Below are 72089 nucleotides of genomic sequence, written 5' to 3' on the forward strand. Positions count from 1 at the left end.
ACAAAAGAGATGATTCAGCTTCCCAGTTGTGAACTTTCCGTTTCTATCTAGCAACATTCCAGCAGCGCCTGCATACGGAGTATATATCTCCCAGTTAATACGTTATTCCAGGGCTTGTATATTTCCTCTTATGCTTTCCTTGATAGAACGTTGCTGCTCACAAGGAAGCTATTGAATCGAGAGTTTCAAGTGGTGAATTTGAAATCATCCCATCGGAAATTTTTCGGACGCCATCACGAATTGGAATAACCGTTATGGAATATCTGTATAAAAGATGACTGCGGATATGTTTCATTTGTCGTTACTACATCCCGTCCCCTTTACCACGAATGTGACCTACAGAACTAGACTTATCACTGGGTTTGTACTCACATGATTAACACGACGGGTGACACATGCGTATCAGGATCCCTTCCGGATTACCTGTGATCACCCCCAGTTTTTTTGTGGTGTTCGTGTTGCGCAGTTATCAGTTTTCTATGTTGTGTTTTGTGTAATGTTGCTTTTCTGTATGTCAGTTTGTCTTTTTCTTTTTTAGCCATCGAGTTGTCAGTTTATTTCCGACATATGAGTTTGAATGTCCATTTGGTATCGTTCGCCTCTCTTTTAGATGTGTTATTACCCTGGCATTTCGATTTTTACACATTTTTGTGGTCCTTGTTTTTTGCGGAAATTATGGTATGCAGAGACAAACTTTATACAGTAAAAATAATCAACATGGCCATTTCTACGAATCTGTGAACAGGGCTTAAGTCATTGATTCTCAGAGGAGTTTTTGCCCTGACTGTTAGGAAACATGGTGGATAGAGGGAAACAGTAAATAACAAAAAAAAAACAATAAAGAAGATTTACAAATAAATCATCATGATAAAAATCATCAACAGACTCCTTATAGGAGTTAATACCCCTGATTGATGATTTGGCCCTTTTCTTTTGCTGTTGCCATAAACTATTTTTATTGCAATGCAATGTATCAATCTTATGCAAAAATACCATGTGGGCGGTACAGGGTCCTTGGAGCTTCTAGCAATGAAGAATGGAATTTTTTTAAGTAAACCATAAATATTACCATTTGATCAGATGTTTAGAAGTAAACTTTAGTATTAAATTGTAAGAAGTTTACATTATACACATTTCACTCAACGTATGAAAGCACTTCTTAATGGTTATGGAATCAATCCAATTCCGTCCTTATTTGGTAGTCTACTTCCTTGTAATGAAATTTAATTCATATTTTTTTCCTTGATCTTTAACGACTGATTTTGAGAGGTTAATAATTGAAGAAGAAAAAAAAACATTTTTTAACAGTTCTTCCCCCCTCTCATGTTAACCTGTTTCGTTTTTTATGACAGGTGATGCATGCATAGGAGAGGACAATTACTCTATCGACGAACTCCGGTCTATCTCCATTTATGAGTTTCTGGTGTAATTTTTACATGTAGTTTTCGCTTCATTTGTTTATGCAAAATGAATTAAGAAGTTTTGAACATAAGTAAATTACCGTTGCCTGTTAATCATATTAGATCTATTTTCTTAATGCTTGTAGTTTAAAGCTTTGGTTGACTTGCTTGCTTTGTTTGTATAAATGTTTGCTCAATCATTGTAATTAAGATTGACATCTGCTATCAATAGATAGGCGGAGCTCAAGCTTGTATACATTATAATCTGCAATTATACGTAAAACATCCAATAACATTTAAAAGCATAATGTATACAAGCTGAAGCCCCGCCTATCAATTGATTGCAGATGTCAATCTTAATAACAATGCTTTAGCAAACATTTATACAAATCAAACCTTTAAACCACAGGCATTAGGAAAATAGCTGTAAAGAATTGATTAATTTGATAAAGATCTTACCATAAGTAAATTTTCTAGTGTGCCAACGATCATTTCTGGCGTATTTACTTTCTTCTATTGGCAATCGATACAACATGATAGGTTCCTCCTTAATTATTGATGAACATTCCATTATTTTTTCTATGCTTGATGCTGAAGTCTTCAAAACATCAGACAATTTACTATATGGGCCTTCCTCACCGGTTTCTTCGTTTACAATCCTAACTTTGAATACATAAGCTGTGTTTGGTTTTAAATTTCCAACAAAAATTTTCTTCAGGTAACATGATTCCTCTGACTTGTATGCAATAAATTTTCCCTTGCCTTGTTCTTTATACAATATTTCATAACAATGGCCATTTTCCAGGTCATTTTCGGTTCCCCAATTAAGTGTAATTTCATCACATTTGAAACCAGTAGCATACGGTGCGAATACATGTTTACCTCTTGTAGACTGCAAAAAAAAATATGTTGATACAATAGGTCAATAAAAAAATGTGAATTAACTATTACCATGTTTCTACTTACATTCATAAATTCTTTATTGCACTCTTTGCTGTTTTAACAAAATACTTAATGTACAGCATTCCATCAAGTATCCCTGTTACACACAATTATTACCGAATAACCAGGGAGAATATATAGTAAAACTTATTTTATTTTATACATAGTCATTTTAATACATTTCTATTTTTCTATAATTACTTTATAAATAATCATAATATCATATAAAATCTTATCGAAGTAAAGATGTTACAGACGCTGTGTCATGAAATCTACGTGAATGAGAGACAGCGTGGTTACTGATACTTTTTGTTATTTTATACCTTTGGATTTATACAAGTTTTTGGAAGTGTTAGATAATAATAAAGAATGGTAAGTTATATTTGAAAATGTTTGTTTCTTATAAGCTCTTGTAATGAAACTTTGTTTACAAATTTGACCCCAATTTAACTACCCGTGACCTTTATATTTGTAAACATTACAATTATACTTATTATACTTATATATTTGTTCTTATAGTTTCACATAAAAAAGAAAACAATCATTAAACAAATGAAAGTTAATACCATCGACAAAAGCTTTGTTGACTTCTATAAACATGTACAGATAAGATAGGATACATCCTCAATCCTCAATCTTAAGGCCTGTTGGCACGAATTTTCCCAATGTGCAGGTTTCGTATTTTCTTTTCTGTGCTTTAAATTAGTATGCGCTGGTTAAGATTGGGATTGAGGAACACCAGTATCAAATTTGCCTGTTCTGTCAATGTAATGTGCCACTGTTTGTAGTTTGGCTTTTGTCTCTTCGGTGTTCTCGCCGTCTAGTCGTGTTAGCATAGTAGCTAAATTCAGATTTCTGATCCCGACCTCTTTGGATATTTGTTGTAACATATTTTCTCGTTCGTTCTCATAGCAGGGACACTCCAGAAGGAAATGGTGAGGTGTTTCAGGTGCTCCACAGTTGCATGATTCTATGGCGTTGGTTTGGCCTACTCGGTTCTTGTAGTAGTTGAGTTCTGTATTGCCAGTTCTTAGTTGGGCGAATATACTGAAATGTCTTTTAGTGGGAAAATCTTACATAATTGAGTGTTTCGTAGTTGGTATTTTTTTGTTAAGGTCCTTGCCTCTCTCAGATATTTCCCATTTTCTCCTGTACTTTTATAGGCTGCCTGTTTGACGTCCTGTAGTGTGATAACGTTATTTTCCGGTGGTAGTTCTTTTGCTTCCTGTGCTGCTGTTTTTGCAAGGATGTCAGCCTCGTCATTGCCAGCTATATTGGCATTTCCTGGTGTCCATGATATGATTACATTTAGGCCTTTTTGCCTAAGATGCTCAAAGTGTTCTTTTATTTCTCTTATTACGGAGATGTAGCTATTTGGGGCCCAGTTCAGTGTTAGTAATCCCACGGCGCTTAGGCTGTCAGAGAAAATTTAGATTTTTTGTATTGTGTTGTACATATTTTCTGTAATGCAGTATTCAAGGACCATGAGAATCGCTATGAGTTCCGCCAGGAGGATGGATCCTCTTTGTGCCACAGGTCTATGTAGTGTTGCAGCAGGTTTAATGTGTTCAGCATAGATAATTGCTCCTGCTCCACAGGGTCCTGGGTTCCCTAAGCATGATCCATCTGTGAACGATATTGCTTGTTCTTGTGCGTAATCTCCCATGAGTTGGTTAATGGTTTCCTGGCAAAGTTCTTGTTGCTCACTTGTCCTTGATTTTGAGTTGCCTAGTCGACTTCAATAGGAAGGTTTTGATTGGGTCATTTGAGTTTCTCCCAGTCAGGTTCTATGAGATTGATGTTAATCTTCGTCTGTTTGTCCATTTCTGCTGCTTGGCTTAATGCTTTGCCCATTGGTGTTTCGTACTTGTCATAGGTGTCCTGATCTTCATACCTCACAAGTTGCTGTTTGATGGGTTCCTGTGCAGATTTGGATTTAATCTTTGCTATCTCTTTTATGGCTATTTGTTCTAGCCTAAAGTCTATTGGCATAACTCCTGTTTCGACTTCTAGTGCTTCTATGCCAGATGTTGTAGGCATATCCATGCATAGGATTAGTGCTTTTCTCTGTACTCTGTCAAGTTTTTGCAGGTCTTTTGGTTCTGCTATTTGCCATGCTGGGCTACAGTATTTCATGACTGTAGTATAATTGTAATAGCTTTTCTGTCTTAACTTTGCTAATCTGTCTCACTTCTCTCAGAATAGTTAAATTCCGGTTTGCTCACTTTTCAATGGCATCTATGTGTTTGCTAAAGGTAATTTTCTCGTCCATAATGGTTCCAAGGAGCTTTGGTGTCGAGCTGTATTTGAGTTCTTTACCTTGAATCAAAAATGCGTTTGTCCTCTTCATCGATTGTCTGTTTTGAGAAGATGCATATTTCAGTTTTGTCCAGGTTGATGTTAACTCTCCATTTTTGAGTCCATTTCACTGCTTTTGTGATGTCATCCTTCATTCTATCCTTTAGTTCTATTATCTGGTCTGGTTTAGCTGTTTGCCAGAGTGTTCCATTATCAGCAAATTTTGAGAAGTCTCCTAGAATATCTCCCATGATACATGATGTACATTATCTAAAAATGATTTCTTTTTTCTACAATACATTTACCCCCCCCCTTTTTCTTGCCAATCTAATTTTATGCTTCACTTACATACATACTTAACTTACATACCTATATGCATGCATACACACATACATATGCATACATCCATACATATAGTTACATACATACATGTACAGTACACATATATAAAGACATTTACAGATACATGCTTTCACATACATGTATACATGCATTTGCATACATAAACACATATACATACATTATAGTAGCATATATGCTTACTGATACACTTGAAACATTGAAAACAAATACACAATATTAACATATTAATACATGCATTCTGCTTTTCAAGAAACTGTTTTTTCCAAAAGTTAATTTTATTTATTTCAAGATCTGTAACACCTTTTTTAACATTCTGTTTATTTCTAAATTGGCCGTACAATATAATTCAACTGTTCTATTGATTTCATATTTAAATATTTTCAATATGTCTATTTTTTGCCTTATTATTGGATTTATAATGTGATTTATAGACTGAGAAAAACATTAAACTCAGCAAGTGATTAAGTCTAAAATAAGCATCATTATGAATCTTGTATCCTATTACTAGAGAGTGTAGGCTTATTACATGTTTGTCAATACCTAGTTTGTTAAATATGTATCTCATTGATTTCCAGAATTTTGTGTTATATGAGCATGTGATGAAAAAAAGATTGTAGTTATCTTGTTCATTACAATATGAACAAAGGCTGTTTTCAGAAATTTTCCATTGAAATAACAGCTCTTTATTTGGCAAGATAAAGTGCATTAATTTCCACCTGAACATCTTAATTTTATTATCTTTTAGATATTCAAAAGTGAATTTTATAGTGTCTTTGAGTTCACTATTTATATTTCCTGTATGTAATACCTTTTCCCATTTTAAAAATCCAATAGGTATTTCTGTTTTTATTCGACTTTGCACTATCTTATAAATATCTTTATTATTAATGCCCAGTATATCCTCATTGTCTCTTAGTCTAATTTTTTCTCTGTTAATATTAACTATAGTTTTGAATGATCTCTCAGTTTTAAGCTTCTCCTCCCAGTGATTTGGTATGGCTTTTTTAAGTTTTGAAAATTCAGCAATCCAATTACTTTTGTTTTTTTAGTTTTAAATTGATTACTTCTTCTGATATTTGCCCTCTGTTATCAATTATGTCGTTTATGAATAAAATGTCACTTTCAATCCATTTGTCAAAAAACAGACATTGTCCTTGAAATTTTATCAAACTATTGCCCCATATTATTTGCTTTCTGATCTCTAAAAAGTTCAATATTTGCTTATTTTTAGCATCATTCAAATTTATCCATGATTTTATCAGTTCTTGATAGAATAGTGGTGTATTGTTCCATATTTTTTTATCAAGTAATTTTATGTTTCTTATATTTATCTTGAAAATTAACAAATTTTTGCCAAACTTATTCAGGTATAATTTAGGCAACACAGACCAGTTAGCATTTTCTGATTGTATTATTTTTTTAATCCATTTTATATGTATTGAAATTATATAAGACTCCATATCAATCATTTTAAGCCCCCTTCAACAATATATTTTGTTATTATTGACCTCTTTATTTTATCTTTTCTTCCATTCCAAACGAATCTATAAATTATATTGTTTATGATTTGCAACTTATCTTTAGTAATAGTACCGTTAGTAGCAAAATAAGTTAAATTTGGTAGCAGAAGAGCTTTTACAATTAAATTTTGTCCAAGCAATGTTAAATTTCTTTTTTACCATCTGTCTACAAGTTTTGTAATTTTATCCAAGATTTTTTCTATGTTCAATGTTTGACATTCCTTATTATCATACCCAAAATAAATACCAAGACTTTTGACTGGTTTATTTGTCCAATTGATATTTTCATATTTATCTTTACTGCTTTTTAATCTCCCTAATCACATCCCTTCTATTTTATTCCTATTAAGTTTCAGCCTTGATAGACTTCCAAATGTCTCTATTATACTGAGAGCCAGGCTTATATCTTTACGAGACTGAAGAAACAATGTTGTGTCATCTGCTAATTGACAGATTTTTAAATTGCAAGATCGTCCTTCTAATTTTATTGTTATTCCCGTAAGTTCTTTATTTTTTGTCAATCTTATTGCCATTAATTCAACTGTTATAACAAACAGTAAAGCAGAATCGGACATCCTTGTCGTATTCCCCTATATATTTTAAATGGACTTGAGACCCACCCATTATTCACAATACACCCTTTAATATCGTTATACATAGTTTCAACCTATCTGATAAATCCACTTTTAAATCCAAACTTTTTGAGAGTTTCTGTCATAAAGATCCATTCTAAAGAATCAAAAGCCTTACTAAAATCTAGAAATAGTACTGCTCCTTCTATATTAAATTTCTCTGAATAATCATTTATGTCTTGAATTTGTCTTATGTTAAAGCCAATATATCTATTTTTTTACATATCCAGTTTGGTCTAGACTTATAATAGATGGTAAAACTTTTTCAAGTCTTTGTGCTAACACATAAGCCAGTAGTTTTGTATCTATATTAAGTAATGTAATTGAACGGTAATTATTTAATGAAAGCGGGTCATCTTTTTATATATCAAGGAAATTGCACCTTTTTTTTGTGAATTGGTAAGTTCTTTTTTCTCATAATTATTATTGAATACTTTAACCATAATATTTTTTAAATTATTCCAAAAATTGCCTATAAAATTCCACTGTCAGACCATCCAGGCCAGGGGCATCATTTAACTTCATTTTAAAAATTGCTTCTGTACATTCTTTCTCAGTCATTTCCCCTTCACATTGATTACTTTCTGATTCATCTAGCTGTTTTGATATATCTGTTTCTGTTATGTACTTCTTAACCTCATTATCACAGGGATTAGTTGATTCATAGAGTTTTTTTTATAGTATTTTACTTCCAAGTCTAAAATTTTATTTTGATTTTTGGTAGCCAAACCATTTTCATCATATAATTCAGTAACAACTATTTCTGTTTGAGGACTCTTTTCTAGACCCAAAAAGTATGAACTATTTTTTTCACCTTCTTCAAACCATTTTACCCTTGACCTTACTTTTTGCCCTTTAATCTTGTCATTATACAAACTATCTAACTTATTTTCAACATTCTTTATTTCCTTTTGTAGTGTTTTATTTATATCAGTACTATCATTTATTTCATTATTTAGGTTATTCAACTTTGTTTGCAGAACATTTATTTCATCTTTCTTTAATTTAGCTCTTCTTTTACAATAGTCTAAACTTGCGTCCCTTACTTCTATTTTCAAATTATCCCAAAGAATCCCCAAATCATCACAGTTGGTTAATTCTTTTTCATATTTTTTTATTAGCTTTTTAATAACATAAACATATTCTTCATTGTTCATTATACTAGCATTTAACTTCCAATACCCCCGTCCTTTATTTCCTCTTTCTGTATTTAATTTGAGTGACACTGCATTGTGGTCAGTTATTTTTTGGACAATAGGTCTAATATCACAACTTTTGCAGTTTTTTTGTACCTCTTTAGAAACAAAGAAATAATCAGTTCTGGTAGCTTCTGTTCTATCTTTCCTACACCAAGTAAATTGTCTAGTATTTATTTTTGCTTCTCCAAATATAAATTAGTTTACATGATTTTATAAGCCCTTTTAAACTTGTTACTGGTTTATCAAATTTTTTGGAAGATTTAGTTTTATTTTTTGTATCTAGCAGTGACCAAATGTCATTAAAATCACCTCCTAGAATGACTTGCCCCAGTCCGTATTTATTAATAAACACTATTTCTTTCTCTCAATCTGTTCGGAGCATAGATATTAACTAATGTGTAAATATTTTTATCATTTTCAATATTAATCATAATAACTCTTCCTTCTAAATCTTTATGTTCATCTATGCATTTGAATTTGGTTTTATCTTTTATCCATATTGCCACCCCACGTGAATTGCTTGTTCCGTCGCTTCTAAAAAGATTTTCACCAAATTCTTTTTCTAATGTGAACTTCATTTTATTTGTAAAATGGGTTTCCTGCATGAATAGAATATCACTTTTTTGTTGATTTGACCAGCTTACAATTTTACTTATTTTTTCAAGTTGTTGCAGGCCATTGGCATTGACCGTGCTTATATGTAGATTGTTTTTCATTTTGGATTAATTGAAAATTGTTGATTAAGCATTTTATTTGGTAAGTACCATTTTCTAATCATAGTTTTGAAAATATTTTCCATATATAATATGCAGCTGTAGTTATATATTTGTATATCATTTTTATATCTTGCTTTTTTAGTGGGATTTTTATTCATTTTTTGGCAGAAATATTTTACCATATTTCTAGCGTTCTTATTACACTTAAATGTATGTTTACAGAAAGGTTTTAAATAGCTTGTTCTTTTCATATACAGATATATTTCCTGAGTGTTTACAGAGTACGCTTCATTGATTCTTGTGGGTTTAAATTTTAACGATGTACCTTTAAACAATTTTTCTAGCTTTTACTATCTTTGTAAACATTCTTATTATTTATTGTTTATCCTGCCTCTGTTTCTTAGATTGAGTGATTTCTTTTCACAGAAATAACAATGATTTACTTGCGGTATTGTGTCTTTAGTATCTGACATAAAGTTTATTCTATTTTTATTTTTAAAACTAAGCATTCTGTGTTTGGATCTCAGTTTATAACACATTACAAATGTTATTGTTTAATATCTTGCTAAGTATATTTTAATTGATTGATTGTTGTCAGCTTAACGTCTTGTGACCAAATATTTATGTCATATACAGGACGATAATAATCTATGTAGGTTGTTCTGCAAGGAAGGTCGACCTAAATGAAGGGCCGGAAATTAAAATTGCCAGCTAATGAAGTGAATGAATTATAGAATTCGTTTAGTTTTAAAAAAGAAATCCGTCTCTGCTTCTCTTCGATCCGAACAAAAATCATGGTTGCTAGTTACTTTTTAATGAAACAAGGTAGATAATTAGCTACACTCGTCCCCATCCAGTGTCAAAAATTATAACTTTACATAGAATCTGAAAATGTGTTATCCTACGTCTCTTTTTCTGTGAAATAAGGAGATAATCAGCCATTTCCAGTTTGTGCAGTCACGTTCGATGTCAAGAGATAATTACTTATTACAAAATGAATAAATCTAAATTAATCCCATATATCATGTTTATTGTGATCATAATGACTTCTAAATATTAATTGTCTTTACAAAAGAGTAGCAAACCCTAAAAAACTATATATCATGTTGTTAAAAATTATATCTTAGGATTAAACGCATTTTGTCTAGAGGACACTAATGTGTAAACTAGGGACGATTAACTTCCAAACTGTCAGAATAAAAGTCCGAAGGACTTTCATGTAAAGTTCCAGTCGATATGCACTTTTATATAAGATTTATTGTGCCATATGTTTATCCTCTTATTCACCTTTCATTTCATTTTCATTTAAACCGGTTCTGTATAGTTGGATACATTTTGACAAACCACATGTTGATTAAAAATCTCTCGAGTGTATTCTCCATTTCTTCTCCGCGGTTACACAGCTCATTGTCGAAATCAACATTATTATGAAACAGTACTTCTACTAACAAATTCTAATGCTAGTATCTATTATGAGTTTATCTACTTTGTAGTGACCGCCTTTAAAGGGGCATTAGCTACGAAAATGAAAAACAAATCAAAATATGTTTTTGTTTGGTATCAAACATTATATAAATAACACATAGCTGAGAGGGTGATAGAGCAGATTGTTATCCCGAGAAAACATTGTCAACTGAGGAGGAGCCGAGGTTGACAATGTTTGTTCGACGGGTACCAATCTGCTCTATCACCCGCTCAGCTATGTGTTATTTAATTTAATATTGACATTCTATGAAATATTATCGTAATATATAAAATATGATATTTTGAGTTGAATCGGTGAACATAAATTTGACAGCTAATGCCCCTTTAACATGTGGAAGTTTGTAAAAGAGGGACGAAAGATACCAGATGGACAGTCAAACTCATAGATCAAAAACAAACTGACAACGTCATGGCCAAACATAAAATACAAACAGACAAATAATAGTACAGATGACACAACATAGAAAACCAAAGACTAAGCAACACGAACCCCACCAAAAACTTGGGGTGATCTCAGGTGCTCCGGAAGGGTAAGCAGATCCTGCTCCACATGTGGCACCCGTCGTGTTGCTTATGTTATTACAAATCCGGTAAATAGTCTAATTCGGTAAGTCACATTCGTGAAAAGGGAGGGTATTGTAGTTACGACATAAGGAACATATCCGATATCATCTGTGAAACGGTTATTCCATAACGGTCAACCAACTCGTGATGGCGTCCGTAAAATTTACGAAGGGATGACTTCAACTTCACCATTTGGAACTCTTGTAACCGGTTCTACGCATGGCTTGGTGTAAACGTATTTACGGTATAGTTTTAAATTTGGGAATTATGAACAAAATAAGCATTTTTACGTTATACACATTTATATATTATTCATTTTCATACTAAGATAAAACTAGTTACACAAAATGAATTTACTGAATATAGGTGTAAGTTGAAATAATTACTTTGAACGACTCTACACAGGGGCAAAACCGATGACGCCAGAACAATAGAAAAGGAACTCTTCTTATGAAAAAGTCGCCAAAATCAATAGTAAAAAAATGCTGGTGACGGTACGGACCACCAATTCAAAACCTCTATATAACCAACCAAATTTTGCTATGTTTACAACTTTTCAAATGTTTTAATTTAACTTAAGTTTAACTTTTTCGAAAGCAGGTATATCCTGAATTGTACAGGAATCACATTTCCATATGCCAATTTTCAACCAATGTTTAAAGTCTTGAAGTTAAACACAACTACTACTAAAGGTAACTCCTGGTTTTCTGGAAATCATTAATAAGTATACTATGGAGCGCATTCATCCTTAATTTTTAACGTAAAATCATGTACAAGTAATTTTAGCTCAAAATGGTCTAAATATATTTCTCTTTCACCAAAAGTTTCATTTCTGCATACATGTTTGTTAGTTTAAGTAAACAATGATATCAAAAGCGCTATAAGTTTGTCAGGGAAGGACTTCTTTAACGTATGTTCTTAATTAGAGTGGGTGAATTGGTGGCCTGACACCTAAAAGTTATTCTTAACAACAATCGTACATTTCAAAGAAAGTGTTTGTTAAAATGTGTAATTAGAAATATTCATGTAAATAAACGATGTTTTATTTTCATTATTTATCGAGATAATTGCAAAAGAATCTTGTGAATCTGAAATATAAAAATCGTTAATCTGTTTTGCATATTGATAAAAAAATAAAATAGAGGCTCTGAAGGGCCTATGTCGCTCACCTGCATCTTCAGCAGTAGCAATTTTGTGTTGTTGTTAAAATCAGCATGAAAGAGCAATGACTCTTAAAAGAGTCAACTGACAATTTCAGTCACGTTGACAAAATGATAGATCTTGTCCTGCTGATCATTTTTGCTTTTTAAAGTTTCTATCTACATTTGTATCTATTACACTTTTTAAGATAATAGACAAAAACTCCAAAAATGATAAACACATCTTTAAAGGGAAATAACTCCAATAACAAGTTGACAAAATATTTAAGCCATTTTAACTTATTTGTAGAGATCTTATCTTCTTTCTGATTATTTTCTATCTATCTATTATTGTTTTCAAAATAATAGGCAAATGCCAAAAAAAATGTAAAAATCGTCATTAAAGGACAATAACTTCAATAAAGAGTTAACTGACGATTTCGGTTATCTGATTTATTTGTTTTTCTTGATTTGTTGATCATTTTGGCTTTTATTTCTTTTAATCTTTTATTTTGTTTGGATATAAAGAAGAAAAAACACAAAAATGGTAAAAATTGCCATTAAAGAGCAAGGAGCCTTCTGATGATTTCAGTCATGTTGACTTTTTTGTAGATCTTGTCTTGTTAATCATTATTCAGCTATCTACTGTCTATCTATTGTTCATGCCAATCAATACTGTTTACCTTGAATTGATTATTACACAAGGGGAAGTTCTAAAAAATCTTTCCTAACTTTTTGTTTATTTTAGCACCTTTTGCAGTAATGAAAAAAAATTTGCAAAGTCCAGTTCAGTTTTTAATTTTCTGAAACATAAAATGCTCTTGATTTTTTTTATTATATAGGGCATGCTATGCCTTTAAATATTTCAAGATGTACAGGTTTGTCTGCACTCAGAGTAAATTTTGTGGTATAAATACAGCCATTTTTAGCCAACGGGCCGCATGAACCTTAAAGAAGTATTTGTAGACATATTTGCGGTCTTCTCTATGTATTCACATTCAATGCTTGACCTATAATGGTTTACTTTTTACAAATTGTGACTTGGATGGAGAGTTGTCTCATTGGCACTCATACCACCTCTTCTTATATCTAATGACATCGGGATAAGGTTCATTTAATTTGCTTAGAAACTTAATTTCAAAAGTGTTAATCTTTGCTGAAAAGCAATCGATTCTTCTGGAATTATTCCCTAAACTTCTCTGATTTACCTGCATACATATACGACTGAATAGCATGTTCCAAAGAGGTATACATCCAGTAGAAAAATAAATTGAAGTCGGTACTTCAGGAATTTATTCGCGTCACAAATTTTTAAACCAATTTGACACAAAACTCCTACACCCTGCTGTACTCGTCGCTTGCTATTTAGGAGGGAAGTGCTTCGGACGCATGCAATTGAAAACGTGTTGTTTTCATTTTTCACAGCGCTGCGTCGATACCCATACGGGTGGACTTTTAGTCCGCGATGGTATCATGAGCTCAGCAGTCAGTACTTCGGTACTGGCATGATTTATAACAAGCCTTTCTAAAATGGTTCGTTAATAATTTTGAAATTATAAGAAACTAAGGATTCAACTCCCCCAGGCAAATTTGACCTTAGATGGATTTGGCTATTTTTCAAGTCCTTTATAGTCATACAGCTCTTTAACTGTTTCGGTTCCTACACATCTTTGGCTTTCAAATATTCGGCTTTAAGCTTTTCTGATGAAAGTAAATCCAGAAAGCGCTTCGAACGCATTATTTTATAATGTGTTGTTTTCATTTTTATAGCACTGGTCAATACCTCTGCTGGTGGACTATCAGTTCCCGAAGGTATCATCAGCTCAGTAGTCAGTACTTCGGTACTGGCATGATTTATAACAAGCCTTTCTGAAATTGTTCGTTGATAAATTTTGAATTTATAAGAAACTAAGGTCTCAACTCCCTCAGACAAATTTGACCTTAGATGGATTTGGCTATTTTTTAGGTCCTTTTTGGTCGTATAGCGCCTCAACTGTTTCGGTTTTTGTGTTTCCTTCGCTTTCAAATATTCGGCTTTGAGAGTTGTTGATGAAGGTAAACACAGAAAAGCGCTTCGGACGCTTTAAATTTATAACATGTTGATATCATGTTTTACAGCACTTGGTCGATACCTCTGCTGGTGGACTATCAGTCCCCCAGGGTATCATCAGCTCAGTAGTCAGTAATTCGGTACTGACATGATTTAAAACAAACCTTTCTACAATGGTCTGTTCATAAATTTTGAAATTATAAAAAAAAACTATGGTTTCAACTCCCTCAGGCAAATTTGACCTTATAAAGATTTGATCCAGAAAATTGAATCGGACGCCAGAATTCAAAAGCATGCTGTTTTCATTTTTTACAGCAATGAGTCGATACGTCTGCTGGTTGACTTTCAGTCCGCGAAGGCATCATCAGCTCAGTAGTCAGTACTTTGGTAATGGCATGATTTATAACAAACCTTTCTAGAAATGTCCGTTAATATATTTTGAAATTGTAAGAAAGAAAACTTATGAGTTTGAATGTCCCTCTGGTATCTTTCGCCTCTATTTTCAAGTCCCGCAGGCAAAATTGACAAAATGGATTTGGTTTTCTTCTATGTCTTTTTGCTCATATAGTTCAAATACATCCTAGGCTTTCAAATATCCTGCTTTGAGCGTTTCTAATAGAAGTAAATCCAGAAAACCGCTTCAAACGCATAAAATTTCTAACGTGTTGTTTTCATTTTTTACAGCACTGGGTCGATACCTCTGCTGATGGATTATCAATCTACGATGGTATCATCAGCTCAGTATTCAGTATTTCGTTACTGGCATGATTTATAAAAAGCCTTTCTACAATTGTCCGTTATTTTTGATAATATAGGAAACTAAGGTTTCACCCCCTCAGGCAAATATGACCTAAGATGGATTTGGCTTTTTTAGGTCTTTTTTGGTCATATAGCTTTTCAAATGATTAGGTTCTTATACATCCTTGGCTGGCAAAAATTCGGCTTTGAGCGTTGCTGATGAAGTTCAATCAAGCTTCCTCTGCTGGTGGACTATCAATCCCCGAGTGTATTATCAGCTCAGTTGTCAGTACTTCGATACTGAGATGATTGATAAAAAACCTTTCCAAAACTGTCTGTTAATAAATTTTGAAATTATAAGAAACTAATGTTTCAAATTCATCAGGCAAAGTTGATCTTAGATGGATTAGGCTATTTTTAAAGGTTTTTTTTTGGTAGTATAGCTACTAAACTATTTCGGATCTTATATATCCTTGGCTTTCAAATATTCGGCTTACGGCGTTCCTGGTGAAGGTAAATCCAGAAAAACACTTCGGAAGCATGAAATTTATAAAGTATTGTTTTCATTTTTTACAGCACTGGGTCGATACCTCTGCTGGTGGACTATTAGTTCCCGAGCATATCATCAAATCAACCTCGATACTGACATGATTTATAACAAACGTTTCTAAAATTGTCCGTTTAAATTTCGAAATAAAAAGAAAGTAAGGTTTCAACTCCCTCAGGCAAAGTTGACCTTCGATGGATTTGGCTATTTTTAGGTCAGTTTTGGTCATATAGCTCTTCAACTGTTTCGGTTCTTATATATCCTTGGCTTTCAAATATTTGGCTTTGACCGTTCCCGATGAAGGCAAATCCAGAAAATCGCTTCGGATGCATGCCATTTATAGTTTACATTTTTTTTACTATTTTACAGAACGTTTTCTTGTATATTTATTAGGGATGTCAAAAGATCTGAAATTTAATACTCGAGTATTCGGTCATGATACTCGCGAGTACTCGAGGACTCGGATAAATCTTTGACGTATTGTGAGAAGTATCGATATTTGTTGGTATGTGGTATTTCTGTTATTACCTTTCATAAACCAAATTATAATATGATGACATCGCTTGACATCTTAACGAAAGTTGTATCATGTGTACAACATATAACTTGATCATTGATTATGTGTATCGCTCCTTCTGTTTTGTGTCAATCGAACAATGAATAACTGACCACCGTTTCTTATAATACTATCATAAAAGCAATTTTGTTTTGTGTGTTCATGTAACAAATCAGAAACATGCCAATAAAATCATTCAATATGTTAATAAAGTCCGACATTCTGTATCATCTGTTCCTGTGCAGTTAGTAATTTTGATATTACGACTTGTCCCATAATTTGTCAACGAAATATTGAACTTTAAATTACTTGTACAAAACGGTATCTAATTATAAATTAAAGAATAATTAAGTTTTTAACATATATTACATTAAATATACATCTCATACCAATCACGTGTACAAAGAACTCTTGATTAACAATTAAAGGTTAGTTTACGGCTTGTGAGTTATTGATCCATGAAAGTGTTGATCCGTGTACAAACACCGTTACAAAAGTCTCTAATCAGTTGCGTAGGGTTCACTGCAGGACACTTTAAGTGTGTTCATGTTCAGAAATATGATCCGATCCACAACTTCAGCTGAAAGGGGAAATGTCTGAAGATTTTTAAAAGGCAAACTAGTATTCGAGTACTAAAATTGTACTCGAATACACGGCCTTCCGAGCGAGTACTCGTTGCCCGAGTACTCGTTGCCCGAGTACTCGTTGCCATCCCTAATATTTATATAGCTTAATAGCTTCCTTGCTAAGACGGAACAGATATTGAAAAGTTCAACATGTCAGTATTTATAGGGGAGGTTTTTGTTCTTCTGAGTACAATGTCTCTCCATTTTAGATGATTTATTATGTCACTAACACTAAGATGTTTCTGTGTCTGTTATTGACAAATCTAGCAGCCCTTCTTTGTACTTTTTCTGATTTATTTATAAATAAGGGTCTCAGACTGAAGAGGCATATTCTAGTGATGGTCTGACTAATGATTCATATGCTTGTTCCTTTACCTCAGTGCATCTGATGTTAAGATTTCTTCGGATAAATGTGTGCTGTTAGCTTTATTGCATATATAGTTTATGTGACTATGTCAATTTAGGTCTGATTGAATATTCATGACAAGGTATTTAGCCCTATTAAACATGTTCAATATATGGCCATGTTAAGTGTAGCTGTATATGAATTGATATTTAATTCGGCTGATGGACAGAACATTACACTTGTCAGGATGAATGAAAAGCCATTTTCTAAGTTTGTCCCTGAAAACCTAGTGTATCAAGATATTTGTCAAGGGTTTTGCAATCACCGCTAGATTTCAATACACTGTATGCAATGGTGTCATCTGGAAATAGACGTATGGTGGATTTTAAGCAAACTGGTATTTCATTGATGTAAAACAAGAATAGACTAGGGACATGAACTGACCCTTGAGGCACTCTTGATTTCACCGGGACATAGCCTGAAGTCTCGCCCTCTAGAATGACTACTTGGTTGCGACATGTTAAGAAGCCCTGTAGTCCACAACTTTGGCAAAGTACATAACCATAACAGTTACCGAAACATATGACAATATTACCTTTTTAAGCTTTTAATGATGATATAACGGTGTTCTAAAACTATGACAATGTCATTTAATAAATTACATTGTTTCATGCATTTCCGCAATACAATCTTTGTTTGATGGGTCTGTTGATTGGATACTTGTGACAGATTTTCATGCCTTCATACAAAGATGAGTGTTGGCAAAATATATGTGTAGGACTCGGAGGTGCGATACGAACGCTAAAGTGCGATGGTCCGCGCTGATGTGTTAAGGTTTCTTCGGTGATCAGCGTTGGTCTATAGAACGCTTGATGGCTAGTTTAAAATCTAGAGATGTGCAATCATTATGGCAAGTCGATTTTTCATGGATTGAAAATTGTAGATTTAATGATTTTAAGACAAATCTAATTATAGATTTGACACACTGAAAAGTGAAAGTTACCTTAATTTGGTTTTCGAATAAAAGAATAGATATATATTTAACTTCTAAATATAAGTCAACGATCTTTCTTACGAGGGCGCTGGATCGTTACGAGTAACGATACATGTACACAATAAATAAATTATATAAACGCCTAAAAAGTGTACCAAACAACACTAATTAAAAGAAAGGAAACATTAAACGTAATTATCTATAAATATGTCGGATAACAGATATCCTTCATCAGTATGAATATGATGTAAAATGAATCATATCAATCTATTCTGATTTAACTATAACAATCTTGAAATTTATACAATTAAAACCGAACACAGCAACGCTTGTGCAATTATAAAATTTGAAAAATGACGTAGATTAGGTATTTACAACAGAGACTGCATTAATATGCTACTAACAAAATAGTAATGTGCGATATGAACAGGTATATTTCTAAAATTTCTTCAGTTTGATAATGATTAAAAAAAAAAGATTTTGAAATAGGTTAAGTAATTGAACCTGGCTGCGTACTTAAACATCCCAAATGAATAGCACCCTTGGATTTAAACTGGTATAATTCTATAATTTTAGAACTGACAAAAGTGAGAGAATAGCAACAGAGACTGCGTAGTAATAAGAAATATAACCCAAATGAAAAGAAATGCGCGAATTAGAACTACACCTTTTCATTGATCCCATTTGGTGCCAAAGTTTTTAATTTTCTTATCCAAAATCTTTCCCGAGCGAGTCTATCCTCCCTAGACCAAGCAGTGTTGTGGTCTATGATTTTAATGGTCAGTCGATTGAGATCTGCCTTTTTGTGGCCAGAGGATCTCAAATGTTGACTGCGAGTAAGGTCTGGCTTCCATTCATAGTCACTACGATGGCCGTTCATAAGTTTATGCAATTAACATTGCAAAATATGGTGTATTTCGTACCAGTGGAGTGACTGTTAAAAGCCTGGGTATTCATTATTTGCTTGCAAGTCAGACATCGTTTGTTTCCGCATCCCTTTCAAGAGCCCACAGGTGATGAAGAGCCTGATTTAGAGGATAAATCAGCTCTCTACAGCAAGTCTTTAAGGCTTTTGGGCCTACGGAAAGCCAGTACAGGTGGCTCGGGAAAGATCATGGGTAGTTTAGGATGTTTTTCGATTTCTTTCCAATTTTCGCGGATAATATGTGATAACTTGTCAAATTTGGGATGGTAAGTCAGTACAAACGGCACTTTTTTGTTGACCTTTTTGTCTTTATATTGTAAAAGTTCATCTCAACTGATGTTGTTGGCACGAGAGAAACCTTTATCAATGTCTTTTTTTCTGTAGCCCCGATTTTTTAGGTGACCGCGAAGTTCTTGTACTATCCTTTGTGCAGTCTCATTGGTTGAACAAATCCGTTTTATTCGTATGGCCTGGCTTTAGGGAATGCTCTTGGTGCAATGTTTAGGATGACAACTCAAAGGAGAAAGATACTGATGTTTGTCTGTGGGCTTGCAATACAGATCTGTAAATATGATTCCATCCTTCATTTGCGTAGCAGTGTCAAGAAATGTGATGTTTTTCTGTGGGCTTGCAATACAGATCTGTAAATATGATTCCATCCTTATTTTGCGTAGCAGTGTCAAGAAATGTGATCTTAGAGTCAGATATTTTATAAGTGAATTTTATTGAGGGAGGGGCATAGTTGGCATGTTGAATGAACACATTGAGTTCTTGTTCAGTATTATCCCACTTCATGTCAATATCGTCGATGAATCGGAACCAAAAGAGAGGTTGATAAAGAGAAGAATTGAGAATTTGCTGTTCTAATTTGCCCATAAGAAGGGGTCATCTTTGTTCCCATTGCTGTTCCATTAACCTGGAGAAAGTGTTCACCATTGAATGTGAAGTTATTGCATTTCAATACCAAAGATAGAAGCTAGACTAGACATTCAGTTGGTGGGAGTGAGGTGTTGCGAGAGTTCCAGACTTCCCTACAGGCTTCAATACCATCATCATGGGGGCAAGACTACAAATGCTGTGTATCTCCTACAGTGTAAATGTGGTAAAATGGTATGTTTAGAAAATTTTTTTAAAAATTTACGAATTGTCCAATAGTTTACATCCGCGAATTAAAACTGAAATGCGTTATTCAACTGCAAAAATCTAATTTCTAGATGTTTTTGTAGCCATAGAAGATGATATTGATGATATTTTATCGTTAAATAATTCAGGGTTCTCTAAATATACTACCGAAAATTACCAAAAGGAACTAACTTTAAATAAATATAACATAAACAGCAGTAGTTGTCCTTTTCTAGAATTAGATATTTCAATTTCTAAAGAGAAAATCCATACTAAAATTTACGACAAAAGAGACGATTTTTTATTTCCTATTGTTAATTTTCCTTTTTTAGACGGCGATGTTCTTTTGGTTCCATCATACGGTGTTTATATATCCCAACTCGTTCGTTATGCACTTATCAAAGGTGGTGCACAAGAAGCATAATTTATTATTCTATAAACAGAAAAACGGCAGTGGACGATGCGGGAAATTTGGGCATTATGTTCACACCATAGTGAATCCAAATAAAATTGAGAATTGAAATGGGGAATGTGTCAAAGAGACAACAACCCGACCATAGAGCAGACAACAGCCGAAGGCCACCAATGGGTCTTCAATGCAGCGAGAAACTCCCGTACCAGAAGGCGTCCTGCAGCTGGCCCCTAAACAAATATGTATACTAGTTCAGTGATAATGGAAGTATTCTGTGATAACACCGGGAAAAATATAATATTCAGGGACAAATAGATTGTAAAAACTGTGGGCGTAGTGTATGCAATTAACTGTACAAAATGCGAAAAACTTATGTATGTAGGACAAACAGGCGATACACTGTAGCAAAGGATGTTATTGAACTTTTTCAAAAATAAGAACAAACAAAACAGGCGATCCCGTAGCAAACCACTTCATTCAACATGACCATTCGATAAAAAATCTAAAAGTTACTGAAATAGAATGAGTATTTGGCACAGAAATTTACCGAAAAATTAAAGAAGTCTTTTTGATCAAAAATTTAAAACTTTACAACCTGATGGACTCAACACTATGTTCGAACGATAGTAAAAATATTCATAAAAGAGAAAAACGCGGCAAATGAACGTCATAGTAGTTATTGTAACGTATTGTATCCAAGCGATGTAATTGTTGTTTCAATGTTGCAATTTAATCCAATGAAGAAGGCCGTAATGGCCGACTGATGGAAAATTGTGTTATAGTTTTTATTATACATTTAATCAGAGACTTTATATAAATATTATATTAAAATGTATATATCATGTACTGTGTTACGACGCTAGATGAAAACTGACGAGGCCAGATCTAACATTGTTGGGCTGTTATTTAGACGAATTATATATACAGAATGTGTTTCAGCCTTGTTTCACCATCACTGGTTATCCGATGGATAAAATCTGTCGTAGAGTTGTCACTGGTTCAGACATACTTATAATATAATTATTTCTGTGACTGCATCCTACATTAATTTGTAAGATCCTCTACGATAGATAATTCAGCTGATCTGTAATATTCCATCTTCATGCCTTATATATTATGTACTGTGTTACGACGCTTGATAAAAACTGACGAGGAAATGTAACACCCGGTCACCGAAAGCTTGATTTTTGTCAAGCCTAGGTGGTCGATTGGTCTAGCGCGTCGGGCATAGTGCAAGGCGATTTGGTGCCACGATATCTCAGTAGCATTAGTTCGAATCCCGGCCAGGGAAAAACAAAAATTTGCTTACGCAAATTTACAGATCTAACTTTGTTGGGCTGTTATTTAGACGCATTATATATATATATTTATATATAAAACGTCTGGATATTAGTCAACGATCTTTCTTACGAGGGCGCTGGATCGTTACGAGTATATATAAGTACGTCTGTATATATATAATGTATATATATATATGTCAAACTCAGGTTAAAAATTAAGTTAAAAAAAAAACAAAATGTCGACATTTTGCAAATTCATTTTTTCATTGTAAACCAGATTCTAAATCTCATGTTTAAATGCTTATGTTTATTGCAAATTTCTCGTTGTTTCTAGTTATCAACTAGAAAGTAATTTTTTGATAGTCAAAAAGAAACCCAAAATAAAACCCAAAATATCATAAACCTAATGCCTATTTCTTAATATAATACTTTACGGTTTCAACAAATAAGAAATTCGAGATGTTAACATCAGTTGATCAATTTTAACCAATACATCAAATGAAAAGTATTCAACTTCAACCCAAGATTCAGAATGGGTGGTTATTTTTTTTTGAGCAATGTAGATCTTTAATCAGATGTTCATCTTTTAATAACATTTTAAAGTTAAATCTAAGATGCAAAATCCCAAGATTTCAAAATATTTATGGGAAACATTAAGACAAACGATATGAATTAAAAGAATGGAAAATTGACCGTTAGACCTTCCTGGTCTTTTAATAGCTATACTAATTGGGTTACAGTTAGGCCTGCAATTGATATTAAAACAATTTTTGGTAATCTAGTTTTATATTTTTCTGTCAGTATGAGGTATCTTGAAACGATATGTTTATGCAACGCACTTCTGCTTTAAGTTGTTTATTTGTACAACTTTGACTCGCCCAATAAATTTATAAACATATTTACGTAATCAAATGGTGAATGCAACGTACATATCTAAGCATTACAAAAAGTAACAGAAATAAACAACGTATACTCACTGAAGAAACAGGCAATTGAGCCATTTGGAAAATAGTTATATTGACTTCGTTTGATTAGATTACCTGGAAAATAAATTTGATACTTTGTAAGAACACCTCTTAAGTTGGTAGAGTTTAAGGGCATACGATACAGTTACAGGGGAGATAATGAAGTTGCTAACGTAAAATGTTATTTTCCCGACGTCAAACTGTGACATATCGGGAAAAGATGCATTTTCGACTGTTTTTTTTTATGATTCAGAATGATTTAACTTGAAAACGAGTTCATGGACCCCTCATTTTTAAAATGACAATATGTTTGAATAAGTTTGAAGATTATTTGTACCAATTTTTATAAAAAAGTCACCGATGAAAATCTTTTTTAATTAGATAAATATACAGCAAAAGATGCCGTTTATTTTTCTAAAATCCCGAACTTTGATAAAAATTAATTATTTCAAAAGAATTGTTATACAAATTAAGAGCATACTTTTGTAAAGAACATTTTCTAAATATTTTTACAAAAATCCGCTTGAGTTTGAAACAAAAAAGTTAGGTACGTCTATCCAAAGGATAGAAATGTCCAAAAAACCGAAATTTTTAGTAAATGTCTAAAATTTCGACCCCTTTTATCTCTTAAAGTAGCACGTGGAAGTATATTTTTTATTACATATTTGAATTGCTGAGATGAAAAATAGCCTGCATGCAAATTTTCGCTAAAAATTCAACGTGGGATCGAAACTGTATCGTATGCCCTTAACTCTCATTGGAGATTTCCAATAAAATGACATACGTGATTTTATGTCGGTGAAAATTAGGGCGGGAATCTGGAGAATCGCGTAATAAATAAACATACATGTTTTCTGTGATTTTTAATGATGTAAAAATTATATAATATGGACGAAAATTCCAGTGTATGGTTTTACAAATCTTAAAATACTGTGTTTAACATTGAGCGACGCATTTAACAAAATGCATAGGTTGACAAAAACCGTTCCAATAACTCCCGTTCCGTTCCCGTATGCACGCTTTTTACATTTATTCCGAATCTTTAACGTATTATCGTCAAATAATATTTCATTTAGTGATTGATGATCGTAAGCTAATTAACTTTCAATTGTGTTGCCATAGTTTACCGGATTATGACATGGATAAACAATCAACACAGACCATGAGAAGCACGTGAAACCTAAGTAAATTGATAGAGCCATGATTTTTTTTTTCATATTTTAAAAAAAATTAATAAATGAATGGCATTTAATGTCTACAGAAAAGTGCTGACTACGGCGCAGGTGATACCCTCGGTTTAAGATACCACGCTTATAACTTAGTTCGACAGACGCGCGTTTTTGTTTTCTACATCAGATTAATTAATATGTGGAGCTCAAACAATACAGTTAGTATTACAAATAAAATACGAAATAAAAGAGTAGCAACAGAAAATTCGAAAGAGTTGTGCAAAATATATATATGGCTAATGCAATCTATTCCACATGCGTCTATTGACATAATTATAATCCTGGTATATATGATGGGTTTTTTTATTCACAGGGAAAAAAAGGCAAAATGAAATACAAAGATGAAGAGCATTTTAAACTGAAAATTTCAAAAAGTTGTTCAAAATACAGATTAGGCAATCTATGCCTGGGATAGAAAAGAAAAAACCTTAGTTTTTCGAATAATTTATATACAGTAAATGTACAGCAAATAAACATATCAATGACATTTCATGTCAACACAAAAGTGCTGACAACTCGGCTGGTAATAAACTCTGGCATGGAACTTCCAACAACAGTGCATCGACTCAGTGGTTATAAAAAATCATCAAACGTATCAGGCTTATTGTTACACAAAACAAGCATTTCGTCTACGTTAGAATCCTACGTGGGCTCAAATCAAAATAGTTGGAAAGCAAAATCAAATTCGAAGGTTAAAAACCAAAAATTCAGAAAATTTGTGCAATATGAATTGTGCAATCTTTTCCAGGGGATTTAAAAACCTTAGTGGTTCGAATATTTCAACATTGTGTAAACAGAAAATATAACAAAATACTTTAGAAGAAAAAACACTCTACTCTTAACTAACGGTTTAATCGGTAACTTAACATCAAACAAAAATTAGACAATAAACAATACTATACCGTATTAAAGAATCATCGCAGTTAATATAAGCAAGATAAAAGTAAGTATATGATAACCTGCTGACATGCAATCATGCTGTTCTGCACTCTTAGACTGAACTGACTGATACAACAAGTTATAAACAGTACATAAAGATGCAATCTGGTGCACTGACAAAGAAGAAACTTTCAAAATTGTAATGCAGAAAAGCAACTGAACAATGAGTAAAGTTATCTTTGTACGACTTTGCCCTAAGCAGTACAATAATGGGTGTTACACGGACACTTTCTATGAATAGAGTCACTCGTGCATTCAGTGAGTTCATAGGCACTTTATCGTACACCTTGTGACCTAATTACCTTGTTTTATAAATATAATTTATATGAAAAGTGTTCACAAACATTATAATTATAAAATAGCTGACTATGTCCCAAAATGTCGAAATTAAATAAAGTGTCTACGAAGTTACAGACTGCAAGAGTATCTGCAACCATAAAATGTTTACATGTACAAATCTCTCGTGGGTTTACTTAGCAGTTGAGCTGAAATCTTTAAATCGTCTAAATAGAACTATACGGAAGACATTTGGTTAGTCGAATTGTGATAGCACGCAATCAGTCTCAATGTCAATAAACGTCTACCCATTTTGGATACAGGCATGGAAAATAGATTGTGTCACGTGATCAATACTTGGGTCTACTCGAATATCATATTATTGAAATGAGCATGAAATTAAACCAAAAACAAACAAAAAAATTATTTCCAAAATAATTGATCAAAAAATTCAAACGAGACAAAATAAATTATTTTTCATGGAGTGTTATTCCCAATAAAATAGAGAAACAGCTTTTTTATATACTTATATGGTTTGTCCTTTATTATATTTATTTTGACAATATTGATGCATGTTGTATTCAGTTTGTCTGATTACTCTTCCCTAATGCATACGTCGTTGAATTTGTAAATGTCAGATTTCTTTTATTCATATTTTTGTTGTTTTGTTGGTTTTAGGGGGGGGGGGGGGTGGGTATGAGCCGTGGAAGGGGGCAATCCCCCACTTTTAAAATGTGAGGACGGAGGAGGCATAACGTATTTCTTTGACTGTTTGTTCGGGACCATACCCGCATTACACACTTGCAAAGGTGAGGGGCAAAAATATAAGACCACCTCCCCCCTTTCCCCGTTTGACAATTTATTTTGTTATCAAATTATAAAGTACACTATTCCTAGACACATTCCCCGTTCCCATTCTCAATTTTATTAGACTATTATGATAGATGTCTTTTTTTTGCTTGCCACTTTAAAAGTTCCCCCCCCCCCCCCTTTTGCTTCACTTTTCAATTTACTCTACTTTACTGATATGTATTAAAGGAATAATTAATAATTTACATTTTACTCGCACACAGCTGATAGAATTGAGAAGCGCTAGTGTTGACGCAAAATGCTAATTTATTAAAGATTGAATATCTCTAAACATCGAGGTACATAAACCGGTATTTCATAGGTCAAATTTATTTGTTCAGTGTATGTTCAATGGTGTTAATATGTCCTTTGATTGAGTTAAGCTATTTCAGATGATATTTTATAGTGTGTCTTTCTATGTTGTGATGTTACACTATTGTTTCAGGAAAAAGGGTGAAGGTTTGGTACCATTAAAACGTTTAAACCCGTTGCATTTGTTTGCACCTGTCCTAAGTCAGGAATCTGATGTTCAGTAGTTGTCGTTTGTTGATGTGGTTCATAAGTGTTTCTTGTTTCTCGTTTTTTATATAGATTAGACCGTTGGTTTTCTCGTTTGAATGGTTTTACACTAGTAATTTTTGGGGCCCTTTATAGCTTACTGTTCGGTGTGAGCCAAGGCTCCGTGTTGAAGACCGTACTGTGACCTATAATGGTTTACTTTTATAAATTTTGACTTGGATGGAGAGTTGTCTCATTGGCACTCATACCACATCTTCTTATATCTATATGCAATTTTTGTGTGTTCATTCTATTTAATTATGCAATCGTCTTAAATCGAAAATGTATATCTGTCTAATTGAAAACATCGTACAAGTCAGATACAAAACAAAAGTAACAAAATAAACGGGATGGTAACAACCAGCCGTATAGTTTTTCTGCACTTGTAGTCAGGTCAAGGTACTCGTCTATAGCCTCGGACTTGATCTGACTACTCGTGCAGAAAAACTATACAGCAACGGTTGCTACCGGCCTGTTATTTCTTACCTTTGTTCTTATATCTAATACTTATCCAAAACGAAATCATGAATAACGCTTGTTGTTCCCTGTTGATGCATGATAAATTCAGAAATTATTAAGACTCCCACATGCATCCCGTTGATACATTTGCATATTCTTTTTATGTCCTTGTTGGTCATACAACTCCTGAAGTCTCTACACATTAACACCTCGCTGGCTATCTATGACGAGTTTATCTTTAATATAGGTAGCAGCGTTCCTGATGTAGGTAAATTCAGAAACAAGTTGGGATGCACGAAATTTATTAATCGTTATATTTATTTACGAGCGGGATGAATAGCAAAATTTCCAAAATGTAAAGAGCTATATTTTAAGTTGATATTCAACCGAAATTGTTTGTTAAGAAAGTGAGACCAATATAATCTACATTGAAGGAACATTCTGTTATTGATTATCTTTAATATTCTCATGTTCTGACTTTTCTGTCGTTTTGGAAAGATATTTTCAGATAAGAAGTGCCAAAACGCATGTAATTTGCGCACGTTTACACAAGGTAAAATTATTGTGTGTCTTCACAGAAAATTGAAATGTTCAAACCTATATCGTTATCATTTTAATGAAACCAAAACTAAAGTTGTTAGTAAAACACGTTAAACCTTAATCAATATTTCAGAAATTGAATTTTGAAACCCGACTCATCTACCAGTTATAATCTAGTTAGGCTCTTTAATACCGTTATGCAAATAAACTGTACATTTAATTTACAACCCAATAAGTTTAAAAAGAAGCAAATATCCTTTAATGTTATGTCATTCAAATCTTGTAGATACATTAGCTAAATGTCAAAACTATTGATCATAAAATAATTGTTTAAATATAGAAATTCTGAAAGGTTTTTAAATTTTTATTGAAGTGAATAAGTCCACAGAGCAATCACTATACAAAACCGTATACGCAAAATACAATCGAATAATTATATATTTGCAAACAAAAACAGACAAAAAGATAATTTTCATGCTTTCTTTATCGATTGAGACAAGCCTTTTTTTCTGGAACAGTACTTATATAAACATATCAAAGATGAAATTAAAAATATTTACTTTTTCTCTATCTTACCAACCTTCAAAACAATATATTCGGTTTCTGAAATGTATTATTTTTTCCAAACGAAACAAGTGTATATTCTCAATATTGATAAAGTTTGATATTCTGAGCAGACGCTGACAACTAATAGAACTCACTGATTTTAATTCCGTGACCCTTTATTTTGTCTACGATCTCAAATAGTGTATACCTTAATTAATTCATCGACCTAAATGAAAGACAGATTAAGAAAAAGAGGCATTTGATAATAAACACACTCTTCATTGAATATGTTCCAACCGTTGATGTTGTTAAATACAACAATGAAAAAGTAGGATTTCTTTGTTGTTGGGAATATAAAACCATTGTTTTTGTATTTTATTTTTGCCGGTATTATATTCTTTACCGTAAGGAGTTTGTCTTTTTCACCAAAACCTTTTGACATCAGAGGTTGAATATTCAAATGTTAGTTTCTGTGCAATAATTTTCTGTTTGCCATTTTATTTATAAGATTTGTAATTTTTTTAAATTGATTTTTTAAAAACGGGATTGTTAATAGAAGAGACATGGTGTGGATTGCCATGGTATGAATTAAAGCACCATTTCAAAATAATAATAACTTATAGAGAGTTCCACCGTTCATTATAAATGCAAACCTGGAACTGAAAAGTCAACTTGGACGTGAAAAGTTGTCAAAGTAGAACATAGAAATGTGAAGTTGGCACCAATAAATGTCGTTAGAACTGACAAATGTCAACTTCGAAGGGAGAAATTTTACCTGATGAAGGGTTGTTTCAACATGATTCAATGCTGGGGTTGTTTTATTAGAATATTTAATATATATTTTAATTTATCTCTGGAAAATTTGCAATAAAAATTTCTGTTTAGAATTTTAACAGCTTGTTTTATATTTCCGATTAACAGACTTATACGTCTTACTACATTAAATACATGAACAGAAAATATCAGTTTGGATGTATGAGTTTTACAGTTCCACGATTTTTTCTTTAAGTTTTGAAATTGACACCATCTTGCTTAAATTCATAGCGTTTTTCTGATTTCTAAAATGATTAAAATTGTCACAAAGAACCTTGTCACCATGTCTACCATGACTTTGGGTAATCATTTGGTTTTAAAATGTATACACAGCACCTATTCATACATATCGTGTGCCTTTGAGTGTTAACGATCATTGTAAAAGAGGGACGAAAGATACCAGAGGGACAGTCAAACTCATAGATCGAAAACAAACTGACAACGCCATGGCCAAATATAAAAAGACAAACAGACAAATAATAGTACAGATGACACAACATAGAAAACTAAAGACTAAGCAACACGAACCCCACCAAAAACTGCGGGTGATCTCAGGTGCTCCGGACGGGTTAGCAGATCCTGCTCCACATGTGGCACCAATCGTGTTGCTTATGTTATTACAAATCCGGTAAATGTTCTAATTCGGTAGGTCACATTCGTGAAAAGGGAAGGTTATTGTAGTTACGACATAAGGAACATATCCGATATCATCTTGTAATTTATCCAAGAAAAGCTGATGTCTTTTTTTTTTAAGAACATTCAATCACTTTTAAACAATATGAAGAAAGGTGACCATTATAATCATTGTTTACTACTTTGATTAATGAATTGTATTTTTACTGCTCACAAAGATAATTTAGCATTGCATTTAAACAACCCATATAGGTTAAAACACCAACAGTATGATTGATATAAGGAGGAGGGATGAGAATAATAACAACACATGTATGAAATTGAAATCGGAGGGCATAGTTTGCATGTTTCCCAGACCAGAATCAACTATTTTATCCATTTTTCATATTTAAAATCAGTGCACTTTAAAATACAATTACAATAATGTTGAAGTTTTTAACGAAAGGCACGATAAGGCATTGTTCGTTAAATTACCGCCACATTCTTTGAACTTGAAACATAAATGCTACGAACGTCTGGATTCAGCATAGGAAACAATGAAGCCATGAAGTAATAGTTTTTTCTTCTACTACGAGAAAATACGTTGAACTCAAATGAATAATGCCCGTCCCATTCAGATGATAGAATTGTATCTACTGACAATGACAGAAAGATGTGGATAGGGTCTGTTCAGGAAGAACTTACAAAAAGTACAGTACATATTTAAAACAATATGTTTCCTGCGCATAGCTGTTACTTTTGAAATATGCTAAATAATTGGGTTGGTGTTGGTATCAAATGCAAGCTTAAAGACAATGGATCATTGTAGAACCCTTCTTAAATGAACTTTGTGAAAAATTAAAAAAATGTTGTCAAAATATGATAGCATATTTACCGATTTCAGAGATCTGAAGCATCTATTTGCACTTAGAACTGTCCTTCGAAAAATTAGTGCGCTCTTACACGCAATTGACGGCGTGTTAATTGTTTGCAGCACACGCAACGAAAAGACTCTGTTTGGAAATGGATCTTTGAATTTAAATGCCGTTTTTCTCCAAAAGTTTATCTAATCCAAGAATCCGTAATATCGTAACGACATTTTCTGTGGTTAGAAAAAAGCAAGCACCAGAACAAGATGTGAGATACCTGTTTGCATTTACAACATATCATTCTCTCTATGTCAACGAAGGGCGTGTTATGGCATGCTCTATATATGAGATTTTCATCAGTTAAACATCAAAAAGCGAACTGATTGAGCAGGAACAAAATATAAGCCTAGTCATTTGCTTTTGGTACAGATGTAAATGTACATTATGCATAATTGGAAAAAAATGAATAAGATAAAAATACTTACAATTTTTTTTACAAGGAAGTCAAATATGGCTGAGTATATACTGCCATTTAAAGTTGTATCACATGACAGACAAAGAATTTATCGATATTCTACGGGTGCACTCAACCTTGTAAACCGAACTAAGAAAGCTAACTTTTTGACTACTTCAGTTAATTGTTTTTTTGTAGTTTACCGATTAGGACATTCCAGAAAATAAGACATAATTAGAGCAAAATACTTACTACACATAGATGAAAGTTTTAAAACAAATAAAATATTTCGATATTTTGGAACCAAATAAAAACTATATAGCATACACTACAAACCAGTAAAAGTCTGAAATGGCCTATATCTGTACTCGACTGTACTGATTTTTACTCCACCAGTCTGAATTGGTCTGAATTTAACTTAATATTACTCGAACCAATCTTAACCATACTCGACTGTACTGATTTGTACTTGACCCTTATATTTGCTATTGAAAATAGTCTCAACTATTACTCGACCAGTCTGAAACAGTCTTAACCCATTCTCGACCTGTACTCGACCAATACTTGACCAGCTCTCGACCTGTTTTTTTTAGTCCAAACCGTACTCGACCAAAAGTCTGAACAATACTCGACCAAAGGTCTGAACAATACTCGACCAGTCTGAACCATACTTGACCAAATAACCTCTACTTTTTATAATTTTGTTAAAATAACTTTTTTAACTGACATGACAACAGCCACAATAAAATAAAGATATATATAAAAACAGATTTTTACATACTTACATGATTCTCTTAGATTTATCAAATTGAGATAGTTAAATTATCTTATTTTAAAGTCTGAGTCTTGTTAATTAAAAAGACTTTCTTTTACTTGAAAACCACACCTATACTGAGGGTAATAAAACCTTATTAAGGTTCTTTTTGTTTGGCATGTGATGTTTTTTTTTTAAACAAAACTTGATTTTCCTAAATTCATGAATAAAAACTACTTAGGTTTCATGGTTACATACAATAATGAGGTAACAACAGCCAACAAAATCACTGACATTGTTTAACCTTATATCAAAAATATATCTACTGTATTCCTATTTATAATTTGGGATAGATATATTTTAAAAAGGGATAAAAAATTAAAGAAAGGATTAGGGGTAAACTATAAAGTAATACATCCTGCTTGGGGCACACTGATTAAAAAGATCACACCTGGTCAGAGAGTAATAAATTTTAAATAACATCCATTGAAAATTACAACATCCTGTAAAACTTAAATAACAACCTTTTGAATTCACTAGATAAGTAATACACGTGTTTAAGAAAAATAGGGTTTTTTTACCTGTAAAAAACACACCTGTACTAAGTTAATTAGACCTTATTAAAGTGCTTTTGGTATCCATGTCTTTAATTTTAACAAAACGTATTTAAATTTAATCAAAATAAATTTCTACTGCAACTTATGAATGCATTTCCTTTTTTAAAACATTATCAAGGATTGCTATGAAAGTTTTATTATTATTATTATATTAAATTCTTGGTTTTACAAAACAAAGGTGTCAATTTTAATATTTATTACTATTTTATATATATTTTGATAAATAAAAATTTGAATGACATTTAAGATATTTGAATAATGGTTAATAGTTCTAGTATTTTTGATGTACATAAAGCAATGTGAACATGATAGCATGTATATAAAAATTCATTTAACGAAAACTTAATTTATTACATGATATTTTTTTAATCCAACCAGAAATTTGATTGCCTTGTTTTATTTTAATTTTAAATGTGATATACATTGTATATATATATATACATGTATATGTATAACAGTTCCTAAATTGATGAAATACAATAGATAGATACAAAAATTGGTCTAGGTTGGTTAAGACTTGGTCGAGTATGGTTCATACTAGGTCGAGCATGGTTCAGACTTGGTCGAGAATGGTTAAGAATATGTCAAGTATGGTTTAGACTTGTATAAAATGGTTAAGTACTGGTCGAGTAAAGGTCGAGTACAAGTTCAGACTGTTAAGTATGGTTCAGACTACAGTCGAGTAATATCAAGTTAATTACAGACCAATTCAGACTGGTCGAGTAAAAATCAGTACAGTCGAGTACAGTTATAGGCCATTTCAGACTTTTACTGGTTTGTAGTGATATTGTGCATGGTTTTTTGTTTTTTTTTATCAAATCGAACGTACCTGTTTTCAATTATTCCTGAATTTCCGGGGAATATTGTACTTTTTCTGCACAATAAAAGGCATGTTGATTTGTCAGCATCAACTTCGACACTGTTGAAATTAAAAAGAACACCAAAGTGTATTTGGGAGTGAAAAAAAAATACAAAAGTAGAGAATTCAAAAGATACAAGTGTTCAGGAAGCCAAGTCTATGAAGCCAAGTAACTTGGTAAGCCATAGTCAAGATTTTGAACAAATTTGAACTATCAAATCATATGCATATGCACGTGTCAAATTGATGTTACAAAAAAGTAAAATAACAAAAATACCGAACTCCGAGGAAAATTCAAAACGGAATATCCTAATCACATGGCAAAATCAAAAGCTAAAACACATCAAAAGAACGGATAACAACTGTCAGATTCCTGACTTGATGCTGGGTATTTTCTTATGTAGAAAATGGTGGATTAAACCTGATTTTATAGATAGTTAAACCTCTCACTAGTATGACAGTCGCATAAAATTCCATTATATTGACAACAATGTGTGAACAAAACAAACAGACATAGTGGGTAAAAATGTCAAAAATAGGGTGCAGCCGTCAACATTGTGTTATAATCTTAATCACTATAAAAACAAACAAAAACAAAAAGGGATATAGACAAACAACATTAGCAAAAACGATAGACAAGAATACAAAAATTTCCCATAGCATAATAACACAATGCCAAACATTCTTTTTGTGGACCCGGAAAACTAGACGTAGGAACTTGAACCAATCCATGTTGATTTAACCAACAGGTTACCCTTCCGGTGCACCTGAGATCTCAACCGACTTTTGGTGGGGTTCGTGTCCTCAGTCTTTAGTTTTCTATGCTGTGTGTTGTTTATATACTGTTGTTTGTCTTTTGGTCTTTTTCGTTTTCCTCAATGCCTTTGTCAGTTTACTTCGACTTATGAGTTGGGATGTCCCTTATGTATTTTTCGCCTCTCTTTAAAATCTGATCGTTAGTTTTTTTTTTTTTTTTAAATGTGTTACCGTGTATACCGGGGCCTTTTTAAATTCTTTTAGAGTGTTTTATCAGCAATTTGTGACAAAGTCATAATTCTTGAAGATAAAAAAGAAGACTACTCTTCTCCTCTATTTTATTTTTGTGCTTCGTGCAATCTGATGAGTCAAGCCATTTCAAAATGATTTTTACAGCTTGATCTTGTTTTGAGCTGTTACACCACTGTCCAAAGTAAGGTGGGGAGGTTTCAGCGACCATAAATATCTGCAATACTTTTTTATCTAGAGAGGCGAAAGATACCAAAAGGATATTCAAACTTTAAAACATAAAAGACATTCATTCGATACCTGATACACCAAATGAAACATCTATGTGCGTAAGAGTTTCCTCCCTGATAAAAGGTACAAATATAAGTATGCAGGTTTTTTTTATTATTTAATGCTTAATTTGTCATACCTTGCACAAAAATAATAAATAGACAGACCAGCGCATATTTCGATATGCTTGCTTAAGCATGTAAGGGAAATCGCTCTCCATCTTTTCGTTATTCCTGCTTTTTCATTTTACAACGGGGAACAGAAGAAAAGAAATGAAAGAGGCGATTTTTTATTCAAAAATGTAAACGAAAAACCTAATATTTATTTGCTGTACGATTACTTCATAACGACTTTATACAGAAAATTATTGCTCTTCTATAAGCAGGATTCAAACCACTGCTTTTTTAAAACTGCGGCAACACTGCCTGTACACATATATTGATCCAGTTGTGAACTGGAGTAAGTACAAACCCAACGGTGAACCCAAAAACAAAATTAATTGAAACCAGGGATCACCACAGGTTATTTAAGGATGGCACTCGTCCATTCGTACCACCACCCTGGGACATCCAGAATCAATGTGATGTTCTCTGAATAGGCCTTCAGTTTTTAGATTATATGAAATAGAATAATTATTGTGAATGCATAAGTTTATCTTATAAAAATCAGCATATTACTGTTTTAAACAGTATGCTAACAAAATTAATGTTTATATGGGATAAGTTTTGAAAATATTTCTTAAGTAAAGTAACTTTTAAAGACTATGATTATGATTTATTTTACGGGGGTCTTAAAGTTACAGACTTAATATTCATTTTGTTCATACATTAATGTACCTAAGAATATTGCAAAAAGTATAAAATCGCAAAAATATTTTTGCAACATATAAAATAATTGTTTTATAAGTTCTATCCTTCAAAAAAGTCTATATGATCCCTGTTATAGACATTGAAGCTATAGAAGTTGTTAACTTCTATGTCATTTGGTCTCTGGTGGAGAGTTGTATCATTGGCAATCAAACCACATCTTCTTAGTTTTATATTGACAACATTTTGAGTATTACATTTTTGTTCTCTTGTAAAAATGGAAAGGGTAAACATTTAACATATATATCTATTTATGCAGTTTGTAAATACTAATTTTGTACTGAACATTTTCACCACAAAGTCCTATGGGTTTTGCATCTAATTGAAAAACTTGAAATTCCTTTTTTTAAAATCTTGAAAAATATTCACTCCGTAGGGATTTAAGATATGCAAACAGACAACAAATATCTGCATGTTATAAACTGTAGGGTAAGATGTTTGAAGCATTTTAGATATAAATCTGCTTAATAACTATCATCACAAGGTATTATTGAAGCATAACATCAGATGTTTAGGGAAATCAAAGCATTTTTTTTACATTGAAACCAAATATTTTTCTTCTTCCTGGCAGCCAATAAAACAAAGCACAACTTGAAATATGATCCATGTGTTTTTAAACAAAAAATCTCAACCATCTGTACTGTTAACTGTGAAGAGTCTCAAGTAAAAATAGCCATTCATGCATATGTTTTTATGTAAAGGGACGAAGCTCAAAAGAACATACAAACTTCTAAAATTATGTCATATTGTTCAACTTTTATCAGTATTTGGTAAATTAAGATTCATGTTCATGGTAATTATGCCACTAACCTATTTTTATGCCAGAATTTGAAAACAGCATGCTTCTATTTTCATTGTTTAAAGAAATGAGTCCTTAACAAATCCAAATAGTTCAATACAACCCCAAGATGGAATTCTCTCTTACTTGTAACAGTATATGTATCGAGTGAATCTTAATAAGATGTCACCTAATCTCGCAAAAGGTTCACAATTTATATCTTTTACACATAACAAAAAATATATTTGCAATACTTTTTTCATTTCAAATTTAGTCAAATATCATAGTATCATCTTTCAAATTTCTTAAACTCTACGCAAATAATAGTTATTAACTTTTTTCTAAAAATCAAGGAAGAGAAACAACTAAATGGGATTTACAATTTTATTTAACTTAAATTCCCTTTTGTAAAAAAAAATTTAAAAAAAATATATCTTCAACATGTTCTTGGAGTCTTGGCAAAAACTAATTCCGAAGAAAGAATTAAAATCACACAAGAAAATACTATTTATGCTTGCACACCTAAAAGCTAAGATCATATGAGGTATCACTTCGTACATCGTCTGTAAAATTTTCACAGTTTAATCTTCTACAAAACTTTTCTTGCTGACTATAAACAAACGTGTCAGGAATCTTCATATTTGAAGGTACTCAGCTTTTAAGTGTGAATCTAAATTTGCAGATAGCTACAAGGACAAAAAAATCTGAATACCTGAAATTGCAAAGATCTTCTGAGGAATCTCTCGGCATACAGATTTAGAACATACACCACAAATGAACAACATTTAACATCTCACGCATTTAAACCAAATCTTACACTTACGATATCGTTGTGATCCTTATTTCATTTTGTTGAAAAATCTAAATAAGAAATAACCATCACATTGAACAAAATAAAACCATACGAGAAATTCAAACATACAGCTTCCCAGAAAAAAAAACATTTCTCACATTAAAACAAAAGCATGCACACAGGGTGTTCCCCTACTAATTTGGAATTATTGATGCCTATTAAAAAACTAAGATGTTCACCACTTTAGAACATTTATTAACACATAATCGTTTTGAAAATCTATACAAAAATAGCTTCTTCATCAAACCAGTCATGAACATTTAAAACAAAATTGAATACAGGACACTATCATAATATGGAGTTTTTGCTATTAATTTAAACCTAAATTTCTGTCACAATGGAACACAGTATAGCATAGAAGTTAAAATCCTACGAGAAAGACATAGATAAAGTTCAGAAAAAACCTTGTAGGACACAATCGTTCATTGGCTCTATGGGGAAAAACACTGTCGAACATATTAAAACTAATCAAATTATTTATATTTACACTGATCTGTGTACACACTTGTTTGATAAAATAACGTCCTACATAGAAAATAAATTTGAAAAATGTCCGTCAGGTCATTTAAAAGCTCTTTCATTCTTTTGTAAAACTTTATGTTAACGGGATAAATCTGATAAAAAGTCTCTTGATTCTTATGGTGGATAGTCAAATATCACATTTTGAAAAATGCTAATACGCCTATTAGTAGAATTTCAAACAAACTTCAGGTGCTCGAAAGCGGTTTGTGTTTATATGGTTGTGGCATGAAGTAAATACTACACGAAAGTTATTTTAAGAATACAATTATAAATACATTTGCATGTAGGTCAATGCGCTCCACAGAGAGTCAAATAATAAACATATCAGCTTAAAGCCTCATGTGAACATTTGAATGTCCCTACTATGAATTGGCTACCCAAATTAAACCCCCACCCCCTCGTCAAATGTCGTTTCATCACGGCTTCAAGTAAATGTTGTATAAAAACTAATATTGCAGTACTTTTGAATGGCTCCCGAATACTATCAAGAACTTATCCATGTTATCATTATTGTTTGTAATTAAGCATATTTATACAATCTTCTCGAAGACAAGTTTTCTTATTTAATTAAATGTATTACACTCCATTTGAGCTAACCTATTTACACACGGGGATAATATCTATTAATACACAGCAATATGAAATGATGCATTAACATAATTTCAATGATTATAAACAATAACATGTGCAATATACTAGTATTTATATTTTATAATACAAAAATGTAAATAGAATATAGGAGTATACTGACGACTGTTTAAATTTGACTTATTTGTAGATTTAGTCTTTCTGGTGATTGTTGTGGTTAAAATGCAGTTTCTCTTAATGCGTTCAGGTTAATACTTCATCATTTAAGAGCAGTAACGCGGATAAGAAGTTGTCTGACATTTCGGTTAAAATAGACAGCAGGTAGATTTTGTCATTTTAAACAGTTTTGCCTTCCAGTATAACCCCAAGTTTTTTAAGCATTGGTACCTTTTTGATTGACAAGCGAAATTATTGGACGCAGTTATTTTATTCGATAGTAGGATAATACTTCTTGACAAGTCTGATTCCAAATGATACGGTCATTTAAGAGGATAACATTTTTTGGTAAAAGTTACAATCACTTTTGAGATTCCTGACGAACACATTAAAGTATTCAAGATATAAACAAAGACTTTAAGTTTTCTGCCAATCTACTTTTTAAATTTTTTTATCGTGATTTATTTTTTGAAAACAAGTCCTACTTCAGTGTATCAGTCACTAAAAATGAAATATGGGCCATGTGACCTTCATCTCATGACACATGGACAGTTTTTTTCAAAATCATCTGCTGACCAAAAATCTGGCTATATGGTTATTGTTTTATGAAAACTGGCAGACGACTATCATGTTGATATTGAGAAATGTGTACTGTAACAGTCCTTGTTGAGGTGAACTATAAAATGATGCACATGCCAACAAAACCAAGGAAACGCTATATATGATGATACACCATTTATATTTGAGGGTTGTTGCTAATGTAAATGCATGTCAATCTCTTTGAAAACTATACTATTTGGTTTCTACAATCTGACGATACATCTGTAGATGACTCTTGTTGGCTGTTAGATAAATTTAGTAGTCCATAGAGTAATTCTGTATCTTCAGCCCCTCGTTGTGTGTGTCCATTATTTTTTGTACAACAAATATTATCTTCTGTCCTCCTGGCCATCCGAAGTTTAAGTTTACAGTAAAAATTTTCATTTTGATATGTACCACATTTTTGATTAGGTGGATATTTGATTCTCACTAATGTTTTATCAGAGTCTATAACCTCCACTTTGTCTCCGGTTCTCCCAGCTTCTTCAACAACTGTTACGAGATTCAGACTGTAGTACTGTCTGACCCCCATAAAACTTTGGAAGTTGTTATTCTGACTATCTTCTGAATACTCCGAGGGGTAAATAATAATCAAACTCCTACTATCTTGTGCAAATTCTTGTGCTTTCTGCATCAGATCTGTTATAAAAAGCAAAAACCAGATTAGCTCTACAGGTTATTTAACCCCGATGTATAAATTGTCTTAGCCGTATTTGGCACAACATTTCTTCGAAATGTTTGGAAACTAATGCCATTTCAATTGATATTTTATAGTGTGTCTTTCTATATTGTAATGTTACACTACTACTACAGGTTAGGGTGAAGTTTGGCGCCTGTTAAAACGTTTAAACCCGCTGCATTTGTTTCCACCTGTCCTAAGTCAGGAAAACTGTTGTATAATGGTTGATGTGGTTCAAAAGTGTTTCTCGTTTCTCGTTTTTTTTTATATAGATTAGACCGTTGGTTTTCCTGTTTAAATGGTTTTACACTAGTCATTTTTGGGGCCCTTTATAGCTTGCTGTTTGGTATGAGCCAAGGCTCCGTGTTGAAGGCCGTATTTTACCTGTTTACTTATTTCACATTGTGACTTGGATGCAGAGTTGTCTCATTGGCACTCATACCACATCTCCTTATTTATATATATATATATATATAGATTGAAAAAAAATAAATGGAACAGAATATTTATATAAGTTTTAATTTATTATTCGTCCGTATCATTTGTACTTAAAATGCAAAACATTTTTATGACATACATCATATAGTTTAAATTGTTCCACATAATAAAAAAAAGTGTAACTGTATCTGAACGATAGTAAAAGAATGCATGAATCAAATTTAATGGATCTTACTAGTTCCACCTTTCATGCTTCCAGATATTTTGACCGTATACGAGTCTGATTGACGTCTTTGTTGAATTCTTCTTGCTAGATTTGTATCCTCATCTTCATGGAAAATGAACACATGGTATTGTCTATCACCTAATTTAAAATAAATAGAATAATGACTTTTTACCATGTGATTATTACATGATATTCTATGTTTTCTTATCCTTCTCTGAAACAAATTCTATAGATAAGTCATAAAATAGTCTCTATAATATGGAAATAGTAACAACAATAACAAAAATAAAAAAACATAAAAAAGCCTCCAAAACTAGGGTTAATAGAATAGTTGTAATAAACATTAGAAACTATTTATCTGAGTTGTCAGTCTTACTTTCTATGAATATGATAATACAAATGGCACATCTTAGTATGGAAATGTCAATGTTGACATTGATGCCTTCAATAAGTCGTGACGGACATTTTGACCAAATCTTTAATAATTTCAGTAGATTAAAAAAAAATTGTAGGTACATGCCCTGGTATGAAATGAATTTAGAAGAAATTTGATCTGCGTATTTTGTTCTTCCATCATCAAAATCAATTATAGTCTGTATTTCAAAATGTTTTAGGTCAATAAACCTTGATGTAACTTTGCTGACATCGTATTTCAGTTTGGCGATGCAAATGATACTACCTGTATTAAAAGATGTAAATTTACCTTTGTCTATTAAATGCCAATAAGGTATACGTGAAAGAATAAACAGCTTTATTCTCAAATAAAACACAGCAGTGAAAACAATTGCGACTGTTAAAATAATAACAGATGGTACAACTATTGCCGTTACTTCTTCTGTTGTAGTCCAAGTCATGTTGGTTATTTGGATCCCTAAATATACAAATTAAACTTTATTTTTTCTTAAACTTCAGGATTTTCTTGAACCAAATTATATATCTATAGTCCAATGAATTTGAGTTCAAATAAAACATGTAGAATTGTTGGGAGTGTTTGGTCTGCCTACATGTAATTTGCTATAATAGGCACATAAATGTCAAGCAGCGCACATGGATATAGAATGTGCTTAGTCTTGTTGACCTTAACACTACTGGAATGAGGTAAATTACTGATTGCATAGTTATTGTAGAATGGGAAGTTGGAATTATTATGGCGGCTTTTTGGACATCTTGGACATCTTTAACAGCAAAAAGTCCAATTACTGTATTGTGAAGTTAAAAAAATGTGCAATTTTGCGTATGAAAGCCAAATAGGAGTACCATTTTGATATGTTTTATAAGAAATTTGGTCAATTACATACTTTGTATTAAATCAAGAGTTAAAACTATCAAGGGATTAATCAACAAAGTAGTGTTTAAAATATTAAACAGTAGCCGAAAGAACAAAGATGACAATGCAACCGTCAATAAACACCACATAGAAAACTAAAGTTTGAAATGAAAATATTTTGTTCGTGACAAATTATAAACAACAAAACCATATCATTTTTTAACAGTAATACATTTGCAATGGCGTTGACAGTTTCTCTTATGACATGAGTTTTGAATGCCCCCCCCCCCCCCCCATTCCCCCCCCCCCCCCATGAATCTTTCATCTCTTTTTGAGGCATTAATATTGTTCTGACAAAATTATATTTATATTACTTACTTGCTTCCTTAAGTTGGACAATAAATTTGCTATTTCCTTCCTGATAAGACGACGTTACGTAACAGGTAAAATTCTTTTCGAAATCTTTCTTTTCAATTGCTATTATCTCAAACCTGGATTATATGATGGTGTGATTCGACCTTTGAAATATATACAAAATAAGTGAAGTAAGTTCCATTTCATGTTCTCCGGGATTTCTTTATTAAATTGTTAAATTAGTATTTTCCAAATTTTACATAATTTTCAGATGGTTTGATAAAATGCATACTTACACGGACTTATCAGATATCCAGTGAAAGTAATAGTTTTATAACTAAAACATTAAAACATAAAATATGTTGCTCAATTTTATTACAAATTTAGAGGTTTATTCTGGAAGTATGTTTCACATGAAGTTATCTAATAATTACTGTTTAAATTTTCACGGTTATGTTATTTATACCGTTCACAATTCAAACATCAAACTTTTTGTCTTCTAATTGAGCTAGGTTAAAATTGTACTACTGTTCCCATTTCGTCTTGTATGTTTTTGGAATGAACACCTGTTCGCTAATTTATACTAAAATTCTTTAGCATGTTATAATCATTGATATTCTGTGCCGGTTATCTTGCACAAGGTCCTGTCTTCATGTACTGTTTATGGTTTTTGATGTATGAAATCTACCAATATTAGTGAATTGAACGACATATTTTCATATCAGCATATGAAATATTATTAGCTTGCTTACAGTAACTGCAAGCATTCTCTGATACTGCTTTTTGTGACAATTGTTATATTTGCGTTTGTGTCTTTTTTATATTGGACCGCTACTGTTAATTGCATTTCAGGTCTTAATTTTTATTCTCTTTTTTATGTTCATTTTGTAAGTAAACTGATATCAATGGAAAAAGGGTTAATTGAAATCTTAAACAAAATTGCTTAACACCTCCACATGTGCATATGCCTGTTTCAAGACAGGAACTAGTCTGACTCAGTGGTCATATCTTAATGTTTTGCTAATTAATAAGTTCAAGGGTCATGGCTCATGGTCTTTTAAATTTTAAACAACTTATCTAGACAAGGGGCGATTTAGGGATTGGTATATTTTACAATACCCGGTTATGTGGAATACTTTGACTGTTGGAGGTCTTTTGGTGATTTGAGTCGTTTATTTGCCGCCTTATTGACGATAAAAAACAAAACTTCAACAACAATACCTTTTAATATGGGCATTGTACAAGAATAAATATATAATTTATGCATATAATGAACTTTGGAAAACAAGTTTTACTGTACTGTAGATGGCAAAAAATTACAAAGGTGGCGAATATTGAAAAAATGAATGCATAAATTCCCATACCACATTACTTATTACGATTAACAATTTTAAAAGTTTGACAAAAAATGTGTTCAAAAATAACTCGAAGCGAAAACAAATTATAACTGCAACTAAAAGAAAGACAGACTGCAAATGGCAAAATGAAAAAAAAAGACATAATGTCAAATAATATTTCATACACAACACACTAATCTCAAGATCAAGCAAAACGCACTCCAAAAATTCTACAAGGCAATGTAGGCAAACAATAAATGCTTCAAATCATAATGTTTTCGAGATATAAGGAAATACTAGTTATTTCGAACTGTTGAGTATAAGGTATAACTTTTCTCCTCGATGTATGATAAAAAGATAATAGATAGCAAAAACCTGAATTTCCTAACCATAAATCGATGGAGGTTTCCTGAAGTCATGTCACTGATTTTGTAGGAATTGAGGAAAAGTGATATATCTTTTGCATGTACAGATTTATAAACCCATATACATGTAATAGGGCATAAAATACTGAAGGATGAATGATAAAATAATACCTTTCTACCGTTGGTACATTATATCTAGGAAATATTGTGTTTATTACCCAACGCGTTCCACTCTTCATCATACTATGATACATCTTTAGCAGCATCAGGAGTGCATCCAAAGTCAGCAGTGCAAGTAAAACTAACGGTTCCAACGACAAGTCCATACTGTGTCTTAGGCCCATAGTCTTCGGGTTTCACTCTGTCTACACAAGCTATGTAAAAACATAAATTTTGTAAACAGTTAGACGTGTTTGTACTTAAATGAGCAACACTACGGATGCTTCATCTGAGCAGGATCTGCTAACCCTTTCATAAAATCTGAGACTATTTGAGGTTTTTGGTGGGTGTAGTCTTTTGCTTTCTATTTTGTGGTTTGTGTGCTGTTGTTTGTCCATTTTGCGTTTTTTTGCCATGAAATTGTCAGTTTGTTTTCGACAATTGAATTTGAATATCTCTTTCGCTTCTCTTTTAATTTATAAATATGACCATATTAATGAAAATCCATGTCAACACACAAGTGCTGACCACAAAAGATCATACCCAAAAAATACCCATTTCTTGACATTCTCTTCATGTTTATAGTAATTCAGGACCATATTCGTAGGGTTCCAAATAAAATGATAAGGATCGGTAGTTGTATGAATGTGAATATAAATATGTTTCCTATCATGATTTCCTTGATAGAGGGTTGATGCTCACCACGAAGCTATTAAACCAAGTTCTAAGTAGTTAAGGTTAAATCATCCCTGCAATAATTTTACGGACGCGATCACGAGTTGATTGACCGTTATGGCATATCTGTTTCACAGATGACGACGGATATGTTCAAATTGGCGAAATCACAGTCCCTGCCTCTTTTCTCGAATGTGACCTACCGAATAAGACTTATTACCTGATTTACATGAGCAACAGGCCGGGTGCAAAAAGTGGAATACCCTTCTGGAGCATCTGAGATCACCCCGGGTTGTCGGTTGGGTTCGTGTTGCTAAGTTTTCAGTTTTCTATGTTGTGTTTTGTATACTGTTGTTTGTCTTTTGGTCATTTTCTCTTTTTGAAAATGCGTTGTCAATAGATATAAGAAGATGTGGTATGAGTGCCAATGAGACAACTCTCCATCCAAGTCACAATTTGTAAAAAGTAAACCATTATAGGTCAAAGTACGACCTTCAACACAGAGCCTTGGCTCACACCGAACAGCAAGCTACAAAGGGTCCCATAAGTGACTAGTGTAAAACCATTTAAACAGGAAAACCAACGATCTAATCTATATAAACAACGAGAAACACTTATGAACCACATCAACAAACGACAACCACTATAAAACAGGTTTCCTGACTTAGGACAGGTGCATACAAATGCAGCGGGTTTAAACATTTTAACAGGCGCCAAACTTCACCCTCACCTGAAGTAGTAGTGTAACATTACAATATAGAAAAACACGCTATAAAATATCAATTGAAATGGCTTAGCTCAATCAAAAACACATATTAACAAAAACAAGTAAACATAAACTGAACAAATAAATTTGATCTATGACACAATTTAAATACAATAATAATAAATAAAAAAATGGGGAGATGTAAAACAATGTCACAAAGACAATTATAACCTTGGACAAAATGGCGTTAAATAAAATAACATACACAGGTAAATATAATGATTTTGTTGTAAGGAGGACATGAAATACGGAAATAATTTTGTACAAAATAAATAAATTTGTTGTTCATACTACGAGAAAAGAATTGAATTTATCGTCATACTAAATACTTCTCAAAGATGGTAGATATTAAAAATATTGAGAAGAGATATAACACAAAATAAGTAAACATTGAATAACAAAATTGCATTACAAATTGTGTCAACAGATCAAATTAACAAGAAAGTACGATTTGAGAGTACTCGCAGTTACTGAAAGCTAGTTAAAAGCCAAAACAATTAATAATAAAAAAAATCATACATCAGAGACTAAATTCAATTAAAACACATCCCAGGGATTTCGTGTTTTAACGCCATGGACAGTCAAAGAAGACAATGACTTGTGCAATGCCAAAATAAAAGTATCGACAGGCAGTAGGATAGTTAGGATTTAACCTTATAACAAATATGTATAATGTTATATAAAGATAAAGTAATCTCCATATAGAAAATGAACGTGGATGTGTATTCATACATCCCAAAAACCCATTTGAAAAGATACAAATTTAATTATGTTTTGATTTGTTGATGACAAAATCGATATTTGTGCCAATGTTATCAATATTTAAAGATCTTATTACAACATTGATAGTCAGTTTGTTTTTGATTTATGAGTTTGAATGTTTTATTTTGTATCGTTCGTTCATCTTTGTTAATTTGCCAATTTGAGTGTAATAATACCAAAGTAAATGGATATAATAAGGTGGCCGCCAATTTACTTCTCAACGATTTCTCTCGTTTTGAAAAATAAAGTAATTTGATATTCTGCGGTGGGAGAGGGTTTTGATAAATGACCTGAAAAAAATAAATATTATTTCTAAATGATTGAATAATTGTTCGTTATTGTATTAATCGGGGAAAACATTATCCTGCCCTCTTTCCCCTCTTTTCTACGAATATCAAATGGCCGTCCAATAATCTGATTTAAATTTCAAAGTTTGACTTTGAACGATATCTATACATCAATTTGGTCATAAAATCTTTCTTTTATGACAGAGTAGGGATAAGACAAGATCTCAGGAAAAGAACCCCAACATTGTATCGTTATTTCCTGGAAAATTAGGCATAGAAGGCACTTATTTTTCCTAGTCTTTGCTTTGGTACAGTAACTTTCATCATCCATTGCTGAGAATACAATTATTTAGTCAGTTTCCCATTATTATAGGTATACAGGTGAATAATATTTATATAAAAACATGCAGAATCATTTTCAATGAAAATAATACATAACAAATTTCGTACCGTATGAGGTGCTAGAGACAGAATATAATTGAGCGTTCAAAAAGTATTCCAAATATTACCTGATCGTGACCTCATGCCACCTTTTTGATTGAATAATTAAATAGTTATATCATAGTTTCGAGCACAAAACTAACTAATTAACTGATTACAAATAAATGTATATATACAAGTCAAAAGATCTTTATAAAGATAGTAATAAAAAAGATTTGTTTGTCGGTTGTTTTCTATAGATTCTTATATACATAATCAACAAAAAAGTATTAGACCACTAATTTTATTATACATTCATAGCAATAGAATTAGCATTGCTCTATGACAATCTTCTATAGCAGCCATGGACTGTGCGACAGTGTGACACAGAGGAGCATAAGAAGTTTATAAAGATGAAATTCTAAGTAGTTTCACAATTGTTTGAATATTAAATGAAGATTTTGGTCCTTAAAATGATACCTTGCATAAAATGTTATGAGGTAAGACTGATTCTGGTACCAAAGAGTCCTTTCCTTTGAAATGTTTGTTACTGAAAAAGTTAAAACGCTTAATTTCAAAATGTGCACATTACCAATATGACTGTGCTATTCTCAAAAGTGGATTCAAAAATTGTGTTGATTTTTCCTCTAAAGAACATTTGTACTTGACAAAACGATTTTTTGCTATTGAAAAGGTTAAAGATAGCTAAATGTCGTAATAGTTCCATGAAATTGACACAAAAAAGATTTTTATGGAAAAATAGTGATTTTTGAAAAGTTGATAACAGAAAATTAGAAATTAGATAATGTTTGGAAATTTATGGCATAATATTGTTATGATTCTATGATCAGTAGTTTCCCCCGTTGTCTTTGATGGAAATAGAATAACATTATATCAAATATAAGTGGTCCTTAAATTTATGTCAAGTATATTTACATATATAACCATAAAGAATGTTTCGAAATACTTTTACTTATATATACATATGATTATTGAATAAAAATAAACCTTCCATCTATAGCAATCGTACAACACTCAAAGTGACTTTTAAATGTTTAACTGATCTGCGAACTTCTTTGCCTTTTCGTTGTGTTTATATTTAAAGTACGATAACTGATATACATGTTTTGAAAAACAAAAAAGATATTGTTGAATATGGTTTGTTTTAAGTCGTTCTTTTGCATTATTTGTGACATTCAGTGATAGATATTCAAGAGTTGATGAAATACAATCGAATTTTAAGTGGGGGTTGAAAATTTTGCAACATTGAAAAACTTTGTGGTCACAATGTTTCCATTTACTACCTTAATCTATAGATTAGTGGGGTTCCCAATTACGTCAACACTTGAATTTAATCACATTTCTAATCTAATCTAGTGGTAATGAATACAAACACGAATCATATAAAAAGAAACAAAGACAACGTATATACTTAACACAATCATAGTTTATCATTGATCAATTATACTTAACATGTCAAATAGTACACAAGAATAAACATATCAAATTGCATTCGATCAATATTTGAAAATATATCAATGCAGAAAAATTCAATCCGAGCTACAAGTTCCTACATTGGCTCCCGTTTTGTATAGATTAATTGCAGAATGTTTTATTGTGGAAATCCCTGCAAAACCTCTTTCAGAACAATAGATTTAAACGAAACGTACAAAGGAGAAGGTCCGGTAAGGGCTAGTTTTGGCCTAATATTCGAAGTACATCTAATGAAAGATTTTTGACATTTTATAACACTTAAGTGTCTATTTTAGTCGTTTCAATTAATTTATGTAAAAGATTTGAACTGATTTGGTCATCAGTGGAACTCAAATTTACGCTTAAATCTGAAAAATCTATCAAATTTGCCATAAAACGTCATTTTCAGATGGTTTTTGTCTGAAATGGAAGTGGCCGCATTCGTGTTCAGTATCAACCTTTATATATGTTATGTATTATCATCAATAAAACATATATTTAAATATTAAGACTGAACACAAATGCGGCCACTTCCATTTTAAACAAAAACCGTCTTAAAATTAGCACAAATGCTAAAATTGTGAAGATTTCAGTAATATTGCACGATATTATGATGCTATTACTTGCTGCATGTGCATTGTATTGTCAAAAACAGCCCATATTTATGGACAAAGTATTCTACTTTCCAATAAATCACTGAAAGTTATCATTTCAACATATTGGTAAAAATGGTATTTTTTGGGGCCAAAAAGGGGTCTTACCGGGCCTACTCCTTTGTTTTGATAGAACACGGTGTCCACGTCTTTGTAAATATGGCAAATCCATGTTGACAATGACCCAAATCCTACCAAACTTTACAATACTGTGAATCAATTGAATTTGTTCGTGGTTTTACCAAAGTCTGCATATATTCCTATATAAAGTTTGTATTTCATTGAACATTTAAATCAGTGGTTCCCCTGTACCCACGACATGCAACGGTTGATAATAAATCCATAGTACCTACGGTGGAGACAATTAAAAAGTTTGGTTTTTCATCCTTCTGTGACATTTCCGTCATTGACTACAATTCTTTTACATTGGTTAGCCAATCTGCAAACACACAACGGGGTGTAGATGAATGTACACAGTTTTTGTTGTTAGTTTCTTTCAAAACAAAATAAAAAACAGCTGAAGAAAGGGACGTTTGAAGTACTGTGATACGTCTATTTTCTTTAGATATGGGTTATTTAACCCGAAAGATAGCCGACGTTTCTTTTAGCAACGATATCTAAACATTACACTTTACGACAATGTTAACTTCATATCTTAATGTTGACTTTGATGTGCATACCAAAAGTTGAATGCAACAAAACCGAAGATATAAACGTATTTAGACCACAATGTACTATTTTGTAAGGTACCAGTTGTTTCCAACAAAAGCTACAAACAAGATTACATTTCAAGAATATTATACTGTGTTCATTGTCAATTGATACTGTTTTCATTGAACAATAAAGAATCTTTGATGATTTTTCGCAACACTCTATATGATATAATCAAAGATTGAGCAATAAGAATCCCACCAAAAACAGAGGATAAAGAGAATAAGTGACCAATGTACCATATCCGTGATGATCTGTGACACAGATATTCTATAACGGTCAATCTAATCATGATTGTGTCCGTCAAACTTTCGAGAAAATATTTGTTTTGGATTTGCCTATATTTTTGCCTCAATATTCTCTGATGAGGCATTAATTGTCGAAATCGTATCTGTTGCGGTAATATTGAGACCGCTTTAAAAGTAAATTAACAAAAATACTGAACTCCGAGGAAAATTCAAAACGGAAAGTCCCTAATCAAACGGCAAAATCAGAAGCTCAAACACATCAAACGAATGGATAACAACTGCCATATTCCTGACTTGGTACAGGAAGTTATCAAACTTTACAATAAGAACCCTTGGTTCAATAGCTTCTTTGTTAGAGGCAATCATCTATCAAGAAAGTCATAATAGGACACACTAGCTTTAGAATATCGTATAAAATGTGAGATATATACTCTATACACATGTGCTGCAGGAATATTGCTACGCAGATTTTGTTTTTGTAATGCTTTTGTTTTGTTTTGTTTGTTTTTTCAGTTCTTATTTTGTAATTTAAAATGATACTGTATTTAGTAGTGTTTTCTTGGGTGTCCCATTTGATTCTAAACTGTTTTTATTCCTTGTGAATCGTCAATCCCAAATGTATACTGTGGAAGAAAACCAATACACTGTATACAAATGAATAAAAAACTTTTCGTATAAAAAAAAGCATAAATATTCTTGTTGATAGTGTTTATTATTCACAGGCATCAGTTGCCAATTTATTTGGGATCACTTTCCCACCTTTTTTTCAATTCCTTTACCTCTTTCAATAGATTTCGTATAAGGGCTTGGAAAGAAAAGCGAGAAGTTAACTCAAATCTACTGATTTCACTTTCTGGTATAAGGTTATTTCATTACACCATGGAAGTATTATATTGACAGGAACTCCAACAAACCGACTTCAAATGTTTATAGTGCGATGCCGCAAATTCGTTAAGTATCTGTTAATTGAATCGACATGTCATATCGCAATGCATGGGTTCAATACAATTTTTGGAACTTTGTCAATTGATCGTAACTACGGAATATACCGAATAACCGGGTGTGTACTTAATTGTCAAGGAAATATGTCAGTTTCTACGGGTTTTGCTGCGTTAAAACAAACAAAGAGAAAGAAAAGAAAACCCCTCGACTATTTTCACAAAATATTCGTAAGGGTTCCGCGGAACCCAGTGTCTCGCCTACTTTTGCTGTTAGTCGCAGGCTCAACAAAAATGGGGAAATACTTATTAAAAATTTTCCTCTAGATACTATCTTTTGAGTGTAAGAAGCTTCTGTTCAAGCTTGGTAAGACTCAAGGATGGTTTATGAATCTAATAAATGTTTTAAAAACTTTAACTGCAGACTGTATGCAATGTTAACTGGAAGAAAAACTAAGTCCATTTATAAGTAATATACGGAAAAACAGGATTTTTTTTTTTTACAAAATGTCCTTCTAGATACTAGCTTTTGGTTATAAACAAGCTTCTGTCCAAGTTTGGTACAAATCAAGGATAGTTTAAGAAAGATATTAAAATTTTTAAACTTTAACCACAGAGTGAATTTTATGTTAACTGGCAGAAAAACTAAGTCCATTTATAAGTAAAATACGGATAAACAGGGTATTTTTTTTAACAAAATTTACTTTTGAATACTATCTTATGATCAAAAACAAGCTTCTGTCCAAGTATGGTACAAATCAAGGATAGTTTAAGAAAGTTATTAAAATTTGAAAAACTTTAACCACAGAGTTAATGTAATGTTAACTGGTAGAAAAACTAAGTCCATTTATAAGTAAAATACGGATAAACAGGATTTTTTTTTAACAAAATTGACTTTTGAATACCATCTTACGATCATAAACAAGCTTTTGTCCAAGTATGGTACAAATCAAGGATAGTTTAAGAAAGTTATTAAAATTTGAAAAACTTTAACCACAGAGTGAATGTAATGTTAACTGGCAGAAAAACTAAGTCCATTTATAAGTAAAATACGGATAAACAGGATTTTTGTAACAAAATTTACTTTTGAATACTATCTTATGATCATAAACAAGCTTCTGTCCAAGTATGGTACAAATCCAGGGTAGTTTAAGAAAGTTATTAAAATTTGAAAAATTTAACCACAGAGTGAATGTAATGTTAACTGGCAGAAAAACAAAGTCCATTTATAAGTAAAATACGGATAAACAGGATTTTTGTAACAAAATTTACTTTTGAATACTATCTTATGATCATAAACAAGCTTCTGTCCAAGTATGGTACAAATCCAGGATAGTTTAAGAAAGTTATTAACATTTGAAAAACTTTAACCACAGAGTGAATGTAATGTTAACTGACAGAAAAACTAAGTCCATTTATAAGTAAAATACGGATAAACAGGATTTTTTTTTAACAAAATTTACTTTTGAATACTATCTTATGATCAAAAACAAGCTTCTGTCCAAGTTTGGTAGAAATCCAGGATAGTTTAAGAAAGTTATTGAAATTTGAAAAACTTTAACCACAGAGTGAATATTTGTGGACGCCGCCGACGACGGAATGTAGGATCGCTATGTCTCGCTTTTGCGACAAAAGTCGCAGGCTCGACAAAAATCTGAAGGGTTACTCGCAAGTCATGAATGAACATTTCAGTTTTAGTTAAAATCAATTTTAATGGTAAGATTTTTATTCATTAGAGGTCCGCTGACCGAACATGCTCATATACATGAAGATTACTGCTAACTTTGACAGATAATTTAGTTCAGTGTTTACTGAATGTAAAATGCCAAAATAATTCATGAATTTTCAACAAAAATTTAAATTCAAAATTTGGTTCCCTGTATTTGATTCGGGGTTTGGGGGTGTGTTTAAGGGCTTTGATCGGAAAAAATATCATATTTTGGCATAATGAAATAGCGCATGGGCAATCATACCATATCTCCTTATTTTGATATTGGCTTGAATAACAATAAATGTCTTGTGCAAGGGAAAAAAAGTTGCAATCTGCATCTATAATTGATGTTTACTGCTAACTTTGACAAATAGTTTGATTAATTGTTTACTGAAAGTCCAATGGCAAATATTTCATGCATTTCAACAAGAAGAAAAAAACATGAATTGTTCAACATACGTTGTAAGATGTTTTAGAACTTTGTTTAAAAGCATTTTCACACACAAATAATTCTAATTTGGTTCCCATGATAAAATCTTTTAAAGAACAAATAAATATTATACTGCTTAGGACCCATCATAATGATCGTTCTTTAAATGCATCAAGACATATTTGAAGTTGAGCTATTCTTAAAAAAAAATTGTCAGACGTGAGGGCAATCTCGGACTAGGTTGAACGTTGCTTTTATCTTTTGAATTATTACAAAAGGTGTAATATGTTATCTGTATCGTAACCTGATATATGCTATGTAGAGTTCATCACGTGCGTGTAATTATTAACCTCTATTAGTTTTTAAAACATATTCGATAAATACGTTTGATTTAAGAAATAATTCATGGAAGCCATAGATTTGTTATATTAGAATACATTCTTCTACATTAATTCAGACGATAGAGAAAACTATAAATATTTTTGTAACACTCGATAAAAATTCACAACCTTTAACTTGAAATTTGAGTCATCCTTCACCATCCTCCACACTACACGCGAATCACATTATTTTATGCAAACAACCTACTTCAGGTACATGTAATTTTTATAAACGGATATTTCCCGATTTCCAAGTTCCAATGATTAAAACATATTAAACAAAACGAAAAATAATCTTGACTTCTTTCCGAAAGCGATGAATTTTCTTATGTCATTTTGTTAAATATGGACCGATTTTTTAGATCTTTTCAGCTTTCGCCTTCATTAATTGAACGGGAACAGGTGTCATCATTCATGTGGCGATCCACAAATAACCACGGGAGTTTCCGTGTTTATTTACATTGGCAGGTAGATAAGACATTCGATAACAAATCACGTGTTAAGATCAGCTTCAGTAAACGGAACAGGCGATGGCGGCATCACAGATACCCCACAAAGGAGTTAGCACGTGCTTGACAAACTGAGTCGGAACCTTTTATTTTCTCAAAGAAATCAGTGGGATTGGAATGTGCTAATTTTTCGTTGGAGTTCCTGTCAATATAATACTTCCATGATTACACAAATAAAATCCAACGACTTGGGGAATGCATCTATCCTAAAAAAACCAGATACAACCTCCGGTTTTGGTTGAGTTGGTGTAGCTCAGTCTTTAGTTTTCTATGTTGTGTTTTGTATACTGTGTTTGTCTTTTAGTAGTTTTGTTCGTTTTTTTGCCATGGCGTTGGCTGTTTGTTTTCGACTTTTGTCTCTCTTCAATATTGACCGATCGTACAACAAAAAAAGATTAACTGTTAATTTCAATGTAAACATTTCGTTTCTCGAATTATAAGTATCTCAGTATTATCAGATAGTTTATTTACAAGCTAATGCGAAATTCACGAGTCTTGTGATAGAGAGGTGCTTCTTTCTAAATTATTTGGTGTCCTTTGAAAAAATCATAGTCTATTTTTGCAATTTTGCTCCAAATATACGTCAGGGATTTTGTTACAACACATAGCTTTCGAGTACTCTATATTTTCATATCATATTAGGTAACTTGTGTGGCTCAGCAAATATGACTGTGAAATAGTTCTAAGTGGTCTGGGCTTCACATGCCTGGAACTGTTCGATTGTGAAAGGTGTATAGATGTTCAATATCTGCCACTTGATGTTTGGCAATCAGAGATATTCTCTTGATTCTTACATATTTTAAAACTCTATGTATGATTATGCCAGCAATTATCATCTTATGTATACAAAAAACAAAGTATAACAAACCTAACGAACTCTAAGGTCCATTAAAACTGACAAAATCAAACGATCGAGATTATCAACCATCGGAACGAATGGAAAACAACTGTCATTACAGGCATGACAATAGTGGGTTAAACCTGGTTTTATAGCTAGCTAAACCTTCCACTTGTTTGACAGCTGTTTATTGTCCGTTATACTTACAAAATTGGGTGAGCAACCCAAACAAACATAATGGGATAATGTGACAATAATTGGGATCCAGCAGCCAAACTGTGTAAAGATTCATCACAGGCATACAACACAAATGAATAAAATATTGAAACAATCATACAAATAAATCTAACAAAGACGCCAACGAAAAACATTTCTGTATGAATATAAATCAGAATTTTATATAAAGGCGGTAAAATGTTAATTTCGTACAACGAATTGTCTGTTTAAAATCAAGTCGGTTTGTGATCATAGGCTGTTAATTCCGGGGTTTTTCTGCATACAGGAAACAAATAATCCATCTTGTAAACTTGTTTTCCGTTCAATATGAATACACTTACATTTCACGTTATACGGAAATCCGCACTATCTTTCTAATAACTGCTACTTTCTTACATAACTTCATGTCTTGTATTTTTAAAGGACGCATGATTTTTTTATAAGTTGTTATTGTCTTTGAACTAGCTGCCAGTAACTACGAGTACTCTCAGATCTGTTCTTCCACGTCCGGACTGTGTTTTTGTTAGATGTCTTTCTGCTTTGTATCGATCTGATGAGTTATTATAAAAATAAGAAGATGTGGTATGATTGCCAATGAGACAACTCTCCACAAGAGACAAATTACACAAATTAAGATTTTTATAGTTTGTTCTTATGTTGTTCTGTTACACAACTGTCCCGGTTTAAAAGGGGTAAGGGGTCGGCGCCTTCAAATTAGTTGAACCCAGCTACATTTTGTACGTGCCTGTCCCAAGTCAGGAGCCTGTGATTCAGTGGTTGTCGTTTGTTGCTATATATCATGTTTGTTTTTCGTTCATTATTTTGTAAAATTAATCAGGCCGTTAGTTTTCTCGTTTGACTTGTTTTACATTTGTCATTTCGGAGTCTTTTATAGCTGACTATGCGGTATGGGTTTTGCTCAATGTTGAAGGTCGTACGGTGACCACATTTTCATTCAACTATAGATGGACTGCATATCTGTCTGGCAGAGTTTGCTTGACCTTTATCGTATGTACATGGTTAAGTGATCTACGCTAAAAAAAATTAAAAAGTTTTCGTAAGAAAATCAGATACTACATACGTATGTACTTAAGTATTTGCTTGAATGTGTACTTGACCGTCTGACATGGTTTGTCTGACCTGGACGAAGTTATTTACTTGTTTAATTGATCAGCGGTAAATAATCGTATTTCGTCATTTTAACCGCATTTTCATGGTGAGTTTGACAATTTTATCTTTCATCCTATAACTGAAGGCAATCTCAATTACATTTTTGTCTCAAGAATGATTGTTAGATGAAGAAGTCAATCGGACAGGATTCATCGAACCATAGTCTGATTTTATGATTCAATGATTAATGATAACAAAAATCATCAAAGATACCAGGCTTATCATTCTGTACGACAGACATGCGTTCTTCTATAAAAGACTCATCAGTGATGATCATAAAAGATAAAAGAACAAATACAGTACGAAATTTAAGAGCATTGAGGACCCAAAATTCCTAAAGGTTTTGCCAACAGCTAAAGTAATCTATTCCTGGGGTAGAAAATCCAAACAATTCCTAGTTTTGTAAACAGTTAATTTATAAATACGATCATGTTTATGATATTTCGTGTCAAAACAAAATTGACGACTACTGGGCTGGTGTTAAATTATCGTGAAAAGCTTAGTTTCTAAATCATAATTAAAAATAGTTACATTATATTTTGTATGTGGTAAGGTGTAAAACTCTGCTTAGTTGTTTTAATCTGATTTTAAATTTCATTTTGACAATTCATTTATAAGCATAAACTTTTCATGATTTTTCATTTTCTGTATTGAGTTCGACTTTATTTGGTATATACTGATCTATTGTAAATATAAAATCAGGTGATGTGGTATGATTGCTAATGGGACAGATATCCAACAAAGTCTTAATGACGTGGATTTAAGCAATTTCAGGTCACCGTACGGCCTTTAAGAATGAGCAAAACGCATACTGTATAGCCCGTTATAAAAGACCCTGACTTGACAAAATGTAAAACAAGTCAAAGGAAAAACCAGTGGCCTGATTTATGACAAAACAATAAACAAAAAACACATATGATAGACAGCAACCAACGACATTCACTATATTACAGGCTCCTCACTTGGTACACTTGAGACAGGCATATTGAGACAAACCTCCCGAGGTAATGTTTTATCTCAACCCTCGAAAAAAAGAGGCGAAAAATACCAAAGGGACATTCAAACTCATTAATCGAAAATAAACTGATAACGCCATTGCTAAAAAAGAAAAAGTCAAACAAACAAAAGTACACAAAACACAACATAGAAAAGTAAAGACTGAGCAACACGAACCTCTCCAAAAACTGGGGATGATCTCATGTGCTCCGGAAGGGTAAGCAGATCCTGATCCATAAGTGGCACCCGTCGTGTTGCTCATGTTAGTACAAACCTGGTAATAAGTCTAAATCGGTAGGTCACATTCGAGAAAAGTGAACGGGATTTTAGTTACGACATTTGGAACATATCCGCTATCATCTGTGAAACGGATATTCCATAACGGTCGACAAACTCGTGATGGCGTCCGTAAAATTTACGAAGAGACGATTTCAACTTCACCACTTGGAACTCTTGGTTTAATAGGTTTCTTGTGATCAACAACCCTCTATCAAGGAAATCATGATTGGAAATACAAGCCCTGGAATATCGTATCAACTGGGAGATATATATTCCGTATGCAGGCGCTGCTGGAATCGAAATATTGTTAGAAAATATCAAGATTTCCGGACCCTACCCCTGTTGAAAAATTGCTAAAATGTTACAGTGTTTTTCAGACTATAAGTTACTGTTTCTTAATCTCAGATATATAGCTATTTTTATCTTCATGTCATGTTCCCTTTACACATATTGTCTGCGCCCATGTAATTCTATTTAGTACATGTTTACACAATCGATACGACATAATTTTTTTAATTGGATATGTCTACAGCATCAGATACCTGAACATTCCTATACTTTTTGTCACTATTCTAAAGACTTAATTTGAAGGTCTGAAATAAAGAAATTTATTTTGGATCCTACATGGTTGAAAAAGAGTTAAAATAGGCTATACGGCACTGATTCTTTGAGGTTATCATGTGCTCCTGATGTATGTAACAGGTGAACAAAGTTAATATATAACATAAACGGTACCAATTTTTCTGCACCATATATATATACATGCATAATCATTGTTCATGAAAAAAAAACTTCACGACTCTCGTTTAATTTTCATAAAATCTTGATGAAATATTAACTTTGACCTGTTGACAAAAATATTAAAAGTTCAAAACATTTAAACCACAAAATTTACAGGAATAATTTCATTGGATACATAGCAGTTTGATAAACACTAATTTTGATCATTGAGAAACTTGATTTCTCTTTACTTATAGTACGTGATTTAAACGTTCAACTAATTTTTAAAGAGTTAACTCCCATAGGTGTACTGTACCCCCCTCAATCCTTTCGATAAGGAAAATAATCTGTTTTATAGTTGAAATCATAGGTCAACTATAATATTTTTTCAATTGGAATTTTGTAATGTAGTGAATGAAATCTCAATCTGAAAAGAGTTGCTTGACCTTGACTTCATTTTCAAAGTTCAATAGATGGTTTATGATATCAGATGTAAAACCTTCATCTCAAAGGCTTTCAACATATGTACTATTAACTCATTATCAAAAACGCATGTGACTTTTTCAGCGGTTCAACTCTTGTACATTTTTCTTATATTTTAACTCACCATTTTCCCAAGCATTCTTCTGATACTATCATTATTTTAAAAAAAACTTACAGTATGCATCTATTGTAGTATAGTGATTGCAACTACATTATTGTCACTGGAGCGCACTATACACATATAAACTTCATTGTTGTTCCAACCAATATCTGATATTTGAAGAGTATGGTTGTTATCTTTAAGTGAAGAACCCCAAGGTAATGGTTGACACCTCGACCCATCGAATAACTGGAATTCCCAATTTATTCTAGCATAGTTTCGAGCACAGCAGTAAATCTTTTTATTTTTTCCAACTCTTGCATTAATCAAAATCATCAATTCTGTCTTAAAATTGCATCATTTTATCAAAAAAGGATGCATACAAATAAATCCAAAATAAAAATAAAAAACTCATGTTAATTACCACAGAAGAACTCCGAATGGTTATTATTAGTGTTGTCAACGGTCGGAAGGACCGAATATCGAATACCTTATCAATAACCGGTTAGTCGGACCGTTTTTCATTTTTTTTTTTTTGGTTTTGATGCAGACTGATATTGAAATCATAAAAACAATATGCTATTATAAAATAATATGATCATCGTGGTGCAAATTGATATCAATTATCCAGTACATTTGTGACTTAATTAACAATGAATACATTCCAATTTGACATAAATTAATTAGCACGAAGACACTTTGTATATCAGCAAGGGACAACATCTAAAGTAAACATAATTTGCATAGGTGTGTAAAAAACATACATTGAACAGTTGTAAGCTGATCAAATTTTCGATTTAGTTGTATATTTCATTTTAACTTAATTTTGAGTATTGCATACGAAAAAATGCAAATCTTCCACATCGAAGGCTTGGTCATATTTCAAACGAAATGCCGATTAAAAAATTGTGGAAAATAGTGGAAAGCAAACTTAGTGTATACTGGTCGTTCCAGTACCACGCAGACAGAACTATACAGAATGTTTTAGGAAAAGGTGTGACGATAAACTTTAATACATCATATTATATAACCATATGCTGTGATAAGGTACTGCAGACATTTTTTTGATTGTTTGTTCGATTGATTGTTGTTTGCGTAACGTCCAGTGGCAAATAATTCATGTATGTTCAGGATGAGAACATAATAACAATTTATTCAATAGGCAAGTCCTGCAATAGGATTCGACCGGCATGAACGGTCGTACATTTGGAATGCTACTGTAAAATGATGGTATATTTGATAGGGACAGAAAATAGGTCTCTAGCTTAAGGCCACCTACATATCCTCATAGAGTTGTTGCGAGGGTAATTAATATGCGAAGAGCGCAAATTTTCATAGAGCTTATGTTATTGTTTTGTGACATGACGACTTTTAAAAGAGAGGCGAACTATACCAAATGGACATTCAAACTCATAAGTCGAAAATAAACTGACTACGCCATTGCTAAAAAAGAAAAAGACCAACAAACAAACAGACAAACAACAGTAAACAAAACACAACATAGAAAAATAATGACTGAGCAACACAAACCCCGCAAATCAGTGGGGGTAATTTCAGAGGCCCCGAAAAGTAAGCAGATCCTGCTGTACATGTGGTACCTGTCGTGTTACTCGTGTATGTACAAACCCGATGATAAGTTTAATTCGGTAGATCACATACGGGGAAAAGGGGACGGGATTGTAGTTACGACAATTGGAACATATTCGTCGTCATCTGTGAAACAGATATCTCGTAACGATCAACCAACTCGCGATGGCGTCCGTAAAATTTACTAAGGGATGATTTCAACCCCGTCACTTGGAACTCTTGGTTTAATAGGTTCCTTGTGAGCAACAACCCTCTACCAAGGAAATCATGATAAGCAATACAAGCCCTGGAATATCGTATCAATTGGGAGATATATACTCCGTATGCAGGCGCTCCTGGAATGTTGCTTCATAGAAATGAAACGTTCAAAATTGGGAAGCTGAAATTATCTCTTTTGTTATAAAGTTTTGTTTTCATTCGACCTTCATTTCTAATTGCTAGATGTAAGTCAAGATATGAGGCAGACTTAACTTTATCTGTTGTATCCTTCATCTCAAGTTCGATGGGATAGACCCGTTCAACAAAGTCACCAAATTGTGAATTATTTAGTGAGAGAATATCATCTATATAGCGGAAAGTGAAGTTAAAGGATACTGCTAACTTCTTTTCTTTCTTCCTAGGAAGTTCCTGTATGAAGTCAGCCTCAAATGAATAAAGGAACAAATTGGCAAGACTAGGAGCACAGTATTGTTCCCATGGGAATGCCGATTGTTTGTTGAAAAAAACGTCCTCCAAACGTATCAAATATGTTGTCAATCAAGAAATCAAGCATCTTGATAATGTCAGTTTCAGAAATTTTATGTTTGAATCAGCATGTGGTGTGTACATAGTACGATTTATCCCTCACTATGACAAGAAACTTGTATCTACGTTACCCATTCTCTTTTTATGAAACAAAGCAGGACCAACTCTTTAAATAAAGTTTTTGTTTTGTTTGATTTCATACATCAAACACAACCAAATGGACGACCCACTTTTGCAAGAGATTTACTGCAGGTTAGAAGAAGACCATATTTCTTTATCCCAGTATCCCTTATGGTACATTTTCTTTGAACATTAACATAAAACGTCACCAGTGTCTGTGCAGAAAGTTGTTTTTCATCATAATTACGTGTTATAGTGTTCTTTTATTTGTCTTTGTAAATTATTAACCTTTACTGCTTAGTCCATTTTTGCTAATATCCTTTTGGCGTGGATCGGTACATATGCATCCCGCCAATGTGTTGTTGGGCTGTGGTCATTTTTTGTATTCTTGTCTTTAATTTTTGCTTATATGCCATTTTGTTTTTCTTTGTTGACATATTTGTTTGTTTTTATAGTGATTAAGATTGTATCACAATGTTGACTGCTGTACCCCTATTTTTGACATTTTTACCTATTATGTCTGTTTGTTTTGTTCACACATTGTTGTCAATATAATGGAATTTGATGCAAGTGAGAAGTTTAGCTAGCTATACAACCAGGTTTAATTCATCATTTTCTACATAAGGAAATGCCTGTTCCAAGTCAGGAATATGACAGTTGTTTTCCATTCGTTTGATGTGTTTGAGCTTTTGATTTTGCCATTTAATAAGGAATTTCCGATTGGATTTTCCTTGGAGTTCGGTATTTTTGTTATTCTTCTCTTTTTTCATACCGGTTAACTGTTAAATTGGTCGAAGGACTATCCAAGTAGCCGTATAGGTAAACATGTTCAATTTGATAACACTAGTTATTATGTTGCTCGTTTGCATAGACTTTTAAGTTAATTATCGCTTCACTCACATATAAAATTATAGATATGTCATCTTTTGAGATTGTTATTATTATTTTTGTTTGTTTGTTTAAATACAATAGCAACCGAATATTAAGAATTTTCTTATCCAATAATGATATAAAATAAGAAGTATAACCATCAACAACAAACCCGTTAGCTTTCAATGCTACAATCTTGTCAACACATCGTAAGTGTATATCCAACAGGCAAAAAAAAAAACATATTATACCTTCTCATTTTATAAACTTGCTCATTGTATTTAATAAAACGTATTTATATTGGGATTGTTATTTCCTTGACGCTTATTCATTCTATAAATGTAATTATATTTTAAACAATTGCCACGCTATTCTTCCTGATTAAATGAATGAACCCTCATTTCGGTTCATTTTTCGGTAATCCTATATTTACAGGTACACTCAAAAATGAAAGTAAGAAAATCCATTAAGGAAGCCGAAATTCCCACAAAAGAAATAAATTACAATCTATTTATGACATCTATAAAAAGATAAGGAGGTGTGACATGATTCCCAATAAGACAATCATCCATAAGAACTAGGATGTAAAAAGTAACAGGTCAACGAACGGCCTTTAACAGTGACAAATTGAACAACAGTGGAAACCAAAGGCATGATTTATACTACAAAAATGAACGAAAACATATATGACAGACAGCAATTCTACAACAAGGTTTGATATATCTATCAAATAACTTCAGATGTTCACTGACATCTGTAAGTCATATATCAGTAGCAATACATGTACTTCAATCTGACTAACTCATCTGCCGTAGGCCTTCAAACTATTGGGATTTATAAAAAAAAAATGTACTTGTCCCATTTGGAAATCTTCCCATCAATACCTAAATATGAAAAACGTTTGCCCATTGTGGATGATGCATGCCTAACATGAGATACTTACCCTGTCGACGCAACCGGTCTCACTCCTTTTGAGTTCTTGCAATTCTCTCAGTTTTTGTTTGTTACCTTTATTTGTCTTCTTAATTGATTTATGAGATCTGAACATCGATACTGTTGCCTAAATTTACCCCAAACAAAAATTCCCAACCAATGTTTAATCCAAAGTTTTCGATATGAGTGAATTATCTATATGAATAAGACTGTTGCTCATGTTTAATTTTACACTAAACTCTATTTTCGCTCAAATGTGTCAAGACACAAGATTAAAGAATTTGACCACTTTTCAGAGGTCTGATAATTGCTCTCATCAAACACTACCTTTTAGAACAAAAAATTGATATTACATAAATTGATAAATGTATAATTATATTTTTTTAAATAAAAACCTATTGACCATCATATGTAGTATCTGGTATCAAAACAAAGGGCGAGAACACGTGGTCAATCAAAACGAGCAGCACTGTAGTGTAAATCATCTTAGATGCTGTATTCTGTCGTTACATGCAAAAAGTGTGCATAGATGTGCATAGTGTGTATGACTTCCATTATCACTGAACTAGTATACATATTTGTTTAGGGGCCAGCTGAAGGACGCCTCCGGGTGCGGGAGTTTCTCCCTCATTGAAGACCCATTGGTGGCCTTCGGCTGTTGTCTGCTCTATGGTCGAGTTGTTGTCTCTTTGACACATTCCCCATTTCCATTCTCAATTTTATAGATGACAAGTAATGCTTTGTACATAATTCAATTTAAAGGGCTTGACCGTTAAATTGTGTTATCAGAGGAAGACAAGAATTGCGACAGTTCATGCACAGGTCAATGTAGTGCGCATGTCCTAATTTGATTACACGGCATATCAAGTTTAACAGCTATAGCACTCCTCATAATATTCTCAATGCACGGTCTGCTAGGAAGTAACTGAATATATCTAAGGTCAGATTGTTGAGTTTATTGTACGCATAATTAATGTAAACCCACCCATCGCTCCTCTTTTAGATTATCGATACTGTTGTTTTATGTTTTATTTTACAGATTTCTGCTTGTCTCTAGATTCAACATAGAACTCCTGTCACGGCTTCTGGATTTACAACTCTTCGCCAGTCTATAAACACAATTAACCACAGTGCGACGTCCATCTGACGAGTGATAACGGATTAACAGTCATAGTGTACCGATAAATAATGTTATGACAGTCTTTTAGCAGAGTTCATCACTAGGTCGGACTTTATAGGCTGCACCAGAACCGATAAACTTTATTTATCACTATATCATTATTTGATTTAGAACATTATTCCATGTAATCTTGATTTCCACCTCAAACGTAGTTTCTCATGTTGATTTTGGACATCTGTTGCCAGGGTTCAATTCAGCACCCCATTACTTCAAAATTTCATTTCATTTAAGTTTTTATTTGAATTTTCAATCTTATTTATCTATCTTATTTTAATGATTTGATTTGCATTTTGAATTTGCATTTAATTTACGGTTGCCCAAAGACCCTTTATTTATGGGTTGGTAACCGACAGAAGCCATGATCTTACTTCGCTAATAAAATATATTTTGACTTTAATAACGTCTTCTCTCTTATAACTATTCTTTTTTCGCTTTTTCAGTCATTGCTCCAAAAATGATATAGTGATTTCCAAAAATCGACTGTTTTATACCGAATTTTACCTGTGTGTATCTAAAACTATTTAATTTGAAAAGTTATTGATTAATAAGTTCATTCGTAAAAACGTGTATTTATCAAAGTGGACTACCATCTAAATTAACCTCCTAGAAGTATTGCATTAAAAATAATATTTAGAATATGAATAATTGTGAATACACATATATTGGTATACTTTCCATTGGCATATCTTCCTTACCTATATACAGAAGTTGTGGAATGATTGCTAATGGGACAACTCTCCACCAGGGATCAAATGTCGTAGAAGTTAGCAACTTTATGCCACCTTACGGTCTATAAACACATATCGCATAGCAGGTGTCCGTATTTCAAGGAACATCAAAACAATTCTTGAAAGTGATTAAAGCAAACTTTTAATTTGGTATTTGCTCGGAGTTTTCTACCATATATCTTATCAAGATGAATAGGAGAAGATATCAGATATAATTCGATAATATAGTAACCCAACGACACAAAAACAAAGTAACATTACAGTAACTTTATCGTTTTAAACCACGATATCTGACGCATTAGAAAAATATAATTCTCGTTTAATACAGTTTGTTTTCAATCTTTTGTTTTGCATTATAGTTGACCTCTCATGGTAGATATTCAAGAGTTGATGATAAACTCATCGTATATACCAGGCTTAAAATATTGTTCACCAGACGCGCGTTTCGTCAAAAAAAGACTCATCATTGACGTTCGAATCACAAAAGTTAAAAAATAAATAAAAATAAAGTGCAAAGTTAAAGAACATTGAAGACCCGAAATTCCGAAAGGTTTTACCAAATACAGCGAAGGTAATTTCTTAGAAAGGTAGAAAATCCTATTTCGAACAATTCAAATACATACACAACAAAGTTTTGTTAACAGTTAATTTATAATTATAACTATATAAATGATAATTCATGTCAACACTAAAGCGCTGACTACTGGTTTGGTGAGTGAAGGAAACCTCCATGGAAATACCGTCGAAGTTAAAGCGTTTGTTAAAATTTTTGCAGTATTTGTGGTTTTTATCTACCTTAGACACCATATTTCAATCATGAACTTTTTATTGGGATTCCCTATTACGTCAACGCCTAAATTCAAACACATGTTAATAATGGCCGGCAGACGGCATATCAATTCACAAGACTCATAAAATGAAACAGAGAAAGTAAACACACCTTCCTACTTATCATTTATGATATAAAATTATACAAATAGATATGTTAGATAAATGTTTACAATGAACAATTGAGAGTCGAGGAGAGTCTACATCTTATACATTTAATAAGGGATCATCTCAAAAATATCAATTTAATTATTGATTTACCTCGCACAACAAAAGCTTTTTAAACATTACTTCCAATAGATATAAAAAGACTTTCCACCTTTTCTAGCAATACGTTGGTTGATTGGTTGTTGAAAAAATGTTTGCATAACTTCAATTACTTCTTCATATAGATTGTTTGGTCTGGATGGTTGGTGGCTTAGGTTAATTAATTGATTGATTGATTGATTGACAATTTACATAATGTCATATTTGGCGAATTTCGCATGGCTTGGTTAGTTTGCTTGAATGAACGATTAATTCATTGATTGATTGACAGTTTGATAATGTAATGAGACACATACTTCATATTTCATATCGATCGATTGTTACTAGGGCGTCCAGTGACAAATATTTAACGCATATTCTTTACTTACAGAATGATGAAAAAACTCCTCCAAATAAAGAACCAATTCTAAAATCTGAAAAAAAATATACGGGTTGGGTTCCAAAAATCATGCAAAAAAGGAAGGCACTGGATCCCCTTAAATAGAAGGTTTTCGTGTCAGTGCAACATGCTTATTTGCATATAAATCATGGTATGGAAAATACCATCATGCAAAGCTCTGATTCCTTGCCCGACTTTGGCTATACTTTTTTGTCCTTTTTGGTTTATAAGCTCTTCATTTTTTAAAGAAGCTTTGGATGTTCAAATATTTTGACCTCGAGCATCACTGAAGAGACATTTATTGTCGAAATGCGCATCTGGTGCTGAAAAATTGGTACCGTTAATGTTATTAATATACCTAGGACACCTAATAAATCAATAATGAAGTTCATACTTTTGAGATGATCCCTTATTTAAATGTCTCAACTCTCAATTGTCAATTACAAACATTTATCTAAAATGTCTAATAGCTTGTCAAGGCAAGACAATACTTTATAAAGTGACATAATACGATTATTGTAAATATTTGTCAAACACACAATGATTTGAAATTTGACATTGTAAAAAATGCAATCTGAGCTTCTAAGTTCATATTTTCCTCCCATTTGTATAGATAAAGGAAAGTTAATTTTAAGATGTGACAATAAAAAAAATACTATCCTAAAGCAAAAAAAAAATAGAATTTTATTTTCTTTAAAATCCGGGCATTGTTTTCGTAGGAGTTGAGGACACAACAAAATGTCTACATCTTTTATGTTTGCAATGTAAAGGCCGAAAATCGACGATTTTCAAATTAGATAATACCTGAAAACATGGTTAAACATTTATATTGAATGAGCAGTTATAATGGAAGACGAGAAGAGAAATTTATACGAGCATTGCTTTTAAAATTTGTTAAACTGCTTTATATTCTTTTAAAAGGTGTAAAACTTCCGTCTTTTACACCATATACAATCCACAAAAAAGTAGCTTTATGTAGGTAAGGTATATTGAGTTTCATGGCAAAAAATTATTAAGTAGAATACAAATAACTTTTTGCCAAGTACGCAAATACTCTTGTTTTTTATTAGAATTTAAAGCTTTATATTCCTCTATTCTAGAAACATTTCGAATGCTTTATATAAAATAAGGATATGTGGTGTGATTCCCAATTAGACAACTATCCATCAAAGATGACGGAGATGTTAGTAACTAAGATCACCATATGGCTGTCACCAATGAGCAGAATCCATACTGCATGGCAAGCTATTCAATTCCCGGACATAAAAAGAAAATTTATATAAATATCAAATAAACGAAAATTTTAACGAAGATTTACTCAAACCTTCAAGTAAAATAATCGGATTTGTATTTAATAAAAGTATTTCTTTATTCATTCTATTTTGATCTTTTTGCGGATTTTTCTTGTAGCCGTTCAAAATCGGTTTGTAATCAAATAGAAAAAGAGGTGGTAACAACGATCTTAATCTTAATCGATCACAACCCTAAAACAAAGCAATTTTAAGATTACAATTAAAGTAATATAAATGTAAATGAATAAAGATCTAATTTTTTGCTGGATCCTCGTCTGTGTATTGTGGGATACATTGTTATTTTATTGTTTAAAAATCATCTTACAAACACATCGAGATAAGTCAATATAACTAACAACCAGAGTGTTACTAAAAAAGAATCATTTTTGTTTTCTAAATTAAACCAGTAAATCTGTAAAAAAAGTACTCAATTAGTTCAATGATTCTGCAAAATCCCTAGTGAAAATCAGGAATTTTATGAATTAGGCCACTCCAAATTAATTCATATATCTACGGATTCGTTCGCTCGAAACGTTGGAAACCTTTAAAGAAGATTCCGCCATTCAATTTTTGGTGTTAAAATATTTCTCTCATATTTCGCCGAATTTCAGGTATCGCTTGCTAAAATATAAATATTTGAAACAAATTCAAAAACAAAAATTTCGCTCGCTCGCTCAAATTTCTGCACATAATAGTCCGACAAACTGTTATTCAATTGGAGTGACCTTACCTAATCAATTCAGTGATTATACCAAACTGGTAACTGTTTGCACCTAATTCAAAATAAGATGAATAATGTACCATATTCATGATTATTACACGATTTAAAATGTTTTCTTAGACTAAACTGAAGCTAATTCAATATATAATACCATGACAACATTATATATCGTCAAATGAATTACGAACATCAACATGAAAAAACTGCGGATAAACAATTTGCTTCCAATAATAAAACAAAATAATGAAAATAATTAAAAAGCGACAGATCTTTGTATGGAGATATCAATTTGACTAACATTTATTATTTTTATTAGTAGATTGTTAATTCTTTTGAAAAAAAAAGCTCTAGTATGAAATAAATCTAAAGAAAATTGGCTCTACATAATTGGTTCTTCCATCATTTAAATCGATAAAAATTACTTTAATGCAAATACTATATTTTTTTGTCAAAATAAACTTGATTGAATTAATAACATCATTTATCTATTAGTTGCAACTGGCCTTGAACTAGCTTTTAGTTACTACTCTTATTTCGATGCTTTGTGTCTATAATTTTTATGTTAGTTGTTTTTTTCCCCAGTACCGATTTGAGTTAAGCCAATTGCAACTGATTTGTACAGTTTGTTCTTATGTGGTGATACTGAACCACCGTTCCAGGATAGGGGAGGGTTGAACGCTCACAAACATGTTTAACCCGCCACAGTCTTCATGTCCCTGTCCCAAGTCAGAAGCCTGTAGTTCAGAGGTTGTCGTTGTCGTATCTGTCATATTTGGTTTTCGTTATTTGTTTTGTTATACATTAGGCTGTTAGTTTTCTCGTTTTAACTGATGCAATTTTTTTATGTCGGGGACTTTTATAGCCAACTATACAGTATTTTTTTTCCTCATCGTTGAAGGCCGTATGGTGAACTATATTTGCATACATCCACTGCATTAGAAGTCTAGTGGATAGTTATCTCATTGGCAATCACACCAAATCTGCTTATTTTTAGATTACGTGACATAATACTGCACCAGGGTTATAGATGTTATAAGATATATAAAACACAGTTTTTTTTTATGAAATTCTACCTCTGTCTTTTAAATGCCATTAAAGTATCCGCGAAAGAATAAACAGCTTTATTCTGCAGTGAAAAACAGCAGTGAAAACAAATACCAATGATAATATCATATGTACAACACACGGCGCAACTATTCCCTTTACTTCCTCCGCTGTAATCTAAGTCATTTTCATTATTTGCACCCCTATAAATAACAAATATGAATTATTTTTTTTATCATTCAGGACAACGTGAGATAGATAGTAGGACAACGTAATTTTAAGTACTTTTTTTGTGACTTATACATATGCGTACCTTTTTTAATAAAAAAAGCTATTATTTTTTGGCTCTGTTTTATGGCATTTTTGGTATGCTTAATGAATTGAAATAAAAAGTAACAAGTTACCAAGAGATCAAGAAAATTAAGCCCAGGAACAATACAACCTTGACCAAAAGAATAAAGACGAAAATAGAGACAACAGTCAACAAAACATCACACAAGAAACCTAAGACTAAGCATCGCGTATCCCGCTAAAGACTCGGGATAAAGACAGGATTTCAGGAAGATCGGCAGATCCAGCTCTGAAATGGTTAACAAACCCTCTTTTCCTAATGAAGATTAATCTAGAAAAGCGCTTCGGAAATTATAACGTTTTTGTTTCATTTTTAACTAGTGATGCCTATTTTGTTATTTAAGACAAGTAGAAATCAATGACATAGATATTCTTTAACGGCCAATCTCTAGTCCTAGAATGGAATTATATACCCATGTTTGTTATAAAAACGAAATAAGTCTTAAGTGTTGGAGTTAACTATCATCCTAATGAATACCAGATGGCAAAAATGATTGTGCAAATAAATTTTTGTAAGATTTCTTAAAATTCAACACAGGTTTTGAATGAGTTCAGTAGCAGGGATTTTTTTTATATGTACAGATATTAAAGTTCATATTATAGACATAAAAGCCAAATAACTAATGAAAAAATTATACCTGTCTACCTTTGTAACATTACATCTTGGAAATAATGTGTCATCATCCAATGCGTCCCATTGTTCATCATACCATGATACATCTGGAGTGCAAGTAAAACTAATTGTTTCGCCGACAGTTCGTACTATGTATTAAGCCCATAAGCTTATGGTTTCACTTTGTCTACACAGGCTATGTAACATTTTTCATATTTTTTAAATAAATCTCTGATACGGTGTTTCTCAAGAAAAATTGATTTATTTTACTTCCGTTAAAAGTATGAAAGTTTTCATTTAACTATGCAATTTATTTTATTCCCATTCAAACCCCGTACAACCCGACGAATACGATTATGCACAGGCGCATAAAAAAAATTCAATATGTTTTTCATTGAATTTTTCTTGATTACAAATTCCTGAATTTACTATAGTTTACATTTTTATATTACATTGACAGGTGTAGCAGTTCAATATATATGTTTTGTTCTTAAACTAAAAGAGATAAGTGATTCTATGATGGTTTTCAAATAGATGTAAGCAAAAACCGTCCTGTTTTTTCAACAGTCACTGAAGCAAACATGACCAAAATCATTCTTATCCCATTTCAGTACCGTTTTATTCAAAATGATTACGAAGACCATGGATACATCATGTGTGTTCGTATTTAAGGACGATTCATGATATTACATTGTTGTCAACGAAAATGTTGCAAAAAAAACCATATTCATCTTAGTTAATGTAGTCTTGAAAATTGCACATTCATTCTATGGATTTTGTTTCTTTAGTATTTTCAGTTTAATTTACATATCTAGATATGACTGAGTATTTAAAAAATCAACGCATTCATTCACTTTAAAACAGCTTTTCTGTATTTTCACGAGATAGTTTATGTATTGTCTGTACTAGTCCATTTGTCTTACCTCACTACATACCTTTTAGTCATATTTCTCCTCACATTTCTACTTATTTTTATATCCCCGGCTACCAAATGTTTAGTGCGTTCCTGATAAAGGTGCATAAAAAAAAACGCTTCGGACGAAATTCATTAAGTGTAATTTTCATTTATAACTTTAAATCGAATGATCATTCGTTATGTGGAGCTGAATGTGCTCATAGTTCTAGAACACTTTTTTTTAGATCTTATTACTATTTCCTTTTCTGTATTCTGTACTTCATGATTTTCTTGTTCTTGTTCGTTAGCTTATAGGATTGTCTGATACTATTTTCTTAATATTGTTTATGTCTTTGAAATACCGGTAAGGTCTAGAAGATATTGGGTCTTACATTCCCCATATATTAAACTAAGGGGACGATCATTTACTAATCTTCTAGAGTGAATAGAATTTTGAAAATATATGACCTGATATGGCATACAGGAAATTAAACTTCCAAAGGCAGCATGAAAATAAATATCATGACCAACAATTCTGGAAATAGTTGCGCATGAAAAATATTTATACAGAATATTATCTCAAAAATTAAAAACATCGTTCCTCACAATGATTGAAATATTGTTAATGCAAAAAATCCTCCTTCACCCTTCCAAAGAAAATCAGATGGTCGTCCACTAACCTGTTAGTGATTCAACTTTTTCTTAAAACAATAATTATTCAAAAACGTTGCTATAAAATAATTCCTTTAAGGACAAATTAGGGATAAACCATAAGTTTAAAAAAAAGGTCCCAAAATTGATATTTATAGACAAACTTAAATCTGTTTAGGAAAATATTTATGACAATACAAATTATGACCTCCTGAAAGTGAAATCAAAGTATACACTTTTCATCCTTAATCTTTTTTGTTTGTTTATTAAATGAACAAAAACAACGTCAGGGTTCACCAGACCTTTATCTCATTTTCAGGTTCATTGATCAGATCAAATTTTCATTATTTGGGCTAGTTTCTCAATACTGCAAGTACTGGGTCAACAATATTTTTATATATCTGCATATTCATTGTAAGGCTTACATGACATGGTTAAAGGGGCATTAGCTACGAGATATAAAAA

General features: G+C 32.3%; 1 long non-coding RNA gene across 1 annotated transcript; it reads right to left on the bottom strand.

The window, feature by feature from the left end:
* Positions 1-1864: 1864 nt before the first annotated feature.
* LOC127737730 (uncharacterized) lies at positions 1865-31034 on the bottom strand. The gene is made up of 3 exons (XR_007999788.1): positions 30995-31034; positions 22832-22894; positions 1865-2292 (listed from the first exon to the last, which is right to left on the bottom strand). It is a non-coding gene; the product is annotated as an uncharacterized LOC127737730 (long non-coding RNA).
* Between the last annotated feature and the right edge of the window lie 41055 nt (positions 31035-72089).

This window comes from Mytilus californianus, unplaced genomic scaffold (genome assembly GCF_021869535.1).
Source record: "Mytilus californianus isolate M0D057914Y unplaced genomic scaffold, xbMytCali1.0.p SCAF_4, whole genome shotgun sequence".
NCBI lineage: Eukaryota > Metazoa > Mollusca > Bivalvia > Mytilida > Mytilidae > Mytilus > Mytilus californianus.